The sequence below is a fragment of the Pan paniscus genome, chromosome 20 (assembly GCF_029289425.2).
Source record: "Pan paniscus chromosome 20, NHGRI_mPanPan1-v2.0_pri, whole genome shotgun sequence".
In the NCBI taxonomy this organism is placed as follows: domain Eukaryota; kingdom Metazoa; phylum Chordata; class Mammalia; order Primates; family Hominidae; genus Pan; species Pan paniscus.
The window spans coordinates 59,536,235-59,608,323 of NC_073269.2; the positions used below are offsets into that span (position 1 = coordinate 59,536,235).

Here is a 72,089-nt window from a genome sequence, read left to right on the forward strand (position 1 = left end):
GACCTTGTTTCACCTCCTGATGTGCTGGGTGTGGTTAGGCCTCGAGCCGGGAGCTATTTGCCTCCCAGGAGGAAGCCAGGGCAGGGTTCCGCGGGGAATGGCGGTGAGGGAGCCACTCGGGACGGGGAGGCCCTAAAATGAAGAAGCTTCGGCCTGAGGCTTCGGGAGCGGCGAGCAGGGAAGTGGGAGTGTGTGTGAGTGAGTGTGTGTGTGTGTGAGTGTGTGTGTGTGTGTGTGTGTGTGAATAAGCCAGAGGCTTCCTGGTGGGGCCCCGCCGTGGCCCAGTGACTGAGATAATTGTCTTCGTCTGTGGGGTAATGCGAACAAGCCCCGTTCCCCTAAGCCGTGATGCATGCGGGGTTGACGCGGCCGGGCTCTGTCCCCATAAACTGTGACACAGGTGTGTGTAGACGTCTATGAGGGCCATAGCGCCGGGCTGTAAGGGCATCTGTAGGGGTGACGCAGCCGGGCTGTGTCTCTGCACCTCCGCTCTGTGCGAGGTCAATGCTGGTGGGGTCTGCAGAGGTGGCACGGCCAGGACGGGTCTCCGTGTCTCTGAAATGTGCCTTTGCACTTCTGTCAGGTTGACAGGGACAGGCAGTGTCTCTCTGGTGTGAGCGTCTGTGGGTGTGAAAGGGCCAGCGAGTGTGCGGCTGTGACTGGTCGGGATCGGGCCTGGATGCATGGCCTTTTGAGTGAGCACAGGTGTGTGCGACCATGTCACCTGTCTTTCTAGTGTCTCCGTTGCTTCCTGTGCCTTCGCCTTCCAGCCATGTGGTACCTGCTAGGGAGCAGTGGTCCCAAAGTGACATGAGAGGCTCGACGCTGTTGTGAAAATGACCAAGAAGAAGGCTTCACAAGTCACGAGATGGCAGTTTTGGAGCCAGAAGTGCTCAACATGCACACTACCTGGACGACAAGAGGAAGTAACCTCAAGAATAGAATTCCTTTTGGGGAAGAAAGAGGTACCTGACATGGGAGGCGGGGAGGCGGTGAGAGGGGCAGCTCCATGTTTCAGAACCCCAGTTCCTAGGGTTTTCCAGCATTTCTCTGAAAAACTCACATGCCTGTGCCCTCTTATTTCTGATTGATTTTAACTGTGGTCTGGGGACAAGTGTGCCCTATTTTCTTTCTTTTTTTTTTTTTTTTGAGACAGAGTCTTGCTCTGTCGCCCAGGGCTGGAGTGCAGTGGCGCGATCTCGGTTCCCAGGTTCAAGCGATTCTCCTGCCTCAGCCTCCCGAGTAGCTGGGACCACAGGCGCACGCCACCATGCCCAGCTAATTTTTGTATTTTTAGTAGAGACGGGATTTCACCATGTTGGCATGGGTGATCTCGATCTCTTGACTTCATGATCCGCCCCCGTCGGCTTCCCAAAGTTCTGGGATTACAGTTGTGAGCCACCGCGCCTGGACGTGTGCGCTATTTTCTAACGTAGCTTGTGATCCAGAAAGGTCCTGGTGCCTCATTCTTATCTTCCTTTTCCCCTCCGGCCAGCTGGCCTTCAGGAAAAGCATCCCGGAGGAGGAAAAAGTGTCATATGTCCTAAAGTAAGGTTTCAGGTGAGTTAGCTTTTTGTTCATTCAATGATTTGTGTTTATACAACTTAAGACTATTTACTTTCCTTGGGCCCATTTCTTCCCAAATAGTCATTTATCCCACTAATTCCTCCCCAAGGGATGTGACAGGGCCATGCAGGTCACTCCTCCGTGTATTCTCCATTGACCTACCCTCTTCTAAAATGTCTAAAAATTGTCTAAGAATCTGATGGTACAGAAGAGATTAATTCTAACACTTTATATTACAGTGTGGTTTGGTAAGGAAGGGATTTATTTTTGGGTGGAAGGAAACCCAGATATCTTTGGTCTTTTGTTTATTTTTTATTATTGTAGTTATTTTTTAACATGGTTAATTTTTTTAATTTTTATATAATTGGCAAATGACAAATTGTATTTATTGTGTATACGTTTTTATATATGTATACATTATGAGATGATTAAATCAGGCTGATGAACATATCCATCACCTCACTAATTATTATTTTTGTCATGAGGACATTTAAACTCTACTCTCTTAGCAATTTTCAAATATACTATATATTTTTTTTTTAATTTTTTTTTCTTTTGCCCTTGTCCCCCAGGCTGGAGTGCAATGGCATGATCTCAGTTCACTGGAACCTCTGCGTCCCGGGTTCCAGCGATTCTCCTGCCTCAGCCTCCCAAGTAGCTGGAATTTATAGGCACCCACCACCATGCCTGGCTAATTTTTGTATTTTTAGTAGAGACGGGGTTTCATCATGTTGGCCAGGCTGGTCTTGAACTCCTGATTTCAAGTTATCTGCCCGCCTCAGCCTCCCAAAGTCCTGGGATTACAGGTGTGAGCCACCATGCCCTGCCTTTGCCCCAATTTTTAATCACATTTTTTTTCACACTCTTGAGTTGTGTGAGTTTCTTATATATCGTGAATATTAACTGCTTATCAGATGTATGGTTTGCAAATGTTTCCTTCTACTCCATAGGTTCTGTCTTCACTCTGTTGATTGCTCTGCTGTGCAGAAGTTTTTTAATGATGCAATTCATTTGTCTGTTAGCCACCATGCCCAGGCTTCATTTCTTTTCCAAATAGTTGTTAGTCTATAGGGATACTATTGTTGTTTTTTTTTATACTTTAAGTTCTAGGGTACATGCGCACAACGTGCAGGTTTAATACATAGGTATACATGTGCCATGTTGTTTTGCTGCACCCATCAACTCATCATTTGCATTAGGTATTTCTCCTAATGCTATCCCTCCCCCAGACCCCCCACTCCGACGGGCCCTGGTGTGTGATATTCACCACCCTGTGTCCAAGTGATCTCATTGTTCAGTTCCCACCTATGAGTGAGAACATGCAGTGTTTGGTTTTCTGTCCTTGTGATAGTTTGCTCAGAATGATGGTTTCCAGCTTCATCCATGTCCCTGCAAAGGGCATAAACTCATCCTTTTTTATGGCTGCATAATAATCCATGGTGTATATGTGCCACATTTTCTTAATCCAGTCTGTCATTGATGGACATTTGGGTTGGTTCCAAGTCTTTGCTATTGTGAATAGTGCCACAGTAAACATATGTGTGAATGTGTCTTTATAGTAGCATGATTTATAATCTTTTGGGTATATACCCAGTAATGGGATTGCTGGGTCAAATGGTATTTCTAGTTCTAGATTCTTGAGGAATCGCCACACTGTCTCCCACAATGGTTGAACTAATTTACACTCCCACCAACAGTGTAAAAGTGTTCCTGTTTCTCCACATCCTGTCCAGCATCTGTTGTTTCCTGACTTTTTAATGATTGCCATTCTAACTGGCGTGCGATGGTATCTCATTGTGGTTTTGATTTGCATTTCTCTGATGACCAGTGATGATGAGCATTTTTTCATGTGTCTGTTGGCTGCATAGATGTCTTCTTTTGAGAAGTGTCTGTTCATATCCTTGGCCCACTTTTTGATGGGGTTTTTTGTTTTTTTTTTGTAAATTTGTTTGAGTTCTTTGTAGAATCTGGATATTAGCCCTTTGTGAGATAGGTAGATTGCAAAAAGTTTCTCCCATTCTGTAGGTTGTCTGTTCCTTCTGATAGTAGTTTGTTTTGCTGTTCAGAAGCTCTTTAGTTTAATTAGATCCCATTTGTCTATTTTGGCTTTTGGTGCCATTGCTTTTGGTGTTTTAGTCCTGAAGTCCTTGCCCATGCCTATGTCCTGAATGGTATTGCCTAGGTTTTCTTCTAGGGTTTTTATGGTTTTAGGTCTAATATTTAAGTCTTTAATCCATCTTGAATTAATTTTTGTATAAGATGTAAGGAAGGGATCCAGTTTCAGCTTTCTACATATGGCTAGCCAGTTTTCCCAGCACCATTTATTAAAAATGGAATCCTTTCCCCATTTCTTGTTTTTGTCAGGTTTGTCAAAGATCAGATGGTTGTAGATGTGTGGTGTTATTTCTGAGGCCTCTGTTCTGTTCCATTGGTCTATATCTCTGTTTTGGTACCAGTACCATGCTGTTTTGGTTACTGTAGCCTTGTAGTATAGTTTGAAGTCAGGTAGTGTGATGCCTCCAGCTTTGTTCTTTTTGCCTAGGATTGTCTTAGCAATGCGGGCTCTTTTTTGGTTCCATATGAACTTTAAAGTAGTTTTTTCCAATTCTGTGAAGAAAGTCATTGGTAGCTTGATGGGGATGGCATTGAATCTATAAATTACCTTGGGCGTTATGGCCATTTTCACGATATTGATTCTTCCTGTCCATGATCATGGAATTCCATTTGTTTCCTCTTTTATTTTGTTGAGCAGTGGTTTGTAGTTCTCCTTGAAGAGGTCCTTCACATCCCTTGTAAATTGGATTCCTAGGTATTTTATTTTCTTTGTAGCAATTGTGAATGGGAGTTCACTCATGATTTGGCTCTCTGTTTGTCTGTTATTGGTGTATACGAATGCTTGTGATTTTTGCACATTGATTTTGTAAGGGATGCTATTGATTTTTTAATGTTGACGTTGCATACTACAACTTTACTGAATTCATTTATTATTTCTAGTCATTTTTTGATGGAGCTTTTAGGGTTTTTTATATGTATAAGATCATGTCATCTGCAAACAGGAACAGTTTAACTTCTTCACTTCCTATTTGATTGGCTTTTCTTTTTGTTGCCTAATTGCTCTGCCTAAAGCTTCTAGTACTACATTGATTAGAAGTGGTAAGAGTGGGAATCCTCATCTTGTTCCTGATATTTCAACTTTTCACCATTGATTATGATGTTAGCTATGTGCTTGTGTTATATCACCTATATTATATTGAGGTACATTCCTCAATACCTAATCTGTTGAGAGTTTTTGTTAGGAAAGCCTGTTGAATTTTGTCAGATGCTTTTTCTGGATCTATTGTGATGATCATATGGATTTTATCCTTCATTCTGTTAATGTGCTATATCAGATTTATAGATTTGTATATGTTGAACCATCCTTGCATTCCTGGGATAAATCCCGCTTGATCATGTTGAACAATCCTTTTTATATGCTACTGAGTTCCGTTTGCTAGTATCTTGCTGAGGATTTTTGCTTTTATGTTTATCAAAGGTATTGGCCGGTGATTTTTCTGGTCTTGCAGTGTCCTTGTTGGGTTTGGTCATGCTGGTCTTATAAAATGGGCTTGGAGATAGTCCCTTCTCTTGAATTTTCTGGAAGAGTTTGAGAAGCATTGTATTAGGTCTTCGAATGTTTGGTAGAATTCAGCAGTGAGGGCATCAGGTTCTGGTCTTTCATGGGAGATATTTATTGCTTATTCAACCTCCTTACCTGTTGTTAGTGTGTTCAGATTTTGTATTTCTTCATGATTCAATCTTGATAGATTATATATTACTAGGAATTTATTCATTTCTTCTACATTATTCAATTTTTTGGCGTAGAAATTTTTTTTTTCTTTTTGTTTTGAGACGGAGTCTCACCCTGTCACCAGGCTGGAGTGCAGTGGTGCGATCTCGGCTCACTGCAAGCTCCGCCTCCCAGGTTCACGCCATTCTCCTGCCTCAGCTTCCCGAGTAGCTGGGACTACAGGCGCCTGTCACCGTGCCCGGCTAGTTGTTTGTATTTTTAGTAGGGACGGGGTTTCACCATGTTAGCCAGGATGGTCTCGATCTCCTGACCTCGTGATCCGCCCACCTCGGCCTCCCAAAGTGCTGGGATTACAGGCGTGAGCCACTGCGCCTGGCCCGGGAACTAATTTTTTTTATACCAGGCCTGCATTAATTGCATTATAAGAAATATAACTTGCTGGGCGCAGTGGCTCATGCTTGTAATCCCAGCACTTTGGGAGGCCAAGGCAGGCGGATCATGAGGTCAGGAGTTTGAGACCAGCCTGACCAACATGGTGAAACCCCATCTCTACTAAAAATACAAAAATTAGCCAGGCATGGTGGCATGTGCCTGTAATCCCAGCTACCCAGGAGGCTGACACAGGAGAATCACTTGAACCCGGGAGGTGGAGGTTGCAATGAGAGCCGAGATTGTGCCTGGGTGACAGAGCGAGACTCCATCTTAAAAAAAAAAAAAAAAAAAGAAATATAACTTAAGGAAGTCCTGAATTTAAAAAAATGATTACTCAAGTTAAAAAAATCAGAGTTATGAAGGTGCTGGTACCTTATAGTTATTAACAAATGTTGAATGGATAGGCTTGTGGGAAGCATAACAAGTGTATCTCAAAAATGTCCGCACCCTAATTCATGAATGCGGGAATGTGTGATGTTGCACGGCAAGGGAAATTTCAGTTGTAGATGGACTGAAGTTATTAATCAGCTAACCTTAAGACAGGGAGATTATCCTGAATTGTGCCAGTGGGCCCAATGTAATCACAGGGTATTAGAAGTAGATGAGGGGTGCCAGAAGAAGAGAAAGAGGTGAGGATTTACTGTTAACTGTATTTACTGTTAACATTTTGTTAACAGGTATGTGTCCTGTCTCCCACTCCCCCACTAAACACGTGTGTATGTTTGTTTCTGGAGCATTAAATCCTGCTAATTGATCATGCAAATGAGTTAAAGACTCTTCGAATCTTAGTTTGTGAAAGAAATCCAACCCAGCCATGGGTCACATTACATTTGTGTACATGTGGAGAAGAGAGAGGCAGGCCAGTTATCTTTCTCTTGCTTTGAAAAGCTTCACATGTTTACACCTTATAGAATTAGAGATACGCCATTTCAAACTAATCCCATGACAGCAGATTATCAAGAAAGAGAGCCTTTCAGAATTAGATTTTCTATGATTTTAATGTTTCTTTGACAGAGAATGATAATCAGTGATATCTGATGCCTTCCAAATATACACAAGTAACATTTCCATGATTATATGTACAAGTAACAAATCCAAGGTATATGAAATCCAAATATATGAAATGACTAAGATGGCAACAATTTGAAATAATTACACAAATCTCCCATATCACATAGAACACATGATTCAGTCTCTTGCTAATATTCTTGATTTGGTATCTCTTCTCAGATTAGATTCTTTAAACTTGATTTCTGATGCAGAATCATGTCTCTACTTCCCTAGTTGCTGGTAAAGAGGGAACATTTTCTTATGTGTCTTAGAATCGTTTTTGCTAATTCTGCTGATTCAAATAAATTCATGCTTAACATCAGGCTTGGAAAGTTATTTTTAGTTAGCATTTGTGATATGATAGCTGATTGAGAAGCACATATTTTAGCATAAGAAAACAGCAGCCTCATGTTTCTTTTCTAAAAATGGATTAAGGGATATGTAATGTCAGTGATCTTTTTTTTTTTTTTTTTTTTGAGACGGAGTCTCGCTCTGTCGCCCAGGCTGGAGTGCAGTGGCGCGATCTCGGCTCACTGCAAGCTCCGCCTCCCGGGTTCACGCCATTCTCCTGCCTCAGCCTCCCGAGTAGCTGGGACTACAGGCGCCCGCTACCAGCGTGAGCCACCGCGCCTGGCCCTGTCAGTGATCTTTAATAAAAACAGCTAACTTATGTAAAGTAATTGTTATGTATTACTATGTTTTATGTAGATTATCTTACTTGATAATTGAGATAGCCATATCTTATGGTATTTATATTCCAGTTTCACCAGTGAGGAAAAAGACACTGCGAGGTTAGTAACTGTCAGAGTTCAGAATCACACCCTGAAAGTTGTACTGCAGAGCCTGTGTTCTTAATTTCTCCAAAGTACCTCTGCCCAAATTACATGTACCTTTTTAAACCTACTTTCTTCATTTGGTAATACATCATAAATGCTTTCTCAATTATATGGATCAGTATCACTAGTAAATGTATTTTATGTCATGATATAGCAGATCATAATTTATTTAATCTGTCCTCTACTGTCAGATATTTCTTTTTTTTTTCTGAGACAGAGTCTCGCTCTGTTGCCCAGGCTGGAGTGCAGTGGCGCAATCAGAGCCCACTGCAGCCTCCGCCTCCCAGGTTTGAGCAATTCTCCTGCCTCAGCCTCCCGAGTAGCTGGGACTACAGCTGCCTGTCCCCACGCCTGGATGATTTTTTTGTATTTTTAGTAGAGACGAGGTTTCACGATGTTGGCCAGGCTGCTCTCAAACAACTGACCTCAGGTGATCCGCCCACCTTGGCCTCCCAAGGTGCTGGGATTACAGGCATGAGCCACCGCACCCAACCTATTTTTTTGATTTTTTAAAAATTATTCTCTGAAGGCTGGGCGTGGTGGCTCACGCCTATAATCCCAGCGCTTTGGGAGCTGAGGCAAATGGATCACGAGGTCAGGAGATCGAGACCATCCTGGCTAACATGGTGAAACCCCGTCTCTACTAAAAATACAAAAATTAGCCGGGCGTGGTGGTAGGCGCATGTAGTCCCAGCTACTCAGGAGGCTGAGGCAGGTGAATGGTGTGAACCCGGGAGGTGGAGTTTGCAGTGAGCTGAGATCATGCCACTGCACTCCAGCCTGGGCGACAGAGCAAGACTCTGTCTTTAAAAAAAAAAAAAAAAATTATTCTGTGGAGAAGTGGAATCATATCAATTGATTGCATCAATGACAGTGTCCTAGTTGTGGTATTACACTATAGTTCAATCATCATTGGTGTAAATCAGGTAAAAGTTAACCAGGATCTCTCTTGCTGTGTTGTTTCTTACAACTGCATGTGAATCTTTATCTCCATTCTAAAGAAAATTCACAGAGAAAAAATTCCCTGAATATTCTTGCACAAACAATTGTGTATGACTATAGCTGTGTCCTTCAGATAAATTTTGAAAACCAGAATTTTGAGTCAAAATCAGACTTGTTAAGTGTCTGCAGTACGCCAAACTCTGTAATATTAGCACGAAGAATGAGAGAATAACTAAAAGGACACAGCTGCTACCTGTATGTTGTCTATAACCCAGCAAGGAGGGGAAACTGAGTAGAAGCAGCTCAGGGCAGCCTGTGATCACGGACTGTGGGGAATTCCAGGTGATGTACCCTGAGAGGTGCTAGGAAGGGAACATCATTCTGACAGCACCCGCTCGGGTAGGCCATTCTTGCATTGCTATCAAGAAATCCCTGAGACTGGGTCATTTATAAAGATTATATTGGCTCATGCTTCTGAAGGCTGAAAAGGAAGCATGGTATCGACATCTGGCATCTGCTTGGTTTCTAGGGAGGCCTCAGGAGCTTTTACTCCACTTTACTTGGAAGGTGAAGTGGGAGCAGGCACGTCACATGGCAAAAGGAGGAGTAAGGTTGGGACACAGCGGTGGCGGGAGGTGCGGGGGATGCCATGTACTTTTAAATGACCAGATTTTGCAAGAACTCACTCACCATTGGCCAAGACAGCACCAAGACATGAGGGATCTGCCTCCATGACCCAAACACCTCCCACCAGGCCCCACCTCCAGCACTGGGGATGACAGTTCACCTCCCACCAGGCCCCACCTCCAGCACTGGGGATGGCAGTTCAACTGGAGATTTAGACGGGGCAAGTATTCAAGCCATATCGCCCACAGATGTCGATTTATAACCAAATAATTCTGAATTCACAGGTTCCATGTGTAGGTAAATACAATTTGTTTTATAACTTGTATTTTTCTAATAATGTTTGATGCAAAGGGAAGACCAATAGGGTAAGGCGAATTAATGCTTGTCTGCTGGGCCATCATGGCTTGAAGGACAAGTTCAGAGGTAAAATTCACACTCCCCTCAGACGTAAAAGGAAGCAGCCTCAAAACAACTGTCGGTATGTACAGGGCATCACTTGGCATTTTGGCCATTTTTCCAGTCAGTGCTCCAGCACATGTGGAAATATGTGTCTGTGTGTGCATGTACATTGGCATCCGCAGGGGTAACCGGGACCTGACGTGTGAGTAGAAGACGCACTTGCGTGGGCGTGTGTGGGGTTGATGTGCCAGCTCTGTCCCCATAATTGTGACAGGTGTGTGAGTATCTTGGGGGCAATGGGACCCATGCAGGGTGACCATCCTTACAGAGGGAGGTCAGCTACACGATCTATAACCCCAGTTAATACAATGTAGACCCCAGGAATCTCTGAAACTCTGTGATCCCAGTGCCCTCTGACTTCTGATTGTCATAGATATGGCCTGAGGGCAGCTGTGCCTTATGAGGTATTTTCTAATTTAGGCTGCGCACCTAGAAAGACCCTAGCTTCTCAGTCTTATCCTCCTCTTTCCCCTAAACCAACATTCTTCCGAAAAAGCACGCCTTGAGAGGAAGAATCATTTACCCATCTTAAAATCAAGGTTCAAGTGAGTTACGTTTTATTCATTAAATGATTAGTGTTTATAAGACAGGACTATTTACTTTCCTTGCCCCTAAATATTCTCACTATAACAACTTATCCCAGTCATCCTTTCCAAAGAGGTGTGGGGGGTTCATACCGGGATATCCCTCAATGTACTCCCCATTGACCAAGTCTCTTCTGAATGTTATTCATGTGCCTCTTTGGCAAACTGTGTAGCTCTTTCTGTGTGCTCTGCTCTTCTAAGAATCTGATGATATAGAAAAATACCTCCTGGAGCTTAACATTAGTGCTTGATATTAGAATGTGGTTTGCTAAGGAAAAGATTCGTTTTTAAGTGGAATCAAACACCACCTATCTTTAGTCTTTTCCCTAAGCCTGATTTTCATATCACAGCCAGAAAGTAGATCGTTTGAGTATGTGACAAGGTTGTCAGCTTTGTGAGGCTTTTAAGAGTGGAGTTTGAGCAAACTTCTGTGTCATCAAAGGCATAAATGTTTTCCAAGTAATCAATAAATTGAAATTTTTTCTGTTTACTAGATTTTCTTTGAAGCTGACAGCCTCAGAGTTGTTGTTTTTTTCCACTTGCTTTGTGTGCACAGTGAGAAGCAATGTGGTTTGATTTTGAGTATGAGTTCTGGATCTAGGACAGAGTTGGCAAATTTTTTTCTGTAAAAGGTTCAGCAGTAAAGGGATTTATGGGCCACATATAGTTCTGTATTTTTCTTCTTTTTATTTATTTATTCGGATTATTGTTGTTTTGTTTATTAAAATGACATCCTTTATTTTTTATTTTTATTTGATAAATAACAAATTATGTGCTTATTATGTACAACATTATGTTTTGATATGTATGTGCATTATGGAGTGATGAAACCAAAGTGAATAACATACCCTTCACCTTACTAGTTATCATTTTTGTGATTAGAACATTTAACATCTCTCAGCAATTTTCAAATATACATTGTTATTCATTATAGTCACCAGGTTATAAAATAGATACGCAGAATTTATTCCTCCTCTCTAGCCTTTGTAGCCATTCATCTCCCTATTCCCACCCCTGTCCCAGCCTCTGGTAACCATCATTCCACTCTTTGCTTCTATGAGTTCAGCTTTTTGACACTTAAATAGGTGAGATAATGCAGGTGGACCTTTCTATGCCTGGCTTATTTCACTTAATATAATGTCCTCTAGGTTCACCCATGTTATCACAAATGACTGGATTTTCCTGGTTTTTAAGGCTGAATAGTATTTAATTGTGATATATGCCACATTTTCTTTACCCATTCCTCTACTGATTAACATGTAGGTTGATGTTTTTTTGTTTCCCCCTGGGGTATTGTGAATAATACTGCAGCAACTTGGGAGCATTCCTTCCTCTACAACTTTTTGGAAGAGTTTCAGAAGAATATTTTGTGAATATTTGGTAGCATACAGCAATGAAGCCATCATCAAGTCCTGGGCTGTTCTTTGATCAGAAATTCTGTATTATTTATTCAATCTTTTTACTCATTACTGATATGTTCAGATTTTTCTGTTTATTCATGATTCCATCTTGGTAGGTTGTGTGTTTCTAGGAATTAATCTTCTAGGTTATCCAACTTTTTTGGCATCTAATTGTTCATTGTAGTCTCTCGCGATTCTTTGTATTTCTGTGGTATGAGTTGTAATGTCTCCATTTTCATTTCTGATTTTATTGATTTTTGAGTCTTCCCTTTTTTGTCTTTGAAAGTCTCATGGTTTTTCAATGTTGTTTATCTTTTCAAAAAAATCAACTCTTAGTTTCATTAATCTTCCCATATTGTTTATTTAGTCTCCATTTATTTTTATTCCGACTTTTATTATTCCTTTCATTACTATGAGCGTCATTTGTTCTTTTTCGAGTTCCTTGAGAAGTAATGTTTGTTTAAGGTCTTTCTCCTTTCTTAATGTAGGTGTTTATTGCTATAAACTTCCCTCTTAGAACTGCTTTTCCTGCGTTTCTCAAGATTTGATATGTTGTTTCCTTTTGCATTTATTTCAAAATATTTTTAAATTAAACTTTTAACTTCTTCCTTGACCTACTGGTACTTACCATGTTGTTTAATTTCCACATATTTGTGAATTTACCTAAATTCCTCCTGTTATTGATTTCTAGCTTAATACCACTGTGGTTGAAAAGATGCTTGATAGGATTTCGTTGCCTTAAATTTCTTAAGACCTGTTATTTGGCCTAATATGTTATCTGTCCTGGAGAATCTTTCATGTGTGCTGGAGAAGAATACGTATTCTGCTGCTGTTGGGAGGGATGCTCTGTATACATCTGATAACTCCATTTGGTCTAAAGTAAAATTCAATTCCAGTGTTTCCTTATTGATTTTCTGCTGAATAAGTTGTCCTTTGTGGAAAGTAGGATTTGAAGTCCCCTTCAATTATTGTATTGCAGTCTGTTTGTCCCTTCAGATCTTATAATGTGTGCTTTATATATTTACACGATCCAATGTTGGGTACATACATATGTACAATTGATATATCTTCTTCATGAATTGATCCCTTTATAATTCTATAATGACTTTCTTTCTCTTCTTATAGTTTTTGACTTAAATTCTATTTTGTCTGATATACGTAGAGTTGACCCTTGAACAACATGGAGCTGGGGCGACAACTCACCATGCAGTCAAAACTCCACATTTAACTTTTGACTCCCTAAAAATGTAATAGCCTACTGTTGAATGGAAGCCTTATTGATTACATAAAGTAGATTAACACAAATATAGAATGGTATGTGTGTTATATGCAATACTCCTACAATAAAGTAAGCTAGAGAAAAGAAAATGTTATTAGGAAAATATGCCGGGCACGGTGGCTCATGCCTATAATAGCAGCTGTTATAGTAGCCAAAACGGACTAAGACAACTGTATTGCTGAGACACAGTGAAAGGTCATTCAAGATCAGGGGGTGACATCTTAAGTCCTAGAAGTCAAAAGTCTAAAGTGGGTCTCACTGGGCTAAAACCAACATGTTGAAGACTGTGTTGCTTTTTGGAGGCTCTAGGAGGCATTCTCTTTCATGGCCTTTCCCAGCTTCTAGAGGCTGCCCAGACTCCTTAGCTCATGACCCCATCCTACTTTTTTTTTTTGATACAGAGTCTCACTCACTCTGTTGCCCGGGCTGGAGTGCAGTGGCACCATCTCAGCTCACAGCAAACTCCACCTCCCAGATTCAAGTGATTCTCCTGCCTCAGCATCCTGAGTAGCTGGGATTACAGGCATGCACCACCACACTCGGCTAATTTTTGTATTTTTTTAGTAGATGGGGTTTCACCATTTGGCCAGGCTGGTCTCGAACTCTTGACCTCAAGTGATCCGCCCGCCTCGGCCTCCCAGATGCTGGGATTACAGGTGTGAGCCACTGCGTCCAGCCCTATCCTACACCTTTAAACCCAGAAAAGACAAGTCAAGTTCTTCTTGTATCACCTCATTCCCCACCTGTTTCTGTCATCACATGTTTCTCTTCTTCGGAACTCCCTCATCTACTTTTAAGGAACTTTGTAATTGCACCAGGCCCACCTAGATAATTCAGGGTAATCTCCGTATCTGAAGGGTGGCTGGTTAGCAATTTAAGTCCATCTGCAACCTTATTTATCTTGCCTTGTAACATAACATATTCCCAGGTTCCAGATGTAGGATGTGGATATATTCTGCCAGTAACAGGCCTGTCCATCAAACTTTCCTGAATAGCTAGAATGTACCCACTCCCCTATAACAATGGTCTGTTTTCCTTACTAACCTTTTTTTAAATTTGGGGCTCCCTATAATTATATACTTTATAATGGGATTAATGAAAGCCTGTAACCAAAAAAAAAAAAAAAAAAAAAAAATTATTCCCCTAAGAAGCACACAAAGAGGAAACTAAAAATTACCCTTATTTATTTATTTATCTATTTATTTATTAAGACAGTCTTGCTTTTGTTGCCCAGGCTGGAGTGCAATGGCACAAGCTCGGCTCACTGCAACCTCTGCCTCCCGGGTTCAAGAGATCTTCTGCCTCAGCCTCCTGAGTAGCTGAGATTACAGGTGTCTGCCACCACATTCAGCTGATTTTTGTATTTTTAGTAGAGATGGGGTTTCGCCATGTTGGCCAAGGCTGGTCTCGAACTCCTGGCCTCAAGTGATCCCCCTGCCTTGGCCTCTCAAAGTGCTGGGGTTACAGGTGTGAGCCACTGTCCGGCCGTAATTACCCATATTTATACCATCTAAAGATAATTACTGTTAACACTTAGTATGTATGTTTACCGTCTTCCCCTCCACCTCTAAGCATGTGTGTGTTTTGTTTCTGGAACATTGAATCCTATTAATCATGTAAATGAGGCAAAAACTCTCCAAATCATAGTTTGTAAAAGAAATCCAGCCCAACCACGGGTCACATTATGTCTGTGTGCATGTGGAGAGAAGAGAGATACCAGTCATGTTTCCTTGCTTTGAAAAATTAATCAATGATGAGTATGAAAATAGTCACTGGATACCTTACAAATATGGACTTTGGAAACATTCCCAAGGTTATATGTGCAAGTAACGAATATTGACTGTAACATTTCAAAGGTATATGAAATAGAATGAGATAGCACTAGTTTAAAATGTTCACTTTTTTTTTTTTTCTTTTTTGAGATGAAGTCTTACTCTGTCACCCAGGCTGGAGTGCAGTGGCGCAATCTTGGCTCACTACAACCTCTGCCTCCCAGGTTCAAGCGAATCTCCTGACTCAGCCTCCTGAGAAACTGAGATTACAATCACCCACCACCATGCCCGGCTAATTTTTGTATTTTCAGTAGAGACAGGGTTTCACCATGTTGCCCAGGTTGGTCTTGAACTTCCGACCTCAAGTGATCCGCTCACCTTGGCTTCCCAAAGTGCTGGGATTACAGGTGTGAGCCACTGCACCCAGCTGATAAGAATCTTTAAACTAGATTTTTAAAGGAACTATCATGTCTCTGTCTCCCTAGTTAAAAGGAAATAGCAGACTTGTTACTTTTATGAAAATGGATTGATATGTTACTGATTTTTTAGTAATAACAGCTACCTTATCTTAATTGTTATATATGACTGTGTGTTTCATGTGGATGATCCTGTTCAAACAGTCATACATTGTACTATCTTTCTTGCGGTTTTACCAGTGAGGAAACTTTACCACACTGTGAAGTTAATAACTATCAGAGCTCAGATTAACACCCTCATATCAGACCACAGAGCCTGTGTTAATTTCACCAAAACATCTCTGCTCAAATTATATGTACCTTTTTAACCTACCCTTTTCCCTTGTTGATTCATCAGAGGTTTTCTTAATTAATGAGTCAGTATTATTAGGAAATGTACTCTATGTCATTGTATAACAGACCATGGTTTAATCTGATTTTCCTTTATCCTCCACTGCAAGATTTTCATTTTTAAAAATTATTCTCGACTGGGTGTGGTGGCTCACGCCTGTAATTCCTGCACTTTGTGAGGCCGAGGCAGGCGGATCACCTGAGGTCGGGAGTTCGAGTCCAGCCTGACCAACATGGAGAAACCCCGTCTCTTCTAAAAATACAAAAAAAATTAGCCGGGCGTGGTAGCGCATGCCTGTCATCCCAGCTACTGGGGAGGCTGACGCAGGAGAATCCCTTGAACCCAGGAGGCGGAGGTTGCAGTGAGCCGAGATCGCACCATTGCACTTGAGCCTGGGCAACAAGAGCGAAACTCTGTCTCAAAACAAACAAACAAACAAACAAACAAAAAATTATTCTCTGTAAATTCTGGGTAACGTCAGTGGATTACATCAATGTTAATCTTCTGGTTGTGGTATTATATACTACAATCACCAGCTGGGGTAACCAGGTGAAAGGTACACAAGATCTCTCAATTTTATTTCTTGTAACTACATATGAATCTAAAGTCTATCTAATTAAAAGAGAAAACATTTTCAGAAAAAAAGCATTTTGTGAACATACTTCAACATTGTGTACGACTATAGCTACTTCCTTGGCATAAATACCAAAAAGTGGGATTTTGAGTCAAAATGAGACTGTGGTTAAGTACCTGCAACATCCTGTAGACCCTGTGACGTTAGTACATGGAATGAGAGCGTGACTCACGGGGCATAACTGCTGCCTGTACATTGTTTACAATCCAGCAAGCAAGGGACACCGAATAGCAGCTCCGGCAGCCTGTGCTGGCGGCCTGCAGAGAATTCCAGGTGACGCTCCAGAGGGGCTAGGAGAGGATACCCTTCTGATGACAGCCATGGCTCGCCCGGCATCACCCCACTCAAGAGGCCAGACGGGGTCCCAGCTGAGGTGACACAGCTCCTTTCCCAGTCGGGAAGGGGCGTCTGCAGGGAGCAGGAAGGGCTTAGCTTGGGGCTGCCCGCTCCGGCACCGACCTGGGACGCGCCCTGAGGCCCCTGCCTGGGACCGTCCCGGACTACATTTCCCAGAGACCATCCAGGAGTACGCCGTGCTGCATGCTGGGACACGGGGCTTGGGGCTCTGGTTTCCCCCGACGGTCCCGCGTCCTCTTCTAGCCTCACCCCCTCCCGAGGCCCCAGCGTTGGGGGACTACCGGGTGCGTCTGCGGCTTTGGGAGAGTCGGAGGAGGGAAAGGGATGGGAGGGGTGCACGCACACGTGTCAGTGTGTCCGCGTGTCAGCATCTGTGCACGCGCACATGTGTGTCGGGCTCTGTTGTGTCTGCACATGCGTGTCGGCATCTGTGCGTGCGCACACGCCTGTCAGGGTCTGTGTGCCCGCACAGGTACGTCAACGGCTGAGCACGCTATGTATCGGGGGTCTGTGTACGCTCACATACGTGTCGGGGTCTGGGTACGTGCACATACGTGTAGGGGTCTGTGTGCACATGCGTGTCGGGCTCTGCTGCTGCCTGCGCGCTCCGGCCTTTGGGTGCGCGTGCGCATGTGCGCTGGCCTCCAGGGGTGGCGGGACCGAGTGTGTGACGCACTTGCGTGGGAATACGAGGCTGACGCGACGGCCCTGTCCCCGTAACTGTGACACGGGTGCACGCGAGCGTCATTGGGGGCGATGGGGGCCGTGCTGGGTGCGCGTTTGCACCAGTGACGCAGCCGTTGCATCTCCGCCAGTCCGCGCAGGTGAGATTGGCGCGCGTGGCTCCGAGGGGAGACGGGCACGGGGCTTCTGATGGTGACGCGCTTGCTGGAGAGTGTGGGGTGACACAGCCGGGCTCTCCCTATAACTGGTGACCGGGGGGTGCTCCAGAGGTATTGGGTCAACGCAGCCTGTGCCTGTGAACCTCGGCGGTGCGTCCCTGGGACTCTGCTCTGTGAGGTGCGCTCTGGGGGTTGTGCGGGGGCAGCGGTCGGGACGGGTCTCCGTGGCCCATGGATGCACCTTTGCACCGTGTGGGGTGGCGGGGCCCGTAGCGTGGCCGTGCTGGGCGTTAGTGGGTATGAGGGGCGCAGATGTGTCTCAGGACAGAGTGAGCTGTGGTGAGGCTGAGCTGTGCAGACTTGTGCTGGGATGGGTGATCGGGCCTTCTGGGTGACGCAGGTGTGTGTGACAACACAACCTGTAGCTCCAGCGTCTCTGTGCTGGGATGGATGATCGGGCCTTCTGAGTGATGCAGGTGTGTGTGACAGTGCAACTTGTAGCTCCAGCATCTCTGCTGCTTCCCCTGCCTTCAACTCCTAACCAAGCGATACCTGCCTGAGAACAAGGGCCGCGGAGGGACGTGAGCGCCTGAGCCTCGCCGGGAAATTCACCAACAAGAAGGCAGAAACAGCCATGAGGTGACGCTTTCAGAGCCAGAAGTGCTGTCCATGCAGGCCGCCTGAGTGACAGGGGACGGTGGCCTCAGGAGTAGAATTCCTCCTGTAGAGGGACAGGTCCCTGATGTGGGAGACAGGGAGAGGGGCAGCTCCACGCGTCATCATCTGAATCGCCACAGCGTGCTCTTCAGGAATCTCCCAGAAACTCCATCTCGGGGCCTTGTATTTCTCATTGGTTTTATTAGGTATGGCAGGGGTTTTCTAATGTTGCTCTTATTTCAGAAAGACAGAATGTCTTACCCTTCTGGTTCTGTTTTCCCCAGGCCAGCATCCTTCAGAAAAAGCATCCCCGAGGAGGAAGACGAATCGTTAAACATCTTAAAGGGTCAGGTGAGTATCCTTTTTTTTTATATTAAATGATATGTGTTTATAAGACTTAAGACCAAACATTAAAGGTAGATGACCAAGATTTGAGTCCTGTTTCTGCCTCTTAGCTTTTTGAGCCTTCTGAAGATAGGCTTGTGAGGAGGGTGAAATGCATTAACACGCATAAAATCCATAGACGCGCACCCCTGAGTGGGAGTGCACAGTGAGTGCTGCTGTTTTGTGCTAAGTCTGGATGTCTGTACATCAGGAGCAACGTACATATGAAGGTAACTGGGATGGGTGTTTGCAGGTTCACAAAATGAACCACAGCCTCAAATGGCCTAGAACTGTTATCCTTAACCTGAGGGCCTTCCTTTAACTCCACTTACAACTTTCCAAGGGACATTCTGTGTATATTTACTGTATGTGTTTATCAGTGTTAGTGTATTTGTCCCCCCCCACCACCACCCTAAGGAGATACTCTATAATTTCATGGCATTAAGAAGGATGTACATGCCCCAAAGACGTTTAGACCCATTGGTCTAGAATCAAAGACTGTGTACCTTGACCACAATTATTGTTCAGGATGGTGGAAATGGTTAAGTAATTATACCACGTTCATTTCATGGAATACTCTGCAGCTACAAAGAAGTAAGTTTAGTTATAACCATAAGAAAGAAAAATGCACCTGACATAATATTAAACACTACTAATAGTTATTAACAATAGTAAATGAAGGAAATGCTTCAATTGCCTACAAATTCCATTGAATAAGATTTTTGTAAATACCTTATCCAACATGACATTTTAGTATATTATTTAGGATTATTCATGAATCCTTCAGAAGAGAGGAGCCTGGCCACATTTATTGAGCACATTTTTGTACCATACTCTATTGTGTTTTGCACACACTCCTTAATTTATTCTTACCTTAGTCTGTAACAAAGTACCATAGACTGGTGGCTGAAACCACAAACATTTATTGCTCACAGTTCTGGAGGCTGGAAGTCTGAGAAGAGGGTACCAGCATGGTCAGGTTCTGATGAGGGCCGTTTTCCAGGTTGGAGACTGTCACCATCTTGCTGTGTCCTCTCATGGAGGACATGTGTGTGCTTGGAGGCTCTTTGGCAGGGCTCTAGGAGGTGTGTGTGCTCGGAGGCTCTAGGAGATAGTCTTTTTTTTTTTCTGTAATTGAGATGGAGTCTTGCTCTATTGCCCATGCTGGAGCGCAGTGGCACAATCTTGGCTCACTGCAACCTCCACCTCCCAGATTCAAGTGATTCTCCCACCTCGGCCTCCCGAGTAGCTGGGACTACAGGCACACACCACTATCCGCAGCTAATTTTTGTATTTTTGGTAGAAACAGGGTTTCTCCTTGTTGATCAGGCTGGTCTCGAACTCCTGACCTCAGGTGATTAATTAGCCCGCCTCAGCCTCCCAAAGTGCTGGGATTACAGGTGTGAGCCACTGAGCCTGCCCTGTGGGAGGTATTTTATGTCCTTGCTTTTGCTGGCTTCTAGATGCTGCCCACACGCCTTGGTTCGTGACCCCTTCTTCCATCATCAAAGCTGCAAAGACAGGCCAAGTCCCTTTTCCATCACGTCACTCTGACCCTACTTCTTTCTGTTCATCTCACCCTCTTCTAATTTTGAGGACCCTGGTGATTACATTAGGCCCACTGAGGTAACCCAGGATAATCTTCCCTATTTTAGTGTCAGCCCATTAGCAATTTTAGTCCACCTGCAACCTTAATTCCCCTTTGCCATGTAAGGTAATATAATCATAGGTGCCAGCAGTACCATATTGACATGTTTGAGAGAGGCAATGAGAGAACAATAATCATGTTCTATTTCTTTTCTTTTTTTTTTTTTTTGAGACAGAGTTTCGCTCTTGTTGCCCAGGCTGGAGTGCAATGGCGTGATCTCAGCTCACCGTAACCTCTGCCTCCTGGGTTCAAGCAATTCTCCTGCCTCAGTCTCCTGAGTAGCTTGGATTACAGGCATGCGCCACCACACCCAGCTAATTTTGTATTTTTAGTAGAGACGGGGTTTCTCCTTTGTTGGTCAGGCTGGTCTCGAGCTCCCAACCTCAGGTGCTCTGCCTGCCTCGGCCTCCCAAAGTGCTGGGATTACAGGCGTGAGCCACCGTGCCCGGCCTATATTTCTTTTTTTATGTGTTTTTGTTTTGTTTTGTTTTGTTTTTTCCTTATAGACAAGGTTGTGTTCTGTTGCCCATGCTGGAGTGCAGTGGGTTGATAATAGTTCACAGCAGCCTCAATCTCCTGGGCTAAAGTGGTCTTCCCACCTCGGCCTCTCAAGTACCTGGGATTACAGGCACCAGCCACTGTACCCTGCTCCTATCTTGTTATATTTCTTATAATAGGATTAATGCAGGCCTGCTGGGGGCAAAGAAAAAAACAGTCCCTAAGGAGCCCTTAAAGAAGAATCTCCAAATTACCCATAATTGTACCATCCAGAGATAATCACTGATGAACATTTTAAATGGCCAGCACTTTGGGAGGCCAAAGCGGGATGATCACTTGAGGCCAGGAGTTTGAGACCAGCCTGGGCAACAATGAGACTCCATCTCTACTAAAATAAAAAATTGAAAAAGATTAGCCAGGCATGGAGATGCATACCTATAGTTTCAGCTACTCAGAAGGCTGCTGTGGGAGGATCACTTGGGCTTAGGGGTTCCAGGCCGCAGTGAGCCATTGCACTCTAGCCTGGGCAACAAAGGGAGACAGTGTCTCAAAAAAAAACACAAGAAAAAAACATCTGAAATGGTATTTATGTTTCTAGGCCTCTTCTTTGCCTCTAAGCATGTGTGTGTTTTGTTTCTGGAGTATTGAATCTTGCTAATTCATCATAAATGAGTCAAAGACTCCAAATCTTAATTTATAAAAGGAATCCAACCCAGCCATGAGTCGCATTACACCTGTGTGTGTGTTGGGAGGGGAAGGGCTATGCCAGTGATCTTTGCCTTGTTTTGAAATATCTCACATATTTCTACCTTGTAGGATTAGAAATCCATCATCTGAATCTAACCTATGGTAACAAATTTTCAAGAAAGACAGCCTTTTAGAATTAGATTATAGAATGTTAATGTTCCTTTCCCAGGACATCACAATAATCACCCATGAACACTAATCACTGGGTGCCTTGCAGATATGGACTTTCCATGTGACATTAGCAAGATTATTTGTACAAGTAACAAATATGGGCTGTATAAGTAACATTTCCAAGATAGAAAAAGAATTAGATGACAGTATCTCATATGTATCTCCCTTATCCTGTGGAACACAAAATTCAGCCTCTTGCTAATGTTCTCAACTTGGCATCTTCTCAGATTAGAGTCATTAAATTAGATTTTCTTATGCAGAACAATGTCTCTGTCCCCCTAGTTGCTGATGGAAAGGGAACATTTCCTCGTTATATTTCTTAGAATCTCTTTTGCTAATGTATTCATTTTGTTAAACAAAATGAATTTCATTCTTAACATCAGACTCTGAATGTTATTTTTGGTTAATATTGATTACGCAGACAGCGGGTTCAAGGAAGGCACTTTTGTTTTTCTTGAGACAGAGTTTCGCTCTTGTTGCCTAGGCTGGAGTGCAATGGCGCAATCGCGGCTCACCGCAACCTCTGCCTCCCGGGTTCAAGCGATTCTCCTGCTTCAGCCTCTTAAGTAGCTGAGATTACAGGCAAGTGCCACCACGCCCAGCTAATTTTGTATTTTTGGTAGAGACAGGGTTTTTCCATGTTGGTCAGGCTGGTCTTGAACTCCCGACCTCAGGTGATCCACCTGCCTCAGCCTCCGAAAGTGCTGGGATTACAGGCATGAGCCACCGCGCCCAGCGGCACATTTTACCATTAGAAAAAAAAGGAGGGGGCCAGGCATGGTGGCTCACACCTGTAATCCAAAGCACTTTGGCAGGCTGTGAGGCAGGAGGATCGCTTGAGCCCACAAGTTCAAGACCAACCTGGGCAACATGGTGAGACCCTGTCTCTATTATGAATTTTTTTATTTTTTTGAGACGGAGTCTCGCCCTGTCTCCCAGGCTGGAGTGTAATGGCGCAATCTCGGTTCACTGAACCTCCACCTTCCAGTTCAAGCAATCCTCCTGCCTCAACCTCCTGAGTAGCTGGGATTACAAGTGCGCACCACCATGCCCAGCTAGTTTTTTGTATCTTTAGTAGAGACGGGGTTTCACCACGTTGGCCAGGCTGGTCTCAAACTCCTGACCTCGTGATCCGATCTGCCTGCCTTGGCCTCCGAAAGTGCTGGGATTAGAGGCATGAGCCACCACGCCCAGTCTTATTATGAATTTTTTAAAAATAAAAACTATAAAAAGAAAAACTTTTTTTAAAGAAAAAAAAGCAAGGAGATTGGCCGACGTGAGTTGGTCTTCAATAATAACAGGTAACTTCTATTACACAAATGTTACATATTATTGAGTGTTTTACATAGATTATCATACTTGCCAGTTGTAACAATCATACCATGTAGTATTTTTATTCCATTTTATCAGTGACGAAACAGACACTATGAGGCTAACTGCCAGGGTTCAGATTCACATCTCTAAAGTCAGACCACACAACCTGTATTCTTAATTTCATCAAAACATCTCTGCCCAAATTATATACACCTTTTTAATCTACCTTCTTCACTTGGTAATTCATCATAAAAATTTTCTCAAGCCAGACGCGGTGGCTCACGGCTGTAATCCCAGCACTTTGGGAGGTCGAGGTGGGCAGATCACAAGGTCGGGAGATCGAGACCATCCTGGCCACCATGGTGAAATCCCATCTCTACTAAAAATACAAAAATTGGCTGGGCGTGGTGGCATGCACCTGTAGTCCCAGCTACTCGGGAGGCTGAGGCAGGAGAATCGCTTGAACCCGGGAGGCGGAGGTTGCAGTGAGTTGAGATCGCGCCACTGCACTCCAGCTTGGCCAGAGCAAGACTCCGTCTCAAAAAAAAAAAAAATTTTCAATAAGAATCGATATTATTAGGCTGGGTGTGGTGGCTCATGCCTGTAATCCCAGCACTTTGGGAGGCCAAGGTGGGCGGATCACGAGGTCAGGAGATCGAGACCATCCTGGCTAACACTGTGAAACCCCGTCTCTACTAAAAATACAAAAAATTAGCCGGGCGAGGTAGTGGGCACCTGTAGTCCCAGCTACTCGGGAGGCTGAGGCAGGAGAATGGCGTGAACCCGGAGGCGGAGCTTGCAGTGAGCCGAGATCACGCCACTGCACTCCAGCCTGGGCGACAGAGCAAGACTCCGTCTCAAAAAAAAAAAAAAAGAATATTGTTAGTATTCCATGCCATCATATAGCAGACCATAATTTAACCCATCCTCTACTGTGAGATACTGCTATTTTTTTCGTTGTTGAAACTGTATTCTCTGGAAATCATAGATAAGATCAAGGAGGGAATCCGTGTCAGTATCCTGGCTGTGATACTGTACTGCAGTTTTGTTTTTCTTTTTTTTGAGACGGAGTCTTTCTCTGTCACCCAGGCTGGAGTGCAGTGGCACAATCTCAGCTCACTGCAACCTCCACCTTCTGGGTTCAAGCAATTCTCCTGCCTCAGCCTCCTGAGTAGCGGGGATTACAGGCTCCCACCACCATAGCCAGCTAATTTTTGTATTTTTAGTAGAGACGGGGTTTCACCATGTTGGCCAGGCTGGTGTCGAATTTGTGATCTGCCTGCCTTGGCCTCCAAAAGTGCTGGGATTACAGGCGTGAGCCACCATGCCCGGCCTGTACTGTAGTTTTATAAGGTATCACTACTGATGTAAGTCAGGTTAAGGGTGCACTGGATCTCTCTGTATTATTATTTACAACTACATGTGAATCTACAGTTATCTCAGTTTTTTAGAAAAATAACTTACCTAGAAAAAAATTTTTCTTGATCGCTCTTTCACATACATTTATGTACTTCTGTTTTCTTGTCTTTCTAACTGTTTCCTCCTCCTGGACCCATAAATTCCACATGTGGAATTTTGAGTCAAAATTAGATGTTTGTTAAGGGCCTGCACTATGCCACACCCTGTGACGTTAGTACTTGGAATGAGAGCGTGACTAACGGGGCATAACTGCTGCCTGCACATTGTTTACAATCCAGCAAGCAAGGGGCACCGAACAGCAGCTCGGGCAGCCTGTGCTGTGGCCTGCAGAGAATTCCAGGTGACGCCCCAGAGGGCCTAGGAGAGGATACCCTTCTGAGAACAGCCGTGGCTCGCCCGGCATCACCCCACTCAAGAGGCCAGACGGGGTCCCAGCTGGGGTGACACAGCGCCTGTCACATCCACTCATGGACACTCAGTAGGCCACACTCCCGATCACCCAGCCACAGTCCTAGATCAGTCACTGACTCACAGTCTGCCACTTGTATTTCCATTGTCTCTGGGCTTCCTCTGCCTTCACCTTCCAACCGTGTGGTACCTGCCTGAGAGCAGCGGCCCCCAGTGGGACATGAGAGCCAGGACCCTGTCATTAACTGAGCCAACACAAAGGGCACAGCCATTGCCATAGATAAGTGTTCAAGCCGGACGTGTTCTCCGTACCGGCTCCTGTGTCACAGTAACGGGAAGCCTCAGGAGTGGGAGTCCTTGTGGAGGGAGAGGTGACTAACTTGGTAGGTGAGTGTCGGGAGCATCATGTGTTCTAGAATCCAGTAAATACACGTTAGTCCCCAAGAACTCTGAAACTCACAAATGCCAGTGTCCTCTCCATTCGGATTGGTTTCAGCTGTGGCCTGGGGGGAGGCGTGCCCTGGAGGGTATTTGCTAATGCAGCCTGTGCTCCAGAAAGACCCTAGGGTCTCATTCTTCCTTTCCCCTAGGCTGGCATCCTTCAGAAAAAGCATCCTGAGGGGGAAAAAAAAATAAATAAATAAATTATTATTTAGGTTGGTGCAAAAGTAATTGCGGTTTTTGCCATTACGTCTAATGTCAATTGCTTTTGCACTGACCTAATATTAAATATCTGAAAGTTGGCTCTCCACATGAGTTACCTTTTTTGTTCTTTAAATGATTTGTGTTTATATGACTTAGGACTCTTTACTCTTTATGGCCCCAAATATCCTCCCTAATAGCAATGTATCCCAGTAATTCCTCCCCAGGGGGTGTGGCAAGGGCCAGGCAGGTATATTCCTCTCTGTACCCCCTGGTTGACCAGCCCTCTCCTTTGAGTATTCACAAACCCATTTGTCAAATTGTTGACATCCTGCTGTGTGCTCTGGTTTTCTAAGATCTGATGGTATAGAAAAATCCCCCCATAAAAAAAAAAAAAAAAAAAAAAAACAACTCCCTCCTAGAGGTTCATGTTAGCGCGCTTTATTTTACGGTGTGCTTGGGTAAGGAGGGGATTCGTTTTTAGGTGGAGTCAAACACAGATATCTTTGGTCTTTTCCATGGGACTGATTTTTAGAGCACAAGAAAAGAGAAAGTTAGTTTGTTTAGTCTGTACCTGGCAAAGTTGTCAGTTTTGTGAGGCCTTTAAGAGCGGAGTTTGAGCTGATTTCTGTGTCATCAAAGGCAGAGATGTTTTTCAATATGCAGTAAATCGAAATTTGTTCTATTCACTTGGACTTCTTTGGGCGGACAGCTTCTGTTTTTCTTCAGTTCCCCGTTTGTGTGAACTGTGAGAAACCATATGGTTTAATGTTGAGTATGAGTTCTGGATCTAGGGCAGAGGTTGGCAGCTGTCTTCAATGGCAATTTGTGTATGTTTATGGTCTACAGAGGCTTTGATCTGTGTTTATACTGCAGATTAAATCAAGCTGATTAACATATCCCTCCCTCAACTCACTGATAATCATATTTGCAATGAGAACATTTAAATTTAGTCTCTTGGCATATTCAATATTATTCATTATATTTAGTCACCATGCTAGACAATAAATCTCCAGAAATTATTCCCACTTTATCTCCTTTAATCTTCTCATTCCCCATCACCCTCCCAGCCCCTGACGACCACCTCTCTTCTTCTGTGAGTTGGATTTTTTTACACTCCACATGTAATGACATCATGCAGGATTTGTCTGTCTAGCTTGTTTCACTTAGTACAATGTCCTCCACATTTACATGTTGTCACAATAACAGGATTTCCTTCTTTATAAAGGCTGGATGGCATTGCATTGTGTTATCTCTAGCACACTTTCTTTATTAATTCCTGATGAGTATGTAGGTTGATTCCTTATCTTGGCTACTGTGAATAATGCTACTGCAGTGAACATGGGAGCACAGGTATCTCCATGACATACTAATTTCATTTTCTTTGGATATATACCCAGAGTGGGATTGCTGCGTCATCTGATAGTTTTAGTTTTTTCAGGCATCTCCACAGTGTTTTCCATCATGGCTATACTAATTTACATTCTAACCAACAGTGTATAAGGGTCCTCTTTTCCTCACAGCCTTGCCTACATGTTATTTTTTTGTTTGTTTTTTAATAAAAGCCATTCTTACATGTATGAGGTGATATCTCATTGTGGTTTAACTTTTTGTTGCCCTGAATAATAGTAGTGATCTTGAGCAATTTTTCACAGACCTATAGCAATTTGTATGTGTTCTATCAAGAAATGGCTGTTCAAGTTTTCTGCCCATTTATTATCAGGGTTATTTGGTTTTTTGCTGTTAAGTTGTTTGAGTTCTATGTTTTGTCATTTTTGTTTGTTTTTTTTGTTTGTTTGTTTTCTAGACAGGGTCTTGCTCTGTCATCCAGGCTGGAGTGCAGTGGTGCAATGACAGTTCACTGCCTCCTCCACCTCCTGGACCCAAGCAATCCTCCTACCTCAGCCTCCCAAGTAGCTGGGACTACAGGCACATGCCATCATGCCCGGCTAATTTTTCTTTTCTTTTCTTTTCTTTTTTTTTTTGAGATGGAGTCTCCCTCTCTCACCCAGGCTGGAGTGCAGTGGCGCGATCTCGGCTCACTGCAACCTCCGCCTCCCGGGTTCAAGCGATTCTCCTGCCTTAGCCTCCGAGTAGCTGGGATTACAGGCGCGTGCCACCACGCCCGGCTAATTTTTTTTTTTTGTATTTTTAGTAGAGACAGGGTTTCACCCTGTTAGCCAGGATGGTCTCAATCTCCTGACTTCGTGATCCACTTGCCTCAGCCTCCCAAAGTGCTGGGATTACAGGTGTGAGCCATGGTGCCTGGCCAATGCCTGGCTAATTTTTCAATTTTTTGTAGATATGGGGTCTCACCATGTTGCCCAGGCTGATCTTAAACTCCTGGGCTCAAGCAATCCTCCCATCTCGGCCTTCCAAAGTTCTGGGATTACAGGTGTGAGCCACCATGCCAAGCCCTATTTTGGATATTAACCCCTTATCAGATATATGGTTTGAAATAGTCTCTCCCAATCCATAGGCTACCTTTTCATTTTGTTGTTTCCTTTGCTGTGTGGGAGATTTTTAGTTTGACGTAGTCCCATTTGCTTATTTTTGCTTTTGTAGGATGATCTTCTGGTGTGATAGCTAAAAACTCATTGCCAAGGGCGATGTGAAGGAGAATTTTCCCTATGTATTCGCCCAGTAGTTTTACAGTTTCTGGTCTTACTTTTATGTCTTTAATCCATTTTGACTTCATTTTTCTTTTTTTCTTTTTCTTCTTTTTTTTTTTGAGACCAAGTCTCACTCTGTCACCCAGGCTGGAGTGCAGTGGCACGATCTCGGCTCACTGCAACCTCCACCTCCCAGGTTCAAGTGATTTCTCCTCCCTCAGCCTCCTCAGTAGCTGAGATTACAGGCTCCTGCCACCACACCTGGCTAATTTTTGTATTTTTAGTAGAGACGGAGTTTCCCCATGTTGGCCAGGCAGGTCTTAAACTCCTGACCTCAGGTGAGCCACCGCACCTGGCCTCATTTTTCTCTATGAAGTAAAATAAGGGTCCAGTTGCATTCTTCTGCATGCAAATATCCAGTTTTCCCAACAGCATTTATTTAAGAGATCGTCCTTTCCCCATTGTGTGATGTTGGCACCTTTGTCAAAGATCAGTTGGCCATGAGTTTGGATTTGTTTCTGAGCTCTGTTCTTCCATTGTGTGTGTTTTCATGCCAGTATTATAACCGTAATAGGTCCGTTGCCCCGTGAGCACAGCATGTCAATACAGCAGGTTGCAGCAAAGAAAGAAGGTTTACTGTAAGGCCGCAGAACAAGGAGGTAGGATGAAAATGAAATCCGTCCTCCCAGGGAGTTTGGAGCTAGGGTTTTTAAGGGTTTCAAAGTGTGGAAATCACTGCTTAAAGAGTGCAGTGTGGAGTCATGAGACAGGAAGATGAAGAAACTATTCTCATGCTGATTCTGTTCCTCTGTGGTTGTCTTCAGACTGCTTGGCATCAGCTATTTCACTGGAATTTGGGACCTGAGAAACATCTTGTGCAATTCTTAAAAGCCTCATGATTCTAACATTAGAAATCCTATGTATGGGAACAGTGGGGACTCTGTCTCAAAAAAAAAAAATTTTTTTTTTAAAAATCTTTTCATATTGTTTTCCAGTCTGTATTTTATTTATTTTTTGCTCTAATCTTTATTATTTCCTTCCTTCCTATCTTTAGACTCCATTTGTTCATTTTCTGGTTCCTTGAAATGTTTGTTTGAGATCTTCCTTCTTTCGTGATATGAGTATTTACTGCTATAAACTTCCGGCTTAGAACGGCCTCTCTTGCATTCTTTAAGATTTGAGGATGTTGTGTTTACATTTACGTTTGTCTCAAAATATTTTTACAGTTTCTTCCCTGGCCCATTGGTTGTTTAGCATCATGTCGCTTAATATCCACATATTTTTTAATTTACCTAAATTTCTCCCGTTATTGATTTCTAGTTTTATGCCCTTGTGGTTGGAAAAGATCATTCATATGATGTCAGTCATTGTAAATTTCTTAAGATTTGTTTCATGTCCTCACATGATCTATCCTGGAGAATGTTTCCTGTGTACTTGAGAAGAATGTACATGCCGCCACTATTAGAGAGATGGTGCAGAATACAACTGTTAGGTCCATTTGGTCTGACGTGTAATTCAGGTCCAATGTTTACTTGTTGGTTTTCTGTCCGAATGATCTTTCCTTTGTTGAAAGTAGGATTTGAAGTCCTCTTCTATCATTGTATTAAAATCTAACCCTCCCTTGAGATTTCTTAATGTTTGCTTTATGTATTTAAAAGTTCCAATGCTGGATGCATACATATCTATAATTAATATATCATCTTGACTGGTGGACTAATTTTATTATATAATGACATTCTTTGCTTCTCTTTACAGTTTTTGATTTAAAGTCTATTTTGTCTTCTTTTTTTTTTTTTTTTGAGTTAGAGTCTCGCTGTATCACCCATGCTGGAGTGCAGTGGCCCGATCTTGGCTCACTGCAACTTCCGCCTCCCAAGTTCAAGCGATTCTCCTGCCTCAGCCTCCCGAGTACCTGGGATTACAGGCTCCTGCCACCATGCCCGGCTAATTTTTGTATTTTTAGTAGAGATGGGGTTTTGCCATGTTGGCCATACTGGTCTCAAACTCCTGACCTCAAGTGACCTGCCCACCTTGGCCTCCCAAAGTGCTAAGATTACAGGCGTGAGCCACCATGCCTGGCCGTTAATCTTTTTTTTTTTTTCTTTTTTTTGAGACAGAGTCTTGCTCTGTCACCCAGTCTGGAGTGCAATGGTGCAATCTCGGCCCAACCTCCGCCTCCCGGGTTCAAGCGCTTCTCCTACCTCAGCCTCCTGAGTAGTGTGCACCACTATGCCTGGCTAATTATTGTATTTTTTAGTAGAGATGGGGTTTCACCATGTTGGTCAGGCTGGTGTCAAACTCCTGACCTCGTGATCCACCCACCTTGGCCTCCCAAAGTGCTGGGATTACAGGCTTGAGCCACTGCGCCTGGCCAATCATTTTTTAAAATTAGGACTCCCTTAACTTTCACTCCTTATAACGGGATTAATGCAGGCCAACTGCAAAAAAATTCAGTCCTCTAAGGAGTTCATAAAGAAGAATCTCAAAATTAATTACCCATAATTCCATCTAGAGATAATTACTGTTAATCATATTTGGTATATATGTTTATAGTCCTTCACTTCCCCTCTAAACATGTATGTGCTTTTGTTTCTGGAACATTAAATCCTTCTAATTGATAAAGTAAATGAATCAAAGACTTTCCAAATGGTAGTTTGGGAAAGGCATCCAGCCCAGCCACGGGTCACGTTATACCTGTGAGCATGTGGGGATGGGAGGGGTGTGCCAGTGATCTTTGTCTTGTTTTGGAAAACCTCTCATATATTTACACCTTACAGGAGTAGAGACACATCATCTGAAACTAATCCCATGGCAACAAATTATCAAAAAATATAGTGCACCCTTGGAATGAGTTCTGCATCTGTGGATTCAGCCACAGATCAAAAATATCCTTGGGAAAAAAAATAGGAGGTTTGCATCCTATTTTACAGATGCTAACATCTGTATTGAACATGTACAGACTTTTCTTCTCATTATTCTAAACCATACAGTATGAAAATTATTAGCATAGCATATAAGATAATTTATAAAGAATCTAGAATCTAAAATGTACAGGAGGATGTGGATAGGTTATATGCAGATACTATACCACTTTGTATAAGAGTCTGAAGCATTCGAGGATTTTGATATTCAGGGGGGTTCTGGAACAAATCTGGATACTGAGGGATGGCTCTACAGCCTTTCAGAATTAAATTTTCTATGATTTTAATGGTTCTTTCAAAGACCATGACAGTAATCACTGACGCCTGTTGCCTTACAAATCTGCTTGTACAAGTAACATTTCCATGATTATATGTACAAGTAAAAAATACCCACTATACAAATAACAAATCCAAGATCAGTGAAATTGAGTACGATGACAATTAAAATGGTTTGCATAAATGTCCTATAACACATGGAACACATGATTCATCCTCTTGCTAATGTTCCCAGTTTGGCATCTTCTAAGATCATATTATTTGAGCACAATTTTTGATGCAGAATCATCTCTCTGTTCCCCTACTTGCTTGTGAGAGGGAACATTTCCTCCTTATGTGTCTTAGAATATTTTTACCTAACATGCTTAAACAAAACAAATTTCATTCTTAACGTCAGGCTCTGAAAGTTCCTTTTAGTTAGCATTCGCTATATTGACAGCTGGTTTGACAAGTACATATTTTAGCATAAGAAAAAAACAGCAGGCCGGGTGCAGTGGCCCTTGCTTGTAATCCCAGCACTTTGGGAGGCCAAGGAGGCAGATTGCTTGAGCTCAGGAGTTCAAGGCCAGCCTGGGCAGCATAGCAAGACCCCGTCTCTACCAAAAAAAAAAAGAAAAAAAATTACAAAAACTAGCCAAATGTGGTGGCGTGCACCTGTAGTCCCAGCTCTTGGGAGGCTAAGGTGGGAGGATGACTTGAGCCTAGGAGGCAGAGGTTGCAGTGTGGTTGAGATTGCACTACTGCTCTCCAGCCTGGGTGACAAAGCGAGACCCTGTTTCAAAAAAATTAAAAACAGCAGATGAGTTTCTTTTTTAAAACTGGATTCAGGATCAGTGTAATGTTACTGATCTTCAATAGTAACCACAAACTTAAAAAATCTTTACATATTGCTGTATGTATTAGATATTCTGATATTTAATAGCTGAGACAGTCATACCTTATAGTATTATTATCCCAATTTTACTAGTGAGGAAACCAGCAGTTAATAACTGTTAGAGCTCAGATTCACATTCTGAAAGTTATAGAAATTAAGAACATAGAGCCTATGTTCTTAATTCCACCAAAATATCTCCTCCCAAATTATACATACCCTTTCAAACCTACCTTCCTCTCTTAGTAATTAATGATACCGTCTTTCAATTTACATGAATCAGTATCACTATTAGTAAATGTATTTTATGCCATTATATAACAGACTAATTTATTTATTCTGTACTCTACTGTGATATTTTCCTCTATCTTCTGCAAGATTTTCATTTTTAAAAATTACTGTCTTGGCTGGGTGCCGTGGCTCATGCCTGTAATCCCGGCCTGGGCAACAAGAGTGAAACTCCATCTCAAAAAAAAAAAAAAAAAAAAAATTACTGTCTTGAAATTTGCATAACATCAATGGATGATGTCATTGTGAATGTCCTGGCGGTGATATTATACTGTATACTATAATCACCAATTGATGTAACCAGGTGAAAGATACATAGGCTTTCTCAGTATTATGTGTACAACTACCTAAGAATCTACGGTTGTATCAATTTAAAAGAAAAACTTTCCCACACAAGATAATCTCCAAACATATTGGGCATACATGTGTGTACTACTCTAGCTATTTCCTTGGGATAAATTCTAAAAAGTGGGATTTTGAGTCAAAATGAGACTGTGGTTAAGTACCTGCAACATCCTGTAGACCCTGTGACATTAGTACTTGGAATGAGAGCGGGACTAACTGGGCATAACTGCTGCCTGTACATTGTTTACAATCCAGCAAGCAAGGGACACCGAATAGCACCTCGGGCAGCCTGTGCTGGCGGCCTGCAGAGAATTCCAGGTGACGCTCCAGAGGGGCTAGGAGAGGATACCCTTCTGATGACAGCCATGGCTCGCCCGGCATCACCCCACTCAGAGGCCAGACGGGCTCCCAGCTGGGGTGACACAGCCCCTCTCCCAGCCGGGAAGGGGCGTCTGCAGGGAGCAAGATGGACTCAGTGTGGGGCTGCCTGCCTGGAACGCGCCCTGAGGCCCCTGCCTGGGACCGTCCCAGACTACGTTTCCCAGAGGCCCCCCAGGAACTTAAGGCGCTGCATGATGGGACACGGGGCTTGGGGCTCTGGTTTCCCCAGACATCGCCCTCCTCAAGCCTCTCACCCCTTCCCGAAGCCCCTGTGTGTTTGGGCCTGAGTAGGGCATTCGCTTCCTAGGAGGAACCCAGGGGTGCGCGCCAAGCATGGGGGTAGGGGGACCGCCGAGTGCGCCTGTGGCTTCGGGAGAGGTCAAAGAAGGAAGGAGTGGGAAGGGCGCGCACGCGTGTCAGTGTGTTCATGTGTCAGCGTCTGTGCACGCGCACACGTGTGTCGGGGTCTGGTCGCACATGCGGATCAAGGTCTGGCCACACGCATGCGTTGGGGGTCTGTGTGCGCGTACACGTGCGTGTCGCGGTCTGGGTGTACATGCGTGTCAGGATCTGTGTGCACGCACATGCGTGTCGGGCTCTGCTGCTGCCTGCGCGCTCCGGCCGCTGGGTGCGCGAGGCCCCTCCCGAGTCCGGGGTGCGCATGCGCGCTGGCCTCCATGGGTGGCGGGACCGACTGTGTGACGCACTTGCGTGGGAGTGCGAGGCTGACGCGGCGGCTCTGTCTCCCGTAACTGTGACACGGGTGCACGCAAGCGTCATTGGGGGTGATGGGGGCCGTGCTGGGTGCGCTTCTGCACCGGTGACGCAACCGCTGTGTCTCCGCCAGTCCGCGCAGGTGAGATTGGCGCCCATGGCTCCAAGGGGAGACGGGCACGGAGCTTCTAGCGGTGACGCACTTGCTGGAGAGAGTGTGGGGTGACGCAGCCGGGCTCTCCCCATAACTAGGGCTGGGGTGCTCCCGAGGCTTTGGGGCGACGGAACCCGCACCTGTGAACCTCGGCAGTGCGTCCCCGGGACTCTGTTCTGTGAGGTGCGCTCTGGGGGATATGTGGGGGCGGCGATCAGGACGGGTCTCCGTGGCCCACGAATGTGCCTTTGCACTGTGTGGAGTGGCGGGGCCGGCAGCGTGGCCGTGCTGGGCGTTAGTGGGTATGAGGGGCGCAGATGTGTCTCAGGACAGTGTGTGCTGTGGTGAGGCTGAGCCGTCAGTGCAGGCTTGTGCTGGGATGGTTGGTCGGGCCTTCTGGGTGACGCAGGTGTGTGTGACAGCACAACCTGTAGCTCCAGCTTCTCTGTGCTGGGATGGGTGATCGGGCCTTCTGGGTGACGCAGGTGTGTGTGACAGCACAACCTGTAGCTCCAGCTTCTGTGTGCTGGGATGGGTGATCGGGCCTTCTGGGTGACGCAGGTGTGTGTGACAGCACAACCTGTAGTTCCAGCGTCTCTGTGCTGAGATGGGTGGTTGGGCCTTCTGGGTGACGCAGGTGTGTGTGACAACACAACCTGTAGCTCCAGCTTCTCTGTGCTGGGATGGGTGGTCGGGCCTTCTGGGTGACGCAGGTTTGTGTGACAACACAACCTGTAGCTCCAGCTTCTCTGTGCTGGGATGGGTGGTCGGGCCTTCTGGGTGACGCAGGTGTGTGTGACAGCACAACCTGTAGCTCCAGCGTCTCTGCTGCTTCCCCTGCCTTCACCTCCTAACCAAGCGGTACCTGCCTGAGAACAAGGGCCGCGGAAGGACGGGAGTGCCTGAGCCCTGCCAGGAAATTCACCAACAAGAAGGCAGAAACAGCCATGAGGTGACGCTTTCAGAGCTAGAAGTGCTCTCCACTCAGGGCGCCTGAGTGACAGGAGACGGTGGCCTCAGGAGTAGAATTCCTCCTGTAGAGGGACAGGTCCCTGATGTGGGAGACAGGGAGAGGGGCAGCTCCACGCTTCATCATCTCAGTTACCACAGCGTGCTCTTCAGGAATCTCCCAGAAACTCCATCTCGGGGCCTCGTATTTCTCATTGGTTTTATTAGGTATGGCAGGTGTTACCCTTCTGGTTCTGTTTTCCCCAGGCCAGCATCCTTCAGAAAAAGCATCCCCGAGGAGGAAGACGAATCGTTAAACATCTTAGGTCAGGTGAGTATCTTTTTTTTTTTTTTTTAAATTAAATCATATGTGTTTCTGAGACTTAGTCGGCGGGCGCAGTGGCTCACGCCTGTAATCCCAGCACTTTGGGAGGCCGAGGTGGGCAAATCACAAGGTCAGGAGATCGAGACCATCCTGGCTAACACGGTGAAACCCCGTCTCTACTAAAAATACAAAAATTAGCTGGGAGTGGTGGCGAGCGCCTGTAGTCCCAGCTACTCGGGAGGCTGAGGCAGGAGAATGGCGGGAACCCAGGAGGCGGAGTGCAGTGATCCGAGACTGCGCCACTGCACTCCAGCCTGGGCAACACAGCGAGACTCCATCTCAAAAAAAAAAAAAAAAAAAGGAAATCCCATTGAATTAGACGTTTTGTAAATATCCTATCCAAGATGATGACTGATTATTCAGTGAAGGAAGAGAGGAGCCTGGTCACATTTATTAAGCACATATTCTCTGTACTAAACTGTCTCTTGTCTATTTTGCACACACCTCTTAATTCTTGTCTTAGTTGATTCAGTCTGTTATAACAAAGTACCATAGACTGTGTGACTAAAAGGGCAAACTTTTTTTTTTTTAATTTTTTTTTTTAAGAGACAGGGTCTCACTGTGTTACCCAGGCTGGTCTTGATCTCATGAGCTCAAGCTCTCCTCCCACCTTGGCCTCAAAAAGTGCTTGGATTACAGATGTGAGCCACCATGTTGGGCCTTTTTTATTGTTTTTGTTTTGTTTTTGAGACAGGGTCTCACTCTGTCATCCAGGCTGGAGTGCGGTGGTGTGATCATAGCTCACTGCAACCTCAGCCCCCTGGGCTCAAGCAATCTTCCCACCCCAGCCTCCCAAGTAGCTGGGGCTACTGGTGTGTGCCACTACATGTGGCTGTATATTTTTATTTTTATTTTGAGACGGGGTCTCGCTTTGTCATCCAGGTTGGAGTGCAGTGGCACGATCTTGGCTCACTTCAACCTCTGCTTTCTGGGCTCAAGCAATCCTACCACCTCAGCCTTCTGAGTAGCTGGGACTACAGGTGTGAGCCACCACACCTGGCTCTTTTTTTTTTTTTTTTTTTGGTAGATACAATGTTTCACCATGTTGCCCAGGCTGGTCGTGAACTCCTGAGCTCAAGCAATCTGCTGCCTGCCTCGGCCTCCCAAAGTGCTGGGATTACAGGCGTGAGGCGCCACACCCAGCCAATTTTTTAATATTTTATAGAGACAGGGTCTTGCCATGTTGCCCAGGCTGGTATCAAACTCCTGAGCTCAAGCAATCCTCCCATTTCCACCTCCCAAAGTGCTGGGGTTACAGGCATCACCCACCGTGTCCGGCCACAGCAAGCATTTATTTCTCCCAGTTCTGGGGGCTGGAAGCCTGAGACCAGGGTGCCAGTGCAAGCAGCTTCCGGTGAGGCCTTCTTCCAGGTTGCAGGCAACCACCCTCGTGCCATGGCCACACATGGTGAAAGGGAGCTGAGAGCTCTCTGGGATCGTTTTTATAAGACACTAATCGTATTCCTGAGCACTCCTCCCTCATGTCCTAATCACCTTCCAAAGGCCTCACGTCTTAATACCATCACATTGGGGAACAGAATTTCAATATAGGAATCTGGGGAGGAATAAAATACTTAGTTTTGTCAGGTATCTTCAGAGGCTATTTAGGTACAGTATTGTGCTCAGGGTCAGTGTGTACAAAACCAACTCATTTTTCTTCTCTCACACCACAACAATAATCAACACAGAAAACTCTGTGACTTGGCCGGGTGCGGTGGCCCACACTTGTAATCCCAGGACTTTAGGAGGCCGAGGCGGGTAGATCACTTGAGGCCAGGAGTTTGAAACCAGCCTGGCCAGCATGGCGTAACCCTGTCTCTACTAAAAATACAAAAATTAGCTGGGTGTGGTGGCGCATGCCTGTAATCCCAGCTACTTAGGAGGCTGAGGCAGGAGAATCGCTTGAACCTGGGAGGCTGTGAACCTGTGATGAGCTGAGATCACGCCACCACACTCCAGCCTAGGTGACAGAGCGAGACTCTGTCTCAAAAAAAAACAAGCTTTGTGACTAAATGTGTGGGGAGAAGCAAGCTGTAGTGGACATCAGCCGGATGTCCTGCAGTTCAGTTCTGACACCATCTACCTGGAGATGGCATCAGATTCCACAGGTTGTGAGCAAGACTGTCCCACTCCACCCCACTAGCCACAAGCCCAGGCCTCTGGGACATCTTGCCAACCCTCTACAGGTTGGGGTTCTTATACTCTTTGGCTTCTATTAGTGTATTTGATTGACTCAGAATTCAGGGAAACACATATACCAGTTTATTACAAAGGATGTTTTAAAGGATACTAATAAACAGCCAGATGAAGAGATATGTAGGACTAGGGTTGGAAGAGTCCCAAGCACAGGAGCTTCTGTTCCCGTGGAATTGGGGTGTGCCACCTTTTCAGAGTTCTTTTGTACCTTCCTAGCAGCCACCTCTTGTTCAGCTGTCCAGAAGCTCTCCTCACCCTGTCTTCTTAGGCCTTTTATGGAGACTTCATTGGATAGGTGTGACTGAAGCATGCACGAATGTGTTGAAACGTGATTGGGCAAATAAGAGTTGATTTAATGCTAATTGATTGAGTGGGGAAACTCAAGGCTCGTCTGTTCAGATTCTTCTTGGCCTCTCAGTGCAGCATTCCTTCCTACAGGTACAGGGCAGGACCCTCTCTGGAGTGAGAGTCCTGCTTTGGGCAGATGAAAGGAGGGCAAGAGAAGATGAGAGAGAGAGAGAGATTCTGCTTCCCCAGGCCTGCTTCTGAGGCTGAAAGTGCCCTAACATTAAGATTTTACCAAGGGTTATGGAATTATGAGCCAGGAACCATGGACAAGAACATACAGACACACACATACCCCATATATACACACATATAGGCACCTACATATATACACACCATACACACACACCCCATATATACACACATATACACACCTACATATATACACACATATACACACCATACACACATATACAAACACACACCATATACACACATATACACACCTACATATAGAGACACACATATATACACACCATACACACATATACACACACATACCCCATATATACACACATATACATACCTACATATAGAGACACACATATATACACACCATACATATACAAACACACCCCATATACACACATATATACACACCTACATATAGAGACACATATATACACACCATACATACACACACATACCCCATATACACACACATATACACACCTACATATATACACACCATACATATACAAACACACCCCATGTACACACCTACATATAGAGACACACATATATACACACCATACACACATATACACATACCCCATATATACACATACACACCTACATATATACACACACATATACACACATCGTACACACACACCATATATACATATATACACACCTACATATATACACACCCCATATATACACACATATACACACCTATGTATATACACACATATACACACCTATGTATATACACACATATATACACATCATTCATACATGTACACACACCATATATACACACATATACACACACATCCCATGTATACACAGCTACATATATACACACATATAAAAACCATACACACATATACACACCCCATATATACACAGATATACACACATACATATATACACACATATACACACCATACACACATGCACACACACCCCATATATACATACATATACACATACATATATACATACATATATACACACCATAACACATATATACATATACACATATACACATACATACCATACACACACGAGCATATATACACACATGCCATATACACACATGTATACACACACATACCCACACCATACATACATACAAACCATACACACACATATACACCCCATACACACCTACATATACATACCATACACACGCATAGATACACACATATACCCACACCATACACACACACATATATACACACACCATATATATACACACATATATACACATCCACACCATATATACACACACCATGCACCCACATATATACACACACCATATATATGCACATATATATACACCCACACCATATACACACACACATATATAGACACACCATATATAGACACACACATATACACACCCACAGATAGACACACATATACACAAACATACACACAATTATATCACAAGGTCTGATTGTATTACTGAGACACAGTGAAAGGATGTTCCATAGCAGGAAGGTTATGCCTGATTCAGTGACACTACTTTTCAATATTAGGCCTTATATCAGTTTATTTTTGCTGTTTTAACAAATTACTGTAGATTATTGGCTTCATACAACACAAATGTATTATCTTACTGTCATAGAGGTCAGAAGTCTGAAGTGGGTCTCACCGGGCTAAAACCAGGTTGTTGGAGGCTGTGGGAGATATTCTGTGTCCTTGCTTTTGCTGGCTTCTAGACGCCGCCCACACTCCTTAGTTTGTGGCCCCTTCTTCCATCAGCAAAGCCTGAAAAGACAGGCCCTTTTTCCGTCACACCACTCTGACCCTCCTCCTCTAAGTTTAAGGACTCTGGTCATTACATTGCGCTTGCTTCTATAACTCAAAAGAATCTTCCGTATGTTAGAGGCAGCCGATTAGCCATTTTAAGTCCATCTGCAACCTTAATTTTCCTTTGCCATACAAGGTAACATATTTGAAAGTACTGGAATTACCATAGAGACACATTTGAGAGGTGGGCAAAGTGGCAAGATCCCACCTCTACAAAAATACAAAAGTTAGCCAGGCGTGGTAATGTGCAACTGTGGTCCCAGCTACTAGGGACGCTGAGGTGGGAGGATCACTTGAACCCAGGAGATGGAAGCTGCAGTAAGCTGGGTTCACGCCACTCTACTCCAGTGGCGACAGAGTGAGACCCTGTCTCAAAATACATGTGCACACATACACACATTAGAGAGGCAGGCCTATGCATTCAGAGTTTCCTTAATGACTACAGTGGGCCTGCTCCCCCATAACTATGTTTGTGTTTGGCATTTTCTTTTAATTTGGGACTATCTCAGTAAATTTCTTATATTATAATGGGATTAATGCAGGCCTGCTGGCCAAAAAAAAAAAAAACAAATTAGTCCCTGAGGCGCTCTTAGAGAAAACTCTCTAAATTACCCATAATTGTACAATCCACAGGTCATTACTGTTTCTAGTCCTCGTTTTTGTAATTAATGTTTCTAGTCCTCCTTTTTGCCTTTAAGCATGTATGTGTTTTCTTTCTGGAGCATGGAATTTTGCTAATTAATCATGTGACTACTCCAGAGACTCTTTAAATCTAGTTTTAAATCTAATCTATAGCAGCAAGTTATCAAGAAAGCCTTTAAAATTAAAGATTCTAAGGTGGAATGATTGCTTGAGGCCAGGAGTTTGAGACCAACCTGAGCAACATAGTGAGACCTCATCTCTCCAAAAATTTAAAAAATTAGCCAGGCATGGTGGTGTGTGCCTATGATCCTAGCTACTTAGGAAGCTGAAGTGGGAGGATCCCTTCAGCCCAAGAGGTTAAGGCTGCAATGAGCCGTGATCCCACCACTGCCCTCCAGCCTGGGTGAAAGAGTGAGACCATCTCAAAAAAAAACTAGAAGGCCGGGTGCAATGGCTTGTGCCTGTAATCCCAGCACTTTGGGAGGCTGAGGCAGGTAGATCACCTGAGGTCAGGAGTTCGAAACCAGCCTGGCCAACATGGTGTAAACGCCGTCTCTACAAAAAATACAAAAATTAGGCAGGCGTGGTGGCGCGCGCCTGTAATCCCAGGTACTTGGGAGGCTGAGGCAGGAGAATTGCTTGAACCTGGGAGGTGGAGGTTGCAGTGAGCCGAGATTGTGCCACAGCATTCCAGCCTGGATGGTAGAACAAGACTCTGTCTCAAAAAATAAGATAAAATAGCTAGAGATTCTAGAATTGTAATGTTTCTTTCCCAGAACATGACAGTAATCACTGATAAATTCTAAGTAATCATCAGGTGCCTTACAAATATGGACTTTCTGGGTAACATTAGCAAGGTTATAGATACAAGTAACAAAGACTGTATAAGTAACATTTGCAAGATAAAATAATGAGGTGATAAGATGGCATTAGTTAAAAATGTTCACATGTATCTTCCATTTCACATAGAACACAAGATCACGCCGGGTGCAGTGGCTTATGCCTGTCACCCCAGCACTTTGGGAGGCCAAAGCGGGTGGATCACCTGAGGTCAGGAGTTCGAGACCAGCCTGGCTAACATGGTGAAACCCCATCTCTACTAAAAATACAAAAACTAGCCAAGCATGGTGGCAAGCGCCTATAATCCCAGCTTCTTGGGAGGCTGAGGTAGGAGAATCACTTGAACCTGGGAGGTTGAGGTTGCAGTGAGCCAAGATCGCTCCACTGTACTCCAGCCTGGGCAACAAGAGCAAAATCCCATCTCAAAAAGAAAAAAAAAACTCCGGGCACTGTGGCTCATGCCTGTAATCCCAACACTTTGGAAGGCCGAGGTGGGCAGATCACGAGGTCGGGAGTTCGAGACCATACTGGCCAACATGGTGAAGCCCCATCTCTACTAAAAATACAAAAAATAGCCGGGCATGGTGACGCATGCCTGTAATCCCAGCTACTCAGGAGAATGAGGCAGGAGAATCGCTTGAACTCGGGAGGCAGAGGTTGCAGTGAGTCGAGATTGCGCCACTGCACTCCAGCCTCAGCAACAGAGTGAGACTGTCTCTTAAAAAAAAAAAAAACAAAAAACCAGATTCACCCTCTTGCTAATGTTTGCAAGTTGGCATCTTCTCAGAATAGGTTCTGTAAGCTGGCTGAATTCCACACCCCCCCACCCCCCGCCCCCGAGAAGGAGTCTTGCTATGTCACCCAGGTTGGAGTGCAAGGGTGTGATCTCAGCTCACTGCAATCTCCGCCTCCCGGGTTCAAGCGATTCTCCTGCCTCAGCCTCCCAAGAAGCTGGTATTACAGGCTTGTACCACCACACTCAGCTAATTTTTGTATTTTTAGTAGAGATGGGGTTTCACCATGTTGGGCAGGCTGGTCTTGAACTCCTGACCTCGTAATCCACCCATCTCAGCCTCCCAAAGTACTGGGATTACAGGTGTGAGCCACCGCACCCAGCCAAGCTGGATTTTTTAATGCAGAATCATGTCTCTTTTCTCTACTTAATGGTGGAGAGGCAACATTTCCCTAAATGTGTCTTAGAATCTTTATTGCTAGTTTTGCTAATGAACAGAATTTCATTCTTCACACATTAAGCTCTGAAAATTGTTTTTAGTTTGCATTCATTATATTGGCAACTGGCTTGAGAAATATATTTTAATGTAAGTAAAAAAAAAAGCAGACTTGATTATTTTATAAAATTTGAGATGTGTAATGTTGATCTTCAATAATAACAGCTAATTTACATTAAATAATTGTTGTGTATTACTGCATGTTGTAGATAGATTATCTTAGTTAATAGTTCATGCAGTCATACCTTGTGGTATTTTTATTCCAGCTTTACCAGTGAGGAAACCGACACTGTGAGGTTAGTAATCATCAGAGCTCAGGTTTGCATCCTGAAAGACCACAGAGCTGCCGGGTTCGGTGGCAAAACCCATCTCTACTAAAAATACAAAAATTAGCTGGGCGTGGGCGCGCACCTGTAGTCCCAGCTACTCAGGAGGCTGAGGCAGGAGAATGGCTTGAACCCAGGAGGGAGAGGTTGCAGTCACCCGAGATCACACCGTTGCACTCCAGCCTGGCGACAGAGCGAGACTTCATCTCAAAAAAAAAAAAAAAAGAAGCAGAGCACAGAGCCTGCGTTCTTTTTTTTTTTTTTTTTTTTTTTTTTTTTTTGAGACAGAGTCTCACTCTGTTGCCCAGGCTGCAATACAGTGGCTATTCACAGGTACCATCCCACTACTGATCAGCACAGGAGTTTTGACTGCCTCTATTTCTGACCTGGGCCAGTTCATCCAAGCCTGTGTCCTTAATTTCACCAAAACATCTCTGTCCAGATTATACGTACCTTTTTATTTTATTTTATTTTATTTTTTTGAGATGGAGTCTTGCCCTGTTGCCAAGACTGGAGTACAGTGGTGCGATCTCGGCTCACTGCAGTCTCTGCCTCCCGGGTCCCAGCGATTCTCCCGCCTCAGCCTCCCAAGAAGCTGGGATTACAGGCATGTGCCACCATGCCCGGCTAATTTTTGTATTTTTAGTAGAGACAGGGTTTTGCTATGTTGGCCAGGCTGGTTTTGGAACTCCTGACCTCAAGTGATCCACCCGCCTTGGCCTCCCAAAGCGCTGGGATTACAGGCATGAGCCACCGTGCCCGGACTATACATAATTTTTTAAATCTACCTTCTTCCCTTTGTAATTCATCAGAAATTTTTTCTCAATTAATCTGCATCAATATCATTAGTAAATGTATTCCATATCATTATATAACATTATTTATGTATGTGTTCTCTACTATGAGATATTTCAGTTGTTTTCCTTTTTAAACATTATCTGCTGGAAAATCTGGATAAGATCCGTGGGTTGTTATTGTTCTGGTTGTGATATTTTACTGTTATTTTGCAAGGTGTCACAGTTGGCATAAATCAGGTCAAGGGTACAAAAGACCACTGTCTAGTATTTCTTATAACTACATGTGTATCTACATTTATCTCAGTTTAAAAGACAATCTTTCCTAGAAAAAACTGATTTTTTGAACATTCTTAGGCATGCATTCATATACTACTATAGCTATTTCCTTGTCATAAATTCCAGAATGTGGAATTTTGAGTCAAAATTAGACATTTGTTCAGTGCCTGCAATATGCCAGATGCTGTGGCTATTCGTACTTGGAATGAGAGTCTGATTCAGTGGACTCAGCTGCTGCCTGTACAGTGTTTATAATCCAGCAAGGGAAACTAAATAGAAGAAGCTCAAGGCAGCCTGTGGTCAAGGCCGGTGGAGAATTCCAGGTCACATACTCAGAGAGGTGCCAGGAAGGGGACATCATTCTGTGGACAGCCACTGATAATTCATGACCAGGTGATTCTGAATATACTGACTCTTTGTTGGGATAAATGGAATTTATTTTCTAGGCTTTATACCTTATGTAATTTTTTTCCTTTTTAAATTTTTTGTAGAGATGGGGTCTTGCTATGTTGCCCAGGCTGGTCTCAGACTCCTGGCTTCAAGCAGTCCTCCCACTGTGGCCCCACAAAGCGCAGTGTTGGCATTACAAGTGTGAACCACTATGTCTGGCCTTTTTTGTCCTTTATCCTTTTTTATTTTTATTTTTATTTCTTTTTGAGACAGAGTCTCAGTCTGTCACCCAGGCTGGAGTGCAGTGGCACGATCTGGGCTCACTGGAAACTCCACCTCCTGGGTTCAAGCAATTCTTGTGCCTCAGCTTCCCGAGTAGCTGGGATTACAGGCACGCACCACCACACCTAGCTAATATTTGTATTTTTCTAGTAGGGACGGGGTTTCACCATGTTGGCCAGGCTGGTCTCAAACTCCTGACCTCAGGTGATCCGCCCGCCTCAGCCTCCCAAAGTGCTGGGATTACAGGAGTGAGCCACCATGGCTAGGAGTAGACTTTTTAAGAAAAAAAAAGAAACCTTCTTTGTCTTTGGAGAGTCTAATTGCCTCTGACTACATTTCAAATCAGTACACATTTATATTTGATAAGGGAATGCGTGCCTTTTGTTGCAACAATAGGTGCACTGAAATGAAGACACTCAAGATCACGGGGTGTGTCAGGAGCTGTCAGGACCATCCCCAGGTTCCTTGTTTCTCTAGATGGACTCAACAGGACTCACCGTCTAAACCTACTCGTGACCGATTTATTCCAGTGAAGGGATACAAAGCAAAACCAGCCGAGGGAGAGGTTGCATAGGACAGGTTAGCAGGGCACCAGGCTCCCTCTTCCTCAGTCCTCTCCCAGGGGCATCACACCGGATGTGCCTGGCTCATCCAGCATCACATTGTGACAACACCTGTTCCATGTTATCGACCAGGGAAGCTCACCAGAGTCTGCTGGCGCAAGGTTTGGTTTGGTTTGGTTTGGTTTTGGGTCAGCGTTTTGCTCTTTCGCCCAGGCTGGAGTGAAGTGGCATGATCTCGGCTCGCTGCAACCTCTGCCCCCTGGGTCCAAGTGATTCTCCTGCCTCAGCCTCCCAAGTAGCTGGGTTTACAGGCACCCGCCACCAGGCCCAGCTAATTTTTGTATGGTAGTGCAAGGTTTTGATCAGGGTTCATGCACACACTGCCTCGCACAATCTGAATCTTCTGGACTCCCGGAGGAAACCCAGGGTTCCGTGTAAACCACATTGTTTATACTGATTATTCCAGTGAAGGGATACAAAGCAAAATCAGAAGAGGGAGAGGTTGCATAGGACAGGTTAGCAGGGAACCAGGCTCAGTTTAGGCACAGCGAGCCACTCTTACACGTGAAAGAAGAGTGAGAACACTCGGGTGTGGTTTTCAGACGCCATGGGCCAGTGTTGCGAGCAGCCTAAGGACGGCAGTTTCCAGTTCAGTGTGTTAACTGTTCTGCAAAAGGGGTCGTAGAACTTCCCGGACTTTTTCTTTCTGTTTCTCTGTTTTTATATCTCTATTTTATTTATTTTTCTACTGATATCTTAGGGTTGGTTTGTCAGCATGTATGGTTCTGCATTCCCTCCTTCCCTCTCTCCTCCTCTCCCTCTCTCTCCATATATATACATGTGTATGTGTATGTGTATATATAGACAGATGCGTGTGTGTGTGTATTTTTATATATGGAATTTTACAAATGTTATTGTGTCATTCTGTTTTGGTAACCTAACTTTACTGAGAGTATGTCTGAAATATCTCTCATGTCTTTAAATATCTTTCTAACTTAACATTCAGTAATCATTTACTATTTTACTTTGATATTCTGTGTGTAATTATGCTGTCAGCTTTTCTGGACTCAAAAGTGCTCTCAGATGTCACCTCTGGTATACAAAAAAAACAGTTCTGTATATTACCTGAGCAGTTTCTTGTCCACCTGCCATGTTGTGAGTAACATCACCCAATCTAGAGGCCAGGAGAGGCCCAAGTTTGGATAATACAGCCCCTGTTCACCCTGGAAGCTTGTCTGGAGGGACCAGGGTAGGCTCAGAATGAGACTAAATACTCTAAGCACCCACTGTCTGACCCTAGATCACAATCCCCCCATCCAGAGTTAGCTCATCTATGAGGCTCATGGGCACGGTCTGCATGGAAGAGCACCCTCACTTCTGACACCACTGCAAGCTTGGTGGGGATTCCTCAAACCACCCTCAGCTTCAACAGTTCACTAGAGCCAGGCATGGTGACTCATGCCTATAATCCCAGCACCTTGGGAAGCTAAGGTGGGAAGCTCACTTGAGGCCAGGAGTTCAAGACCAGCCTGGGAAATATAGTGAGATGCAATCTCTACAAAAAAAAAAAAAAAAAAAATTAGCCAAGTGCAGTGGTACAACCTGTAATCCCACCTACTCGGGAGGCTGAGGTGGGAGGATTGCTTGAGCCCAGGAAGTCAAGGCTGCAGTGAGCTGAGATTGTACCACTGCACTCCAGCCTGGATGAGAGTGAGACCCTGTCTTAAAAAAAAAAAACAAGAAACTATTCACTAAAAGGACCCACAGAATTCACTGAGAGATGTTATGCTCATGGTTACAGTTTATTACAAGGAAAGGATACAGATTGTCATCACCCAAGGAAAGAAGTACGTGGCCAGGTGTGGTGGCTCATGCCTGTAATCCCAACGCTTTGGGAGGCCAAGGAGGGCAGATCACGAGGTCGGGAGTTTGAGACCAGCCTGGCCAACATGGTGAAACTCCATCTCTACTAAAAATACAAAAATTAGCTGGGCATGGTGGCCTGTGCCTATAGTCCCAGCTACTCAGGAGGCTGAGGCAGGAGAATTGCTTGAACCCAGGAGGCAGAGGTTGTGGTAGGCCGAGATCGTGCCACTGCACTCCAGCCTGGGCAACAGAGCGAGACTCTGTTCAAAAAAAAAAAAAAAGTACGTAAGTTGAAGTCCAGGAGGGTTCCAGACACAGAGCTTCTGGTGTCTTCTCCCTGTGGAGTCAGGACTCATTACTCTGCTGTCTTTGATGTGTGACAACAGGCACCAACTATCGCCAACTAGAGAAGCTCACCAGAGCTCTGATGTTGGAAATTTTTATTGGGGCCTCAGCATGTAGACATGATTGACTGGTTGGTTGATTAACTGTCTACATGGTTAATCTCAGTGTCCAGGTCAGCTGATACTGCGTGACCAAAAGCTCCTACCCCGAATCCCTTGATTAGTATTTCTGGCATAGCAAGCCCCCATCAGAAACAAAGACATTCCTCTTAGAGGTAATATAGATTACCTTTCAGCACCAGAGGGCAAAAGCCAGACTGCTTTTTAGGCAAGTACACATTCTTTACTACATCCCACCCATCCGTCCCCGATAGGGAGCTGGCCAGAAATGAAGCCCTCCTGTTAAATTGTCTGGGCCTGTCTTTGAGGCAAAAAAAAAAAAAAAAAAAAGTAAAGCCTCCTCTGCTGCGTGCAGCTAGGTTTCCTGAGGTTTCATTGAGAGCTTGGTTTAGGTTTGATCCATGATACTCTTTTTTTTTTTTTTTTTTTTTTTTTTTGAGACAGAATCTTGCTCTGTCACCAGAGGCTGGGGTGCAGTGACGCAATCTCAGCTCACTGCAACCTCCGCCTCCCGGGTTCAAGCGATTCCCCTGCCTCAACCTCCCAAGTAGCTGGGACTACAGGCACGTGCCACCACATCCGGCTAATTTTTTGTATTTTTAGTAGAGGCAGGGTTTCACCATGTTAGCCAGGATGGTCTTGATCTCCTAACCTTGTGATCCGCCCACCTCAGCCTCCCAAAGTGCTGGGATTACAGGCGTGAGCCACCGCGCCTGGCCTGATCCATGATACTCTTCACCTTTCCCAGATATGTCACGGTTATGTGTTTGTGTTGGGAAGCCAAGACAGAGGAGCCAAAAGGTCATATTACATCACTATGGGGACCCCAGATGCACCTCGTTTTAATCTCTTTTTTTCCACCCCTAGCCCTAGCCTCTCGGAATTTGTCTTCTTCAGTGGAAACCCCAAGAAGACTGATCAGTTCTTCAGTTCTAAAACAATGGCCCAGGTAAGTGTATACTTCTCTTTCCTTCTTGAGCTATGATATTTGCATTTTGTGCATCTGCTTGTGAATTATCTGAAGCCTTTTATCTAGTCAAGCTCTTTATAATTACCTGTTTCCCAGTTCTTTCTATTCCAGTGAATGATAATGCCACGTAGCTCCGTGTCTGCCTTTTTGGGAAATCACTGAGCAGGTGATTAAGTATCTCCTGTTTGCTCCCTTTTTTGGCAAGGGTAATTTTGGAGCAGTGAAGTAGCAAAGTCCTTTGAGGGAAATATTTAAGTCAAGTCCGTGGTTTGATGAGTTAGATATGTTGGTCCCATCTGACCACATGAGAAACAAATCCTCCACTGATCATGTTTTCTGCGTAGATAAGAGGGAATGCTCATATTCGCCGGTCTGTCTTAGTATGTGCTCAGGTCCCAAGCTTTATGGGACTTTTGGAAAGGGATGGGGCTGTGATTAGGACCTTTGAACAGAGGTCATGTTCCTGCCGGGAAACTGGAGATAAATTTTATTATTGAACGGATCTCTCAGACCACAAGATGATTCTAAGTCATCTGACATCCTTATCCTCTAAATCAGAAACAGGGGGCCGGGTGTGGTGGCTCACACCTGTAATCCCAGCACTTTGGGAGGCCCAGGTGGGTGGATCACTTGTGGTCAGGAGTTCAAAACCAACCTGACCAACATGGTAAAACCTCATCTGTACTAAAAATACCAAAATTAGCAGGCTATGGTGGCATGTGTCCATAATCCCAGCTACTTGGCAGGCTGAGGCAGGAGAATTGCTTGAACCCAGGAGATGGAGGTTGCAGTGAGCCAAGATCATGCCACTGCACTCCAGCCTGGGCAACAGAGCAAGACTCTGTCTCAAAAAAAAAAAAAAAAAATCAGGAATGGGGGAAAGGCAGGGTTATGGATGGTAATAAATATGAAGATCTTCCAGTATGGAAGTAGGAGATGATCACATACCCCAGAATCGGAGAAAGCCTTAGGTGTTTTGGGCAACCTAAGTGAATAACTGTAATAAACAGTCTGACTTACCTGTGTGGGAATTTTTTAAATGCTTAAAAGGAAGACTGCTTAAAATGTAGTTTGGCATGATGAACTGGAGGCTTGAAAACATTCAAACATGCAAACCCCATTTTCTTTTTTTTTTTCTTGGGACGGAGTTTCACTCTTGTTGCCCAGGCTGGAGTGCAGTGGTGCCATCTTGGCTCACCTCAACCTCCGCCTTGCGGGTTCAAGTAATTCTCCTGCCTCAGCCGCCTGAGTAGCTGGGATTACAGGGATGCGCCGCCACGCCCGGCTAATTTTGTATTTTAAGTAGAGACGAGGTTTCTGCATGTTGGTCAACCTGGTCTCGAACCCCCAACCTCAGGTGATCCGCCTGCCTCAGCCTCCTAAAGTGCTGGGATTACAGGCATGAGCCACCACACCCGGCAAACCCTATCTTCTTTTCTTTTTTTTTTTTTTTTTTTTTTTGAGACAGAGTCTCGCTCTGTCGCCCAGGCTGGAGTGCAGTGCCACGATCTCGGCTCACTGCAAACTCTGACCACCCTGGGTTCATGCCATTCTCCTGCCTCAGCCTCCCGAGTAGCTGGGACTACAGGCGCCCACCATCACGCCCGGCTAATTTTTTTGTATTTTTAGTAGAGATGGGGTTTCACCATGTTTGCCAGGATGGTCTTGATCTCCTGACCTTGTGATCTGCCTGCCTTGATCTCATGATCCGCCTGCCTTGGCCTCCCAAAGTGTTGGAATTATAGGCGTGAGCCACTGCGCCCAGCCCCAGCAAACCCTATTTTCTAAAATAAAAGATCTTAAACAGAAATCTTGATTTTTCTTCCCCCCTTAAAAGAAAAAATGCTGTAGGAATCCACACTTGTTGAGAACTTATAAGGCAGGCACATAGCAGACACTGCTTGTAAGCAAGAAGAAAACTTGGATTGTTTTATCCACTTCCTGGCAGGTTTGACTAACTGAGGATTCTGCACAGTAAAGTCATTCTCTCTGCAGCGGTAGAGCTCTTCAGTGACATGCAGGCATTCTGCTTCTGTCACAGTTACAGTGATGTCCTTACCGCCCCTTGCCGATGTCACGCGTGTTCAGTCTACTCACGGTGTTCACCCTACCCAGAGGGTGGCCTCTTGTCTCCTTCATCTGGAAGCTGTTTCCTTTCATTTCATCATGCACATGTGGGTTTCTGTTTCAGTGTTTGGTGACGTTTGCCGACGTAGCCATAGACTTTTCTCAGGAGGAGTGGGCCTGTCTGAACTCCGCTCAGAGGGACCTGTACTGGGATGTGATGCTGGAGAACTACAGTAACCTGGTCTCCCTGGGTGAGTTGCGCACCTCAGATAACTTGGACTGCCTCCTGCAGTATCCGCTCGCCCCTGTGAAGTTCAGGGCCGCCTTTCAAGAAACGACTTGAATTCCTTCTTCCTGTCCCCAAGGAATGCATCGAGCCTTATTGATGTGGCCGTGAGCACCACACACCTTCCCCTCCCATCCATCGGTTACCTTCCCACCTTTGTCGACTCCCCCGTAATCATCTCACTCCCTTAATGTCCGTGGAATGAGTGGGAATGCTGGGATATTTATTTCATGACCATCTTCAAAGGAGCCAGTTTGTCCTGTGAGAGTATGTTTATACCCAAATTGCTATTGGTGGTCGGTGTTACTCTAGGGACCCACGTCTAGGGAAAACATGTGGACACAGTGCCCTGAATTGTTCTAGTAAACCAGCCTATGTGTTTGAAGTAGAGTAGATCAGACAAACAGAATCTGTATAAAACCAAAGTGGGCGTATTTCATTTCTTACATACCATACCTGAAGTGAGGTTGAAAGTTACAATCCCTGAACTGTGAGTTAAACATTGAATGACAATATCTTGTAAACATCTCTGGAAACTTATTTTTCTTCTAGCAAAAATAACAACAATGATATTAATGGCTAAGCTGTCTGTGGTGACCCTGCCTGTAATCCCAGCTACTCGGGAGACTGAGGCAGGAGGATCACTTGAGCCCAGGAGTTGAAGGCTACAGTTAGCTATGATCATACCACTGTACTCCAGGCTGGGTAACAGATCAAGACCCTATCGCTAAAACAATAAACAAATAGGAATATATATATTTTATATATATATACACACACATATATATATTATATGTACACATATATATACATATATACTATATATGTATATACATATATAGTATATATTATATATATAAACTGCTTACTGTGTGCCATGCACTGTGCTAAGCACTGTGTGTGTAAGTACATTGCATTTCATTCTCACAGGCAGATGAGACAGGCACAATCATTGTCTATTTTGGAGATAAGGATACTGAAACACAGTGATGCAGTCGGACGGAGGGAGCAGGAGCTAGAATCAGATTTAACAGTTTTGGTCCCCAGATTCCTTGCTGCCAGCCACCATGTTCCACTTGCCTCCAGGCATGATGCCTACAGAAATTTAAAATATGACCTTTTCTCGGCCAGGCGCAGTGGCTCACGCCTGTAATCCCAGCACTTTGGGAGGCTGAGGTGGGCGGATCACTGGAGGTCAGGAGTTAGAGACCAGCCTGACCAGGGTTTAGTAGTGAAACCCTGTCTCTACTAAAAATATAAAAATTAGCCGGGCATGGTGGCGCACGCCTGTGATCTCAGCTACTCCGGACGCTGGTGCAGGAGAATCATTTGAACCTGGGAAGCAGAGGTTGCAGTGAGCCAAGATCACGCTACTGTGCTGCAGCCTGGGCAACAAAGCGAGACTCTGTCTCAAAAATAATAAAAAATAAGGCCGGGTGCGGTGGCTCACTCCTGTGATCACAAGACTGGCAGGCCAAGGCAGACGGATCACGAAGATAGGAGTTCGAGACCAGCTTGGCCAACAGAGTGAAACCCCATCTCTCCTGAAAATACAAAAATTTGCCAGGTGTGGTGGCGCATGCCTGTAATTCCAGCTACTTGGGAGGCTGAGGCAGGAGAATCACTTGAACCCGGGAGGTAGAGGTATAGCATTTCTTTTTTTTTTTAAGATGAGATTTTTTTCTTTTTTTCACTCTGTTATTCAGGCTGGAGTGCAGTGGCACAATCACGGCTCACAGCAGCCTCAACCTCCTGGGCTCAAGCAATCCTCCTGCCTCATCTCCCTGAGTAGCAGGGACCACAGGTGCACACCACGACACCCGGCTAATTGTTGTGTTTTTTCTTAGAGATGGGATTTCGCCATGTTGCCTAAGCTGATCTTGAACTCCTGGGCTAAAGGAATCCACCCACCTCAGCCTTCCAAAGAGGCTGGATTACAGGCGTGAGCCACTGCACCCGGCTCAATAGCATTTTGACTTCTGGTTGTTACAAATTTGATTAATACTCAATCAAAAAAAATTTAAGGCCAGGCATGGTGGCTCACGCCTATAATCCCAGCACTTTGGGAGTCCAAGGCGGGCAGATCACCTGAAGTCAGGACTTCAAGACCAGCCTGGCCAACATGGTGAAAACCCGTCTCTACTAAAAACACAAAAATTAGCCAGTGTGCTGGTGTGCGCCTGTAATCCCAGCTACCCAGGAGACTGAGTGAGGCAGGAGAATTGCTGGGACCTGGGAGGCAGAGGCTGCAGTGAGTCAAGATCATGCCACTGCACTCCAGCCTGGGCAACAGAGCAAGACTCCCTCTCAAAAAATAAAAATAATTTTAAAAGAATTTTTAAAGTTTTGAGCTTGAAATTTTCCCTCAAGTTCTATGTCCTCTAGCATTTCGTTTTTTTAAAGGAGGGCATATGATTTCTAAGCCAGAGGTACTGTCTTATAGAATTAAGGGAAAGAGCCTTGATGGTTGTGAGGGAAAAGACAAGACAACAATACGGAGGAAAGTGGGAGCCAGTCAGCCACCTGTACAAAGAGCATCCCCACAGGGCAGGGAACAGGCACACCCTGAGGTGTTGGAGAAGCTTTCTCCAAGGGCTCAGGCCCAAAGCCTCTAGGAAAGAAAGATCTTACCACGAACTTGATCTTCACCCCATTTCCCTGTCACCTTGTTTTTCCTGTCATATTTAACCCCATTTTATGTGCTGCTGGTGCTGCTGGTCTGTGGGCCACGCCTTTAGTAGCAGGGGTAGAGGTGACATGATCCTCTGCCCTTTATCATTCCTGAAAGTGGGTTAGCCTCGCTTTAAGTGCCCGTTTTCTTTTTCTTATATCTAGGTGTTGGCAGTACTGCTTCCCTGGTGTTGTTAATGTGTCTCCACCATGAAGCACCTGGTATCTGGCTGTAGCTCCTCTTTGCCATCGGCAGTCATTGGCAGTGCTTACATTCATCACACTGGGGGCTCAAATGGTGCGCGCCTATCACTGCCCCTTCATTTATCAGCTGTTATGATTTAAAGAGAAACTTTGTTTCATCTGCTAATTGCTCATGCAGTGGCACTGTTCATATTGGATAAGAAGGATAAAAACTTTGTTCTTTTTCTTTGTCAGTTTTTATGTTGTATTTTTTTCTTTTTTTTTTTTTTTTTTGAGGCAGGGTCTTACTCTGACTCCCAGGCTGGAGTGCAGTAGTGCAGTCTGGGCTCACTGCAGCCTTGACTTCCGGGCTCAAGCCATCCTCCACCTCAGCCTCCCAAGTAGCTGGGACTACAGGTGTACACCACCACACCTGGCTAATTTTTATATTTTTTTGTAGAGACAGGGTTTTGCTATGTTTCCCAGGCTGGTTTTGAATTCCTGAGCTCAAGTAATCCACCCGCCTCGGTCTCCCAAAGTGCTGGGATTACAGGCGTGAGCCACTGCACCTAGCCAATTGCCAGTTTTTATAATAAAGGTCTGGTTTCCTAGCGTGTTCCAGAGCTGGCCATTTAACATTTTGTAGTATCATTATGAACTTATAGATTTAAACGTTTGCTGTTTCTCAGTCCTTTGCAGTTAGCCTCCTTATTGATGCTCAAGTTCTAAACTTTTCCTTATTGTTCTTCTAAACTTTTTCACATTTTTTATTAAATTTAGTCTCGTAAATTATCTTTTTTGTTGCTTTTGAATGTTGTATTCTTTTACCCAGTTGCTTTTTTTTTTGAGACGGAGTCTTACTCAGTCAGCTCACTGCAACCTCCACCTCCCGGGTTCAAGCGATTCTCCTGCCTCAGCTTCCCAAGTAGCTGGGATTATAGGCGCACACCACCATGCCTGGCTAATTTTTGTGTTTTTAGTACAGACAGGGTTTGTTTGTTTTTGTTTTTTGTTTTTTGTTTTTTTGATATGGAGTCTAGCTCTGTCACCCAGGCTGGAGTGCAGTGGCACAATCTCAGCTCACCGCAACTTCTGCCTCCCAGGTTCAAGCGATTCTCCTGCCTCAGCCTCCGGAGTAGCTGGGATTACAGGCGCCCACCACCATGCCCAGCTAATGTTTGTATTTTTAGTAGAGACAGGATTTCACCGTGTTGGCCAGGCTGGTCTCGAACTCCTGACTTCATGATCTGCCCACCTCGGCCTCCCAAAGTGCTGGGATTACAAGTGTGAGCCACCGTGCCCAGTCTGTTTTTTTGTTTTTGTTTTGAGACAGAGTTTCATGCTTGTTGGCCAGGCTACAGTGCAATGGCATGATCTCGGCTCACTGCAACCTCTGCTTCCCAGGTTCAAGCAATTTCCCTGCCTCAGCCTCCCGAGTAGCTGGGATTACAGTCATGCGCCACCATGTCCGGCTAATTTTGTATTTTCAGTAGAGACAAGGTTTCTCCATGTTGGTCAGGCTGGTCTCGGACTCCCGACCTCAGGTGATCTACCTGCCTTGGCCTCCCAAAGTGCTGGGATTACAGGCGTGATGAGCCACCACTCCCGGCCCTTTACCCAGTTACTTTTAATAATACTACTGACATATACGTGTATCAGTTTCAGAATGCTTTACACACAGCCATCCAACTGCATATTGTTTCATTACAGTACTTCTATATTTGGTTTTCCAAGTATATCATCACATCATCTACAAATACTTGTTTTCATCTTCAAAATAGGAAATAATAGGACTAATTGTCGGGACCTTTTTCATGTCTGACTTTAAAATAGATGTCTCCAATGAATTCTCAGTTAGTATTGTGCCAGAAGTAGAATCTACATTTTAACAAGAGCCCTGGGTGATTCACATTTATTCTACTGGATAATTTTTATTTCTATTAGACGAGTTTTTGGTTTGTGGTTAGGTTCGTTTGTACTTGTGTCCCTCTAAAGGAAAGAAAATATGTTCTTTTTTCCCAGATTTGGAGTCAGCATATGAAAATAAGAGTTTACCTACAGAAAAAAACATTCATGAAATAAGGGCTTCCAAAAGGAATTCAGATAGAAGAAGTAAATCCCTTGGCCGTAACTGGATATGTGAAGGTACGCTTGAAAGACCACAGCGCTCCAGAGGGAGGTATGTCAATCAGATGCTCATTAATTATGTCAAAAGGCCTGCTACTAGAGAAGGCACCCCTCCTAGAACACATCAGAGACATCATAAGGAGAATTCCTTTGAATGTAAGGACTGTGGGAAGGCCTTTAGTCGTGGCTATCAACTTAGTCAACATCAGAAAATCCATACTGGCGAGAAACCTTATGAATGTAAAGAATGTAAGAAGGCCTTCCGTTGGGGCAATCAGCTTACTCAACATCAAAAAATTCATACTGGGGAGAAGCCCTACGAATGTAAAGACTGTGGGAAGGCTTTTCGATGGGGCTCAAGCCTCGTTATTCATAAGAGGATTCATACTGGTGAAAAACCCTATGAATGTAAAGACTGTGGAAAGGCCTTTCGGCGTGGTGATGAGCTCACTCAGCACCAGAGATTCCACACTGGGGAGAAAGACTACGAATGCAAAGACTGTGGGAAGACCTTTAGCCGTGTGTATAAACTTATTCAGCACAAGAGAATTCATAGTGGGGAGAAGCCTTACGAGTGTAAAGACTGTGGGAAGGCTTTTATTTGTGGTTCAAGCCTCATTCAGCATAAAAGAATTCACACAGGTGAGAAACCCTATGAATGTCAAGAATGTGGGAAGGCCTTTACTCGAGTCAATTACCTTACTCAGCATCAGAAGATCCACACCGGTGAGAAGCCTCACGAATGTAAGGAGTGTGGGAAGGCCTTTCGCTGGGGTTCGAGCCTCGTTAAGCACGAGAGGATACATACGGGCGAGAAGCCGTACAAATGCACAGAATGTGGGAAGGCCTTCAATTGTGGCTATCACCTCACTCAGCACGAGAGAATCCACACGGGCGAAACCCCGTATAAATGTAAGGAGTGTGGGAAGGCTTTCATTTATGGGTCAAGCCTCGTGAAACATGAGAGAATTCATACCGGGGTGAAACCCTATGGGTGTACAGAATGTGGGAAGAGCTTTAGTCATGGCCATCAGCTTACACAACATCAGAAAACGCACAGTGGGGCGAAATCCTACGAATGTAAGGAGTGCGGGAAGGCATGTAACCACCTAAACCATCTCCGAGAACATCAGAGGATCCACAACAGTTGAAGAGCCTTTTGAACGCAGTAGCCCGCTCGTATCTATGGTTTCGCTTTCCACAGTTTGTTACCTGCAGTCAACTGCAGTTCAAAAATATTAAATGGAAAATTCCAGAAATAAAGAATTTTAAGTCTCAAATGGTGTGCCCTTCTGAGTAGCGTGATGAAATCTCTCGCTCTCCGGCTCCAGCCGGCCGGGGATGTGAGTCATCCCTTGGTCCAGCACATCCACGCTGTATATGCCACCCACCCTGCTAGTGACTTAGTAGCCGTCTTGGTGATCAGATCAACTATCCCAGCATCACAGTGCCTGTGCCCAAGCAGTCCTCACTTTGCTTAACAGTGGCCCCAGAGAGCAGGAGTAGTGATGCTGGTGATTTGGATATGCCAAAGAGAAGCCACAAAGTGCTTCCTTTTAAATGAAAAGGTGAAAGTTCTCAACTTAAAAAAGAAAAGAAAAAAATCATATACTGAGGTTGCTAAGATCTACATGACAATAAGATATTTTGGGAGAGAGATACGTTCACATAATTTTATTACATATATTGTTACAATTGTTCTATTTTGTTAGTTACTGTTGGTAATCTCTTACTGTGCCTAATTTATAAATTAAACTTTAGATATGTATGTACAGGAAAAAATGTAGTATATAGTATCGTATATATGTACAGGAAAAAAACATACTATCTGTGGTTTCAGGTATCCACTGGGGGTCTTCGAACGTACCCCCCTCAGGTGAGAGGGGACTGCTGTACAAAGAATATAGGAAGGCCTCTAGACTACATCCATTCCTTCCTCAACAGGAGGAAAATTCATGGTACAGTTTAACGTAAGCCTTCACTGATCACTGTTGTTTTTGTTTTTGTTTTTGTTCTTTTGAGACAGAGTCTCACTCTTGCCCAGGCTGGAGTGCAGTGGCACGGTCTTGGCTCACTGCAACCTCCACCTCCCGGGTTCCAGCAATTCTCCTGCCTCAGCCTCCCCAGTAGCTGGGATTACAGGCACGCACCACCACACCTGGCTAATTTTTGTATTTTTAGTAGAGACAGGTTTCACCATGTTGTCCAGGCTGGTCTCAAACTCCTGACCTCAGGTGATCCACCCACCTTGCCCTCCCAAAGTGCTAGGATTACAGGCGTGAGCCACTGCACCCAGCCCACTGATCACTCTTCTGCTTACAGAATATCAGAAGTCATTCTAGAGGCAAATTTGAAGAGTGGAAAAATCACTTTTTCTGAATGATCTTGTTTTTGGTGTAGATGTTTTTATTGTGTGGGTTAGTTTAATGAATACATAAAGACTACCAGTACCATTCTGTCTTTACTCCGTGGCATCTGTGGAATAACCCTGCTAATGTAACACATGAGAAAGCCTTTAGTCATGGCACCCACTCTACCAGTTGTCCCCACCATCCCCCACCCTCCTCCCTGTGAGACACTGGGCCAAAGGCTTGCTACCCCTGTGCGTTGTCCGGCACACAGACACTATGTGCATTATTTGTACATAAGGATAATCACATCTACCCGAGACTGCTGTCATGGAAATTAAATGTTTGGTACATGTAAAGTCTTTGAAAGTGTAACTGGAATATTGTGTAATTTTAATAAATATTAACTATTGTTGTTTTTATGATCATTACTACCATTTGTGTTGCCATTAGTGAATTTTTACAAGAAAACTCCCTGTGGGTGCAATGAGTCTGGAAAAGACCATTGAGTCTTCTAGAAGAAAACATTAAGAGATTATTGGCACAACCGTGGGTTACGCAATGATTTCTTAGTACACAAAACACAGCAAACATAAAAAGTTGTTACACTTCATCAAAAGTACAAAGTTCTGTTCATCAAATGATGCTGTTAAGATAGGGAAAAGTCAAGAAGCAGGACTGGAAGAAGATGTTTGCTCTAAGGTACACCTGACAAAGGAACTCTCATAGAAAATATAAAGAATCCCTCAAGTTGAAAAAAAAAAATCAATTTCAAGGGGAGAAAACTTCAGCACGTCTCAACAGAAGACCACCAAATGGCCAATAAGTAAGTGAAAATGTATTCAATGTCATTGCTCCTCAAGGAACTGTAGAGTAAAACCACAATGTGCTGTCACTCTAGACAGTCACCAGGATGATTAAATTTAAATCACAATAACAAGGCTGATTTCAGATGTCTCACCACAAAGAAGGAGGATAAGGGAGCGAGGTGATGGATATGTTAATTAGCTTGATTTAATCCTTCCACATTGTATACATGTATCAGAACATCACATTGTACTCCATCAATATAATACAATTATTATTTGTCAATCAAATATTAATAAAATCAAAGATGAGCAGGTCTCTTGGTTGGATATTCAAACACGACCTATTCAAGAAGGAACCCCGCCAGCAGACTGGACCTCTGCTAAACCCTAGCGGTGCCCACAGCAGGGACAGCGCGGGAGGGAGGTGAGCGGACTGGTCCTGGGGACGGGGTCAGGGCCCAGAGTAGAGTTGTTACAGGAAACGGGTGCCAATCCAGACCCCAGGAGAGAGTTCTTGGATCTCACACAAGAAAGAATTCAGGACAAGTCCTCAGTGCAAAGCAAAAGCAACTTTATTAAGAAAGTAAAGTGGTGGGACCAGGTGCGGTGGCTCACGCCTGTAATCCCAGCACTTTGGGAGGCCAAGGTGGGTGGATCACCTGAGGTCGGGAGTTCAAGACCAGCCTGGCCAACATGGCAAAACCCCATCTCTACTATAAATACAAAATTAGCCAGGTGTGTGGGCACACATCTGTAGTCCAGCTACTCGAGAGGCTGAGGCAGGAGAATCACTTGAACCCGGGAGGCAGAGGTTGCAGTGAGCTGAGATCACACCACTGCACTGCAGCCTGGGCGACAGAGGGAGGCTCCATCTCAAAAACAGAAAAAGTGGTGAAAGGACAGCTGCTCCACAGACAGTGTTGGACGCTCCTGACGTTAGGAGGAACGCACCCACCCTAGGTCTAATGCTCACATATATGGGGAGACGTGCTCTGCTACAAGGGTTTGTGATGAAGGATTCCTTTTCTTCATTATTTTGCAAGAATTGATATTATCTTTAAAGCAAAACTAGGAATGCCTTTGTTCTCCGGATATCAGGATATCTGGACACTCCCAAGTGCGGGTCTGTTTAGTAACTGTTATTAATTTGTTCCCTTAACCGTAAACATCTGGAGGCTCGGAATGCCTACATTTCTCAGAATGCAGCCCAGCAAGTCTCAGCCTCATTTTCCTAGCCCGCACTCAAAATGGAGTCGCTCTGGTTCAAACACCTCTGACAGAGTCCTGGGGGAAGTGAGGACACAGACTCAGGGGAGAGACCTGAACTATCTTAAGATGGTCCTAGGCTAAGGGTAGGATTACCTTAGGGAAAGGACCACAGCCCATAGTAGGAATCGGAGAATATGGATTGGGGAGGACCCTAGACCCCATGGGAGTGAGTTTGACGGGGCAGAGGAGTGGCTAGTGGGCATGGGAGGGCCTGGCGCATGGGAAGGGACGGCTAGAGCTCGGGGATGAATTCTGGGAGAGAAGGGATAGAGTCCTGGAGAGAGGCCTTGGGGCTGGGAGAGGACTGGAGTGCTCCTGAGAGCAGCTGCGGAGATGGAGGGCGGACGCTACATCCTGCAGGAGAGCCTTAGGCATGGGGGATGGTGGTGTGGTTAGAGCTCACGGGTGTCCTATAAAGGTCGGCAAAGGATCCAGAATATAGGGTTGAAGTCCTGCTTCTTTGATTTACCTCAAGGGTAGGGTTACATTTCAATCAAAGCTGCTTAGTTCTCGGATTACAAATACCTCAGCATTAGGTTAAGGATTCAGATGCTCCAGGGGTGGTGGGGAAGTGAGGGAGCATGTTTGGGGAAGGGGTTCCAGACCCAGGTTTCAGAGCTGGGTATCTTTCTGGTCTAGGCTTCAGTACCCTTAGGAATCAACCTCATAGGCGGCATCATCCTGCTTAGTGCCCCTTTCCCCTGTGGACCCTACGCCAGCCTCAGCAGAAGGGGCCCAGGGTCCCCCTCCTTGCCACCAAGAGCAACACGCATGGTGGGGCCACTGCTCTTCCCAGCATTCCCGCGTAAACGGAGGAGCGGAGTGGGGTAAGAAGAGAAGGGCAGGGGAAGGAGTGTGAAGAGGAGAAGCAGGTGGAAGACAGTGAGAGGAGGCTGGAGGAATGTGGGAGTAGGGGTAGGGAGAATACTGAGAAACGAGGAGGCTGTGCAGAAAGGCAGCACTGGCCTGGCCTTACAGGACACAGCCAAGGCACGGGAAGACAGCCTGGGTGGACAGGGTTAGTTCCCAGAAGGAAATATGGGAAGAATGTGTGTCAGGCAGGACTCGGCTCAAGGAGCAAAATCCAAAGTCTATATAAAAAGCCCAGAGGTGGGCCAATGCGGTGGCTCACGCCTGTAATCCCAGCACTTCGGGAGGCCGAGGCGAGTGGATCACTTGAGGTCGGGAGTTTGAGACCAGCCTGGCCAACACAGTGAAAACCTGTCTCTACTAAAAATGCAAAAATTAGCCCGGCACAATGGTGCACACCTGCAATCTCAGCTACTCGGGAGGCTGAGGCAGGAGAATCACTTGAACCGGGCAGGCGGAGGTTGCAGTGAGCTGAGATCCAGCCAGTGCACTTTTTTGAGACAGAGCAAGACTCCATCTCAAAAAAAAAAAAAAAAAAAAAAAATCCCGGAGGTGGCCAGGCGCAGTGGCCCATGCCTGTAATCCCAGCACTTTGGGAGGCCTAGGCAGGCAGATCAGCTGAGGTCAGCAGTTAAAAACCAGCATGGCCAACTTAGTGAAACCCTGTCTCTACTAAAAATACAAAAATTAGCTGGGCGTGGTGACCCACGCCTGTAATCCCAGCTACTCAGGAGGCTGAGGCAGGAGAATGGCTTGAACCCAGGAGGCTACGGGGAGCTGAGATCGCCCCACTGCACTCCAACCTGAGCTACAGAGTGGCTAATTTTTGTATTTTCAGTGGAGACGGTACAGTGGTTCATGCCTATACTCCTAGTACTTTAGGAAGCCGAGGTGGGCAGATCACCTGAGGTCAGGAGTTCAAGACCAGCCTGGCCAACATGGTGAAACTCCGTCTCCACTAAAAATACAAAAATTAGCCAGGTGTGATAGCGCATGCCTGTAATCTCAGCTACTCAGGAGGCTGAGACAGGAGAATCGCTGGAACCCAGGAGGCAGAGGTTGCAGTGAGCCAATATTGCTCCACTGCACTCCAGCCTAGCCGGCAGAGCAAGACTCTGTCTCATAAAAAAAAAAAAATAATAATAATAATAAAGTTTACCCTAGCTTGGGCAACATAGTGGGATTCTGTCTCTACAAAAAATAAAAATATTAGCCAGGTGTGGTGGTGCTCACTTGTAGTCCCAACTACTCAAGAGGCTGAGGCAGGAGGATTGCTTGAGCCCAGGAGGTGGAGGCTGCAGTAAGTGATTATTGCATCACTGGACTCCAGTCTGGATAATGACAAAAAAACAAACAAAACAAACAAAAACCCTACAAAGAGCAGTAACAACAACAACAAAAAAAACAGGGCGGGTACAGTGGCTCACACCTGTAATCCTAGCACTTGGGGAGGCTGAGGTGGACGGATCACCTCAGGTCAGGAGTTTGAGACCAGCCTGACCCACATGGTGAAACCCCGTCTCTACTAAAAATACAAAAATTAGCCGGGCAAGGTGGCGCATGCCTGTGATCCCAGCTACTCAAGAGGCTGAGGCAGGAGAATCGCTTGAACTCAGGAGGCGGAGGTTGCTGTGAGCCGAGAGTGTACCACTTCACTTCAGCCCAGGCGACAGAGTGAGACTCTCTCAAAAAAAAAAAAAAAAAACAAAACTACAAAGAGCAGTAAAAGCCATGGGGTAAAGGGTAACCATGAAGTCAAAGTGCTTTACTAAAGTAAGTCATTATTGAGCCGGGCTTGGTGGCTTACGCCTGTAATCCCAGCACTTTGGGGGGCCGAGGCAGGCAGATCACCTGAAGTCTGGAGTTCAAGACCAACCAGGCCAACATGGGGAAACCTCATCTCTATTAAAAATACAAAATTAGCTGGGTGTGGTGGCAGATGCCTGTAATCCCAGCTACTTGGGAGGCTGAGGCAGGAGAATTGCTTGAATCCGGGAGGCGGAGGTTGCAGTGAACCGAGAATGCACCCCATTGCACTCCAGCCTGGACAACAAGAGTGAAACTCTGTCTCAAAAAAAAAAAAAAAGGAGATACATGAGTTGTACGCAAAAGCTACAAAACAGTTGTAGTTGTAGAATAATTTTTTTAAAAAACCTAAATAAATGGAAGGGTTTTTTTTTGTTTTTGAGATGGAGTCTCACTCTGTTGCCCAGGCTGGAGTGAAGTGGTGCACTCTCAGCTCACCGCAACCTCCACCTCCCCAGTTCAAGAGACTCCTGCCTTAGCCTCCTGAGTAGCTGGGACTACAGGCACCTGCCACCACGCCCGGCTAATTTTTGTATTTTTAGGAGAGCCAGGGTTTCGCCATGTTGACCAGGCTGGTCTTGAACCCCTGACCTCAGGTGATTCACCCTCCTTGGCCTCCCAAAGTGCTGGGAATGAAAGGATATTTCATGGTCCTGAATTGGAAGATTTAATATTGTTAAGATGATGGCTGGGCACGGTGGCTCATGCTTGTAATCCTAGCACTTGGGGAGGCTGAGGGAGGAGGTTTGCTTGAGCCCAGGAGTTCTAGACCAGCCTTGGCAACATGGCAAGATCCCATCTCTGTATTATTTTTTTAAATAAAATTTCAAAGATAACAATATTACCCAAAGCAATATATACATATTCAATGCAATCTCAATAAAATACTCAATGACAATTTTTTGCAGAAATGGAGAAACCAACTCTTAGAGTTGTATGGAATTTCGAGACACCCCAAATAGCCAAAATAAAGAACAGTGGAGGACTCACACTTCTGGATTTCAATTTTTTTTTTTTTTTTGAGACGGAGTCTCACTCTGTCACCCAGGTTGGAGTGCAGTGGCATGATCTCGGCTCACCACAACCTCCGCTTCCCAGGTTCAAGCAATTCTCCTGCTCAGCCTCCCGAGTAGCTGGGATTACAGGTGCCCACTACCATGCCTGGCTAATTTTTGTATTTTTAGTAGAGATGGGGTTTTGCTATGTTGGCCAGGCTGGTCTCAAACTCCTGACCTCGGATGATCCACCTGCCTCGGCCTCCCAAAGTGCTGGGATTACAGACGTGAGCCACTGCACCCGGCCTGGATTTCAAAAAAATTTTAAAAAGCAATAGTAATTAAAACAGTGCAGTATACGATAATGGCAAAAGGATATACATACATGGCTGGGCGTGGTGTTGTGCACCTGTAATTCCAGCTACTCAGGAGGCTGAGGCAGGAGAATCGCTTGAACCCAGGAGGTGAAGGTTGCAATGAGCCGAGATTGTGACACTACAGTCCAGCCTGTGCAACAGAGTGACTTTCTGTCTCCAAAAAGAACTTTTTTACTTAAAAAAATTACATAAATATTATATGTATAATATCTAAAAAACAAAATACAAAAATAGCCAGATGTGGTGGCACCCACCTGTAGTCCCAGCTACTCAGGAGGCTGAGGTGGGAGGATCACCTGAGCCCATGAGCCCAGGAGGTCGAGGCTGCAGTGAGCTGTAATTGCGCCACTGCACTCCAGCCTGGGCAACAGGTGAGACCCTGTCTCTAAAATAAATAAATAGGCTGGGCGCGGTGGCTCACGCCTGTAATCCCAGCATTTTGGGAGGCTGAGGCAGGGGGATCACGAGGTCAGGAGATCGAGACCATCCTGGCTAACACTGAAACACCGTCTCTACTAAAAATACAAAAAAAAAAAAAAAATAGGTGGGCATGGTGGCGGGCACCTGTAGTCCCAGCTACTCGGGAGGCTGAGGCAGGAGAATGGCGTGAACCCAGGAGGCAGAGCTTGCAGTGAGCCGAGATCACACCAATGCACTCCAGCCTGGGTGATAGAGTGAGACTCCGTCTCAAAAAAAATAAAAAATAAATAAATAAATAAATAAATAGAAGCTAGAAGGGTTTTGAATGTTCACAATACAAATAATAAATGTTTGAGGTGATGGATATGCCAATTACCCCGATTTGATCATTACACATTGTGTACAGAAATCAAATTATCACTCTGTATCCCATAAACACATGTAATTATTATGTGTAAAATAAGAAATAAAGAATTTATGAGAAATTATTTGCTACAGAGCAGACATCATTGTCTGGAGAGGCAGTAATTACACAAAGTTATAGAAGCCGAGGAGCAATTGGGAAGGTTCTGATCTCTTTTAGGCACCTGTGGCTGAGTGAAACTCATCACCAAAACAAGCCCCATCTGAACACGTGCACGCAGCCAGATCAACAGAATAACTCTGCGCACATTTCACAGGTTCTTTGGACAAAGGTATGGGGTGTCCTCACCTGAGTCTGCACTAAACCTGGAGTCATTTATTTCACAAGTTTCCACAACACCAAGGGTCAGCAAACTCTCTGTGTAGGGCCGGTTAGTAAATATTTTACTAGACACATATTTTGCAGGGCGCATATGTTCTCTGTCATGTAGTCCTCTTTATTTTTACAAGCTTTAAAAAATGTGAAAACTGGTGGGGTGTGGTGACTCACGCTTGTAATCCTAGCATTTTGGGAGGCCAAGGCGGGAGAATCTCTTGAGCTCAAGAGACTAGCATGGGCAGCATTGAGAGACCTCATGTCTACAAAAAATGGAAAACTTAGAAGGGGGCGATGGCACTCACCTGTAGTCTCAGCTACTCAAGAGGCTCAGGTGGGAGGATCCCGTGAGCCTGAGAGGTCAAGGCTGCAGTGAGCTGTGATTTCAGAACTGCACTCCAGCCTGGGAGTCAGAGTAAGACCCTGTCTCAAAAAAAAAAAAAAAGAAAAGAAAAGAAAAGAAAAAAAATGTGAAAACCACTCTTACCCCTAGAATGTACAAAAAGATCCTGGAACAGTGGTGCACACCTGTAATCCCAGCACTTTAGAAGGCAAGGCAGGAGAATCACTAGAGGACAGGAGTTTGAGACCAGCCTGGGCAACAGAGCAAGACTCTGGCCTGGGTGCAGTGGCTCAGGCCTTTAATCCCAGCACTTTGGGAGGCCTGGGCAGGCAGATCACCTGAGGTCAGGAGTTTGAGACCAGCCTGACCAACATGACGAAACCCCGTCTCTATTAAAAATATAAAAATTAGCCAGTCGTGGTGGCGGGTGCCTGTAATCCCAGCTACTCGGGAGGCTGGGGCAGGAGAATTGCTTGAACCAGAGAGTCGGAGGTTGCAGTGAGCTGAGATCGCACCACTGCACTTCAGCCTGGGAGACAGAGTGAGACTCCTAGTTACCGGGGAGGCTGAGGCAAGAGAATTGCTTGAACCTGGGAAGCAGAGGTTGCAGTGAACTGAAATAGGAAAGAAAAAAACAAAGATGGGGTCTTGCTATGTTTCCCAGGCTGCTCTTGGACTCCTGGGCTCAAGTGATTCTCCCACACTGGCCTCCTGACCTCAGGTGATCTGCCCACCTTGGCCTCCCAGAGTGCTGGGATTACAGGCTTGAGCCACTGTACCTAGCCCCCTCCAGGATTTTTACCGTTTGACAACTCACATTTAAATCTTTAGTCTTGAGTCAATTTTTCAATATAGTGAAAGGTAGGAGTCCAGTTTCATTCTTTTTTGTTTTTTGTTTTTTGGTTATTTTTTAGAAAATCCTAGGCCGGGTGCAGTGGCTCACACCTGTAATCCCAGCACTTTGGGAGGCCCAGGTGGGTGGATCACTTGAGGTAGGTTAGGAGTTCAAGACCAGACTGGCCAACATGGTGAAACCCTGTCTCTACTAAAAATACAAAAATTAGTCGGTTGTGGTGATGGGCACCTGTAATCACAGCTACTCAGGAGGCTGAGGCAGGAGAATTGCTTGAACCCAGGGGGCAGAGGCTGCAGTGAGCTGAGACTGTGCCACTGCACTCCAACCTCGGTGACAGAGGGAGACCCTGTCTCAAAAAGAAAAGAAAATCCCATTAATTATTCTACCAAAAAGACATGTGTACTCATATGTTGATTGCAGCGCTATGAGTGCTGACAGTCTCACTCTGTCATCCAAGCAGGAGTACAGTGGCATGATCTTGGCTCACTGCAGCCTCTGCCCACCAGACTCAAGCAATCCTCCCACCTCAGCCTCCCGAGTATCTGGGACTGCAGACACGTAACACCACTCTCAGTTAATTTTTCTTTAATTTTTGCAGAGACAGGGTCTGGCCATGTTGCCCAGGTCAGTTTTTTTTTTTTTTGAGGCAGAGTTTCACTCTTGTTACCCAGGCTGGAGTGCAGTGGCGCGATCTCAGCTCACCGCAACCTCCGCCTCCTGGTTTCAAGCAATTTTCCTGCCTCAGCCTCCTGAGTAGCTGGGATTACAGGCATATGCCACGACGCCCGGCTAATTTTTGTATTTTTAGTAGAGACGGAGTTTCACCGTGTTGGTCAGGCTGGTCTCAAACTCCCGACCTCAGATGATCCGCCCGCCTCGGCCTCCCAAAGTGCTGGGATTACAGGCATGAGCCACCGCGCCCAGCCCGCCCAGGTCAGTTTTGAACTCTTGGACTGAAAGTATCTCATCTTGCCCTCTGAAAGTGCTGGGATTACAGGCATGAGCCACCGCGCCCAGCCCGCCCAGGTCAGTTTTGAACTCTTGGACTGAAAGTATCTCATCTTGCCCTCTGAAAGTGCTGGGATTACAGACATGAGCCACCGCGCCCAGCCTGCCCAGGTCAGTTTTGAACTCTTGGACTGAAAGTATCTCATCTTGCCCTCTGAAAGTGCTGGGATTACAGACATGAGCCACACTACACCCTGCCCAGTGTCAGCCTTCTGCATATGGCTAGCCGGTTATCCCAGCGGCATTTATTGAATAGGAAGCCCTTTCCCCATTGCTTGTTTTTGTCAGTTTTGTTGGCCATCAGAACGTTGTAGGTGTGTGGCTTCATTTCTGGGTTCTCCATTCTGTTCCATTACTCTATCTGCCTCTTTATTTTTATTTTATTTTATTTTATTTTTTTGAGACACAGTCTCACCCTGTCACCCAGGCTGGAGTGCAATGGCGCAATATCAGCTCACTGTAACCTCTGCCTCCCGGGTTCAAGCAATTCTCCTGCCTCAGCCTGCCAAATAGCTGGGATTACAGGCATGCACCATCACGCCCAGGTAATTTTTGTGCTTTTAGTAGAGATGGGGTTTCACCATGTTGGCCAGGCTGGTCTCAAACTCCTGACCTCAAATGATCTGCCCGCTTTGGCCTCCCAAAGTGCTGGGATTACAGGCATGAGCCACTGCGCCTGGCCTATGTGTCTCTTTTTCTACCAGTAACATGGTGTTTTGGTTACTGTATACTTCTTTTGTTTTACATTTACTGGCTTATTATAAAGGACATTACAAAGGACACAGACGAAGAGATGCATAGGAGGAGGTATGGGAGAAGGGGTGAGGAGTTTCCGCGCCCTCCCTCGGCACACTACCCTCCAGGAGCATCCAAGTCTTCAGCTATCAGGAAGCTCCTAGTTACTGTTTCCTTGTACAGTTTGAAGCTGGAATGTCATGCCTCCAGTTTTGTTCTTTTGGCTTAAGATTGCTTTGGCCATTGGGCTCATTTTAGGCTCCATATGACTTTTACAATAGTTTTGTTTTTTGTTTTTTTTTGAGACAGTCTCACTCTGTCACCCAGGCCGGAGTGCAGTGGCGTAATGTCAGTTTACTGCAACCTCTGCCTCCCAGGTTCAGGCAATTCCCCTGCCTTAGGCTCTCGAGTAGCTGAGATTACAAGCACGTACCACCACACCTGGCTAATTTTTGTATTTTTAGTGGAGAAGGGGTTTCGCCACGTTGGCTACGCTGGTCTCAAACTCCTGGCCTAAGGTGATCCGCCCGCCTCGGCCTCCCAAAGCGCTGGGATTATAGGCATGAGCCACCACGCCTGGCCTACAATCATTTTTTATAATTCTGTGAAAAATAATATTGGTAGTTTGATGATTCTGGATTGCTTTGGGTAATATGGCCACTTAAAAATTATTTTAATTATTAAAATTGGGGGTACATAGTAGGTGTATGTATTTACGGGTTACATGAAATATTTTGAAACAGACACACAATGTACAATAATCACATCAGTGTAATGGGATATTCATCACCTCAAGCATTTATCCCAATATGGCCTTTTGTTTTGGAGATGGAGTCTCACTCTGTCGCCCAGGCTGGAGTGCAAGGGCACGATCTCAGCTCACTGCAACCTCCGCCTCCCAGGTTCAAGTGATTCTCCTGCCTCAGCCTCCCAAGTAGCTGGGATTACAGGCGCCTGCTACCACGCCCGGCTAATTTTTGTATTTTTCGTAGAGACGAGGTTTCACCATGTTGGTCAGGCTGGTCTCCAACTCCTGACCTCGTGATCCACCCGCCTCGGCCTCCCAAAGTGCTGGGATTACAGGCGTGAGCCACCTTGCCTGGCAATGTGGTCTTTTTAACAATATTGATTCTGCCAATCCATGAGCAAGGAAAGTTTTTTCATTTGTTTGTGTCAAGGATTTCTTTCAGCAGTGTTTTGTTTGTTTTTTGAGACAGAGTCTCACTATGTCACCCAGGCTGGAGTGCAGTGGTACGATCTCAGTTCATTGCAACCTCCGCCTCACAGGTTCAAGTGATTCTCCTGCCTCAGCTTCCCGAGCAGCTGGGACTACAGGTGCACAGCACCACGCCGAGCTAATTTTTGTATTTTTAGTAGAGACAGGGTTTCACCATGTTAGCCAGGCTGGTCTCGAACTCCTGACCTCAAGTGATCCACCTGCCTCAGCCTCCCAAAGTCCTGGGGTTACAGGCATGAGCCACTGCACCTGGCCTCTTTCAGCAGTGTTTTGTAGTTCTCCTTGTAGAGACCTTCCAGTTCCTTGGTTAGATCTGTTCCTAGGTATTTGTGTGTGTTTGTGTGTGTGTGTGTGGTTATTGTAAATGGGATCCCGTTCTTGATTTGACTCTCAGCTTGAACATTATTGGTGTATAGAAATACTACTGATTTTCATACATTGATTTCATATCCTGAAATTTTACTGAAGTTGATCAGTTCTAGGAGCCATTTGGCAGAGTCTTCAGAGTTTTCTAGGTATAGAATTATATCATCCGTGAAGAGGGATAACTTGACTTCTTCATTCCATTCCCTTTTGGGATGCCTTTTCTTTCTTTCTCTTGCCTGATTGCTCCGACTAGGACTTCCAGTACTATGGGGAACAAAAGTGGTGTGAGTGGGCAGCTTTGTCTTTTTCCTGTTCTTAAGGGGAATGCTTCCAGCTTTTGCCCATTCAGTACGATGCTGGCTGTGTGTTTGCTATAGACGGCTCTTACTATTTTGAGGTATGTTCCTTCAATGCCAAGTTTGTTGAGGGTTTTTATCACAAAGGGATGTTGGATTTTTTTTTTTTTTTAAGATGGAGTCTCACTCTGTCGCCCAGACTGTGGCACAATCTCAGCTCACTGCAACTTCAACCTCCCGGATTCAAGCAATTCTCCTGCCTTAGCCTCCCAAGTAGCTGGGATTACAGGTGCCTGCCACCATGCCTGGCTTATTTTTGTATTTTTAGTAGAGACAGGGTTTCACCATGTTGGCCAGGCTGGTCTCGAACTCCTGATCTCAGGTGATCCACCCACCTCGGCCTCCCAAAGTGCTGGGATTATGGGAGTGAGCCACTGCAGCAGGCCAGGTGCCAGAATTCTTAACGCTGGTTCCTTCTCATCTAGAAACACTGGTCCTTCTAATTTCTGTAATTATTTTCATGTGGATAGAAACTTTTTCTTTTTCTTTCCCTACATTATTATTGTCCCCCTCCCCTTTCCCCTACTCCCTAGGGAGTGTGATTGCATAGAGTGTTGGGTAGGCTTTTTGGCCTTGTTTCTATAGCCTTATGCACTTTTTCTGGCAGGTTTTATTTATTTATTTATTTATTTAGAGATGGAGTCTTGCTCCCATTGCACACGCTGGAGTGCAATGGCACCATCAGGGCTCACTGCAACCTCCACATCCCGGGTTCAAGCGATTCTCCTGCCTCAGCCTCCCGAGTAGCTGGGATTACAGGCGTGCACCACCACGCCTGGCTAATTTTTGTATTTTTAGTAGAGACAGGGTTTCACCATGTTGGCCAGGCTGGTCTCAAACTCCTGACCTCAAGTGATCTGCCTGCCTCAGCCTCCCAAAGTGCAAAGATTACAGGCGTGAGCCACCGTGCCTGGTCTTTGGCAAGTTTTGTTTTGTTTTTTTGAGACAGAGTCTCGCTCTGCCACCCAGGCTGGAGTGCAGTGGTGTGATCTCAGCTTACTGCAAGCTCCACCTCCCAGGTTCACGCCATTCTCCTGCCTCAGCCTCCTGAGTAGCGGGGACTACAGGCGCCCACCACCATGCCCGGTTAATTTTTTGTATTTTTAGTAGAGACGGGATTTCACCGTGTTAGTCAGGATGGTCTAGATCTCCTGACCTGGTGATCCGCCTGCCTCGGCCTCCCAAAGTGCTGGGATTACAGGCGTGAGCCACTGCGCCCGGCCTGGCAGGTTTTATATTGGGCCATGCAGTTCAACCTACAGGCCAGGAGATGGCACTTCGGGCTGAAAGTTGCCGGCAGCAGAAGCAGGTGGGCATGTTTCCTGGGAGGTACTGTCTGTTGTTTCAGGTCATGGGCTGGAGCATGGAGTGCCCGGTGCCATGAGCTTCCTGTTCCCTGGGGTGGGGGACACGGCTGGGCAGAGCTGGAGCCCATAGCTTGCACAGGAATACCCCAATGATGAAGGCAGGCACCAGGCCTATGAGGGTGGCTGACAGGAGCTCCAGGTGAAATGCGCTGAGGCCTCTGTGTAGGGCTGAGGGGTGAGGATATTGCACCGGCTCCTCATCTAGATTGGCAGGAACGTGAATCGTGTCCCTGTCACACCCCTATCGTGGGGTTCGTGGCTCCTAGTTCAGATGCACACTGTACTCCTTTCTTTCTTCTTTTTTTTTGAGACAGTCTTCTGTCGCCCAGGCTGGAGTGCAGTGGCGTGATCTCAGCTCACTGCAACCTCCGCCTCCCAGGTTGAATCGATTTTCGTGCCTCGGCCTCCCAAGTAGCTGGGATTACAGGTGCCAACCATCACGCCCGGCTAATTTTTGTATTTTTGTATTTTTAGTAGAGACAGGGTTTCAGCCAGGCTGGTCTTGAACTCCTGATCCACTCGCCTCGGC

The 72,089-nt window shown here is 45.2% G+C and overlaps 1 protein-coding gene across 9 annotated transcripts; it reads left to right on the forward strand.

Moving 5' to 3' along the window:
• The first annotated feature begins 860 nt into the window (after positions 1–860).
• Positions 861–59,130, forward strand: ZNF331 (zinc finger protein 331). Of its 9 annotated transcripts, XM_063600617.1 has the most exons (8): positions 901–965; positions 1,496–1,560; positions 18,316–18,382; positions 35,040–35,103; positions 42,659–42,688; positions 48,224–48,305; positions 50,518–50,644; positions 55,555–59,130. In XM_063600617.1, exons 6-8 carry the CDS (start codon positions 48,297–48,299, stop codon positions 56,808–56,810), a joined length of 1,392 nt encoding a protein of 463 aa, XP_063456687.1. In that variant the 5' UTR covers positions 901–965; positions 1,496–1,560; positions 18,316–18,382; positions 35,040–35,103; positions 42,659–42,688; positions 48,224–48,296; the 3' UTR covers positions 56,811–59,130. The 9 variants fall into 9 exon arrangements, with proteins under 9 accessions (XP_063456686.1, XP_063456687.1, XP_063456684.1 ...); XM_063600616.1 differs by lacking the exon at positions 1,496–1,560 and having other exon boundaries at positions 861–965; XM_063600614.1 differs by lacking the exons at positions 901–965; positions 1,496–1,560 and adding an exon at positions 16,243–16,816.
• The last annotated feature ends 12,959 nt before the right edge of the window (positions 59,131–72,089 follow it).

What these genes read in the sequence shown, in the direction of transcription:
- ZNF331 (XM_063600616.1), top strand. An exon ending in CAGTAACCTGGTCTCCCTGG is followed by an intron (nt 50,645 to 55,554) that starts GTGAGTTGCGCA and finishes CTTTTTTCCCAG; the next exon opens with ATTTGGAGTCAGCATATGAA.